Raw genomic sequence first — 72,089 nt, 5'->3', positions numbered from 1 at the left:
TGTACGTCACATCAAAATAGGAATCAAGTACCCAATAGCAAACTTTTGAGTCACAAGTAAACTTTATTTGTCTCATTCAATCCATCTGAACACATCCCGCATTCACAACATACTTATCATATAGTCATTCAACCGCTCATCGAACCACAAATTCCACTCATAGAATACTATCGAACACATAAGTCCAATTGTACTAGTTCTCACAATCAAAACTACCGAGCATAAGCTGCGGTCTAACTCTAGCCTCAAGTCCTCCAGACTGGCCCATCAACAAAACAAGAATACTCATCTCGAACCTCATTCATGGAATCACAAGCCAGCGATACACAGCTGATACTGAGCGCTCACATGCGCACACGAATGCATGGAAGGAATTCAAAGAATTATGTTTCAAGCTGAATCAATTCCGCACGATAGAATACTAGAAAGTGAAATTTTCCTAAGGGTTCGGCAGCCTCTCGAAGATAAGTACAGACGTCTCCGTACCGATCCACAAGACTCTACTAAACTTGCTCATGACTCGTGAGACCTATGTAACCTAAGCTCTGATACTAACTTATCACGACCCAAAAATCACACATGTTGTCGGCTTTGCCTAGTATCGGGATAGGCGCCATCACGACATGTGTGATTTTTGGGTCGTGACAATACTACTAGCTACTGAAATTATTTGAGGTGGCTCCAACTATTCAATTATTAGCAACCAAATTCCAACAATAATCACGATTTTAGCTTTGTACAATAGCACCCAGATGATTCAATAAATGATAGTAGTATATTGTTGTAATATATTGCAAATTATTATAGTATATCACTACAGTATATTATATACTATTATAGTATACTTGTTTACCCTAAAAAATAGATAACAATTAAATTTGTGAGTGGTTTTAAGGATATGTGGATTAATTCGATACATACGATAAATTGCGTTAGATTAAACATATAAAGGATGTAATAAATTTTCAAACCAATCAAGAGTAGTGATCTCGGACTTAGTAACAGCTTAACAAAATGACTGCCTTCGATCCCGAGCTCACGTTACTGGTGATTTGATGAACAAAAATAATAACTTTGAATAACGGAGAAAATAAGAGTATATTACCTTGATGTGCATGTTACAGTGTCCCTAATGAATAATTAGACCCTCCTTTATATACTAGGGGAGTTTTACCTTAAGTACAATTCCATAAAAGGTAAAAATCTTCTATTTAACTAATCACCGGTTCTCTGTCGATACGTGCCGAGATTCACGCCATGACATCCGGCTGGTGACGGATATCACGGGCATTTATTGACCGTGCTCGATTATCTTGTAATGCTCTCCGAGGCCTTTGGGATTCGAAATTAGGGGTCATGGTCCCGAAACTACTGTCAGTCACGTCATAATGACTTCAAACGTGTGTCAGCCATCGGCGGGCCATCCCTGGACATGAAACGGCGCGAAGCCCTTATAAATACTCCCCTCCTTCGTTTAGTTTTTACCTTTTGACCAAGCTTCTACCTTCGAATCTTCAGGATATTACTGCCTTTCTTCACACTCCAACTTTTTTTACCTCCGTTATTCAAGATTTCTCAGTAAATTGCAAGCTTTAATCATTTTCTACCCAAACCAACATACCTGATTTTCTCAGTAAAGCTTTTACTCTTCATTTCCAACCTTTCATCATATTTTTCAGACTTTATCCAGATAATAATGGAGAAAACTTCCAAAACCGTTCCCCAAAAAGTTATTTTTTCTTCTTCGTAACTAACCACCGAAGTCGAGGAGACCACACCCGATGTGGTCGTCCTCGAGAGAACCACTCTGCGTGTGGCTACCGATGAACTGACTCCCGAGCCTTCCTTGAAAATATTCATCCCCAGGGGGTGCTCGATCGCGGATAATTTTAAGGTTGAAAATCCCTCGTCGATGCAAGGCCGATGCGAGGCGGTATCTAGGTACATTTGCTCCATCACCGAAGAAGTCCTCCCTGCGGTTCGAAAGGATTTCAGTTGGGCGGATAAGGACATAGTAATCCCCGGGCCCAAGGAAGCCATTACTATCCATGTTGAGGGATATCTGAGTGTTTACACTTACCCCTTCACACTGGGCCCGGTGGATCCGGTCATTCTGGATTTCTATAGGAGGTATGAAGTATGCCTCGGTCAGATCCACCCGTTGTTGTGGAGGATCATAATCCTCTTTCGACAAAATCGACTCATGTCGATTTACCATCAATCATCTACTCCGCCTGTATAGTCCGCGGATATTCTGAGAGGGACTGATAAAGCTCGTACGGCGGGCTAGCAAAGCCCCATTCTCAATCATCGATGAGGACTGGGACCGCGGCTGGCAGGGACGCTTCATTCGAGTGAGGACCTCAGACTTGATTCCTGCCGAATATAGGCCTTTCTCCGAGAAGTGGAATGTAACACATAAGCACAACATTCCTTTAAATGTCGATTTTGCGTTCATCTCCTTTTTCCTTACCAGTATTTGCGGTGGCGCACCTATTGCTCGAGTCCCAAACGCCATTCCTCGGCTCAAGGAGTGGATGGAGGGTATTTGTTTGCAAATGCCTTACTCGGAGCACTCATGGCGCGAGCTCTCGAAGGGCGTTGGGAGGCTTGTTATCACAGTAAGATCTCTTTCTTGGATAAGTAACATTAGGCTCCTCTTTTAGCATCACATTCTCGTTTCCTTTCTATTCTTTTTGCAGGCCTGCCTAAGACCATTGAGCTTAGGCCTCCAGTAGGGGATGAGGACTTGTCCGTTGATCCCTTCGTCTTGGGGTTGCTGCGGGAAAGAAGGAGAAAAGAAAGGCTCCAACTTCCCTGAGCTCAGATATGAAGAAGCCAAGGAGAAGGTTGACCCTCAAGCCAAAGGAGAGTTATGGATCTCGAGCACCCGACTCGGACTCGCTTTATCGGCTTGGGGATGACCCCGGAGAGGATGATATATTTGTGGCCCGTAAACCGATCTCCCTCGAAGAGTGAGTGGCTGTTGAACGGGAGATTCAGGAGGCCGATCTCCTTCAGATTAGAGAGGTCAATGAGGATATCGGAGCCGAGACTTCCCGGGATATCAGCCATGCCCCGAAGGAGGCACCCAGTGTAATAGATATTTTAGGGTCTCCATCTTATACCGAATACATGCTCGAAGGGGCGCGAACAGCGAATGAGCGATCCAACGAAGGGGCTCATGGTGCGAACAATCCCTTTCGTTCTTTTTTCGAGGGTGTAGACTCGGCCGTTTTGGAAGAATTCATTGGGTTGGATCACCGGGAGGTGCCGAGGAAGCAGCCATCTGTAGAAACTGATGGACTAAATTTGAGCCCAAAGTTGATCAACCAGTTCCCCGCCCCAAGCATGGATCCTGGCCGTAAGAGGTAAATAATCATCACCGTCTCAGAGGATGCCTGGGTTCTTTCTGACCCCGTTGGAGTGGTGAGCTACCTCCGGTGCCTGGTAACCGAACACGACCAGGCGAAAATGAGTGAGGTGGATATGCCGTGTTTGTTTAACGAAGTGTAGTAGGCACTGAATTGGGTAAGGCATCGTTACATTCTTCCATCTTCTGACTTAGTTATTGATATTTCTCACGTCTTCTCTTTTTTATATTTTTGCAGGCTTCGGTCCTCCATCATGAAAGTTTACTCTGGTACCGGGCCAAGGTTAACCAACTCGAGGTTGAGGCCAAGGAGCTTGCCGAGAAGAGCGACACGTATAAGCTTCTCAGTGAGCAACACGAGGGTGTCGTCAAGAGTCTTCAGGCCGAGTTGGAGGCGGTTCAGAAGGAGCATGCCGACTTGGTGGAATAGGTAAAGATTTTTGAAGTTAGCAATGACGATTTAGCCATGGTGACTAACGACCAAAACTCGCAGGTCCATCAGAAGATTGATCGGATCGACCAGCTACCGTCTAAAATGAACGATGTTCAGGCCTTGGTCGATGTCTGGAAAGGAAAAATGGACCGACTGGCTTTGGAGAAGGAGACTGCCCGGGAGCAGCTAGCATTAGTAGAGGTCCACCTCCGAGTGGCGAAAGAGAAAGCCGATACACGGTCTCAGCGAATCGAGGACCTCCAAGCTCAACTGGGCTCGACCATTGCTGAACGTGATACCCTTGGCAAGGAGCTCGAAATAACGAGGTCTGAGTCAGAAAAATCCAGGGATGATGCTGAAGAGATGGTGGTCCAGTACAGGGCTGATATTGAGGTGGCCGAGACTCGCCTGAAAGTTACCGTTGAGTACGTGAAGCGGATGTCTCGAAGGGAGACCCTCAAGGAGATTTATGCCTGAGGTTTCGACCTGTCGGTCGAGATTGAAGAGGACGGAGGCTCAAGGTAGAGGCCAAGAAGCTGGCCGAGCTTGAGGGTGAAAAAGGCTTTGAGGACTTCGGTGAACCCGAAGATGGAGAAGACTCTGATGGCTCTAATGATGAGACGGGTTTCGGCGGAGATCAGGCATAGGTGCCTTAGGAAGTTTTCTTTGTTTTGCATTTTATATTTTTATTTTTTTGAGGCTGTTTTCATTGGCCTTTGTAAAGATATTTTGGGATGTGTATATACAAGGTTCTTTTTCCTCTTGGGAATTTCCAAGTGTATTACCTTTAGCATTCTTTTTATAATTGTAGAGATTTCAAATGCCTTAGCACGGGATAAAATGCAGTAATAGGTTGTTTGTTCGGAGGCCCGAACAAGACTTGTTTTTATGTAAGTTTCATTTAAAACTCATTGGAGCTCGATATTACTGGAAGATTTCCTCGAAAGTGTTTGTTCAGAATATTTAGACTTTAATTTTGCCGAGGGTATCCTTTGAGTCAGTTTGGAATTTTGAAGGCCTTATGTTTTGATTACGGGCTTCGGACGTCTCTAGGCCATTTATAGAGTGATCATAGCCTTATAAGTTCAGGTACTGCCTAATAGGCTTTGTAACTCCGGGATTCGATAACCCGAGCCGTCCGAGCTTGCCTTGGACGACAGTCCCCGAGTGGGGGTAGCTGTAGCTTTTTAAGTTTAAGCACTACCTAATAGGCTTTTGTGCCTCCGCCTTCGATAGCCCGAGCCGTCCGAGCTCGCCTGGGACGGCAGTCCCCGAGTGGGGGTGGCTGTAGCTTTTTAAGTTTAGGCACTGCCTAATAGGCTTTTGTGCCTCCGGGCATTGATAGCCCGAGCCATTTGAGCTTGCCTTGGACTGCAGTCCCCAAGTGGGGGTGATCTATTGGAACTGGATAGAGGCGGCCCTTGGGCTCGATATCCTTAAGGAACAAAATGTAATAGTCTTAAGGGACAAAATATGTATCTACAAGGTATAAACTTTCTTTCATTCCTGTGTGCAATATACAAGATTGTAAGTGTGTATAAGCTTTGTGTTATGACTTAGGTGATCTATGCATGCATGGTTCATTTGATTGTTTGGCCCTTAAAATAAATCCTATTCACCGAGTCCAGATTGTTCAAGCATAAAGTTTCCTTCCTTGCTAAAAATCATTATCCGAGGGTGATGGCCCCCAGTATTCGAGGTCGATCGTTGAGAGGGCTCGGATACTGTTGATATGAACATCAACTCCGGCCGGAAAACCCATTTGGGACAAACTGGTTTAAGGAAAAAAGAGTGCAACGCCTGCTTTCAGGTCTAACAACTACACCTTCCTTTGGCTGTTGACTGCAAGTGTTAGTCCAATTTGCAATATATGTAATAATAATAATAATAATAAAAAGAATGAATGGGGTCGTACCTTAGCAGTAGTATCGTTTTAGGTGGGTTATGTTCTAGTTGTTCGGTAGCTGCTCACCGTTCCCCGCTTCGAGTTTGTATGAACCTTTATTGGTAATCTCGATAATTCAATATGGACCTTCCTAATTCGGTCCCAGCTTCCCCTTATTCAGGTTTTGGGTGTTCAGTGTCACCTTTCTTAACACTAAGTCCCCGATACTTAAGTGTCGGAGAGCGATTATTATACCTTTCAATCCGTTATTTCTGGGTGGCCAACCGAACGAGGGCGGCCTCGCACCTTTCATCCAATAATTCCAGGCTCGTGCTCTTGGCCTCACCGTTTGACTCTTCGGTTATATATTGGAACCTGTAACTCGGTTCTCCTACCTCGACCGGTATTAGTACTTCGTCACCGTAGACCAAAAAAATGGGTTGTCCCTGACACTAGACTTTGAAGTCGTACGGTATGCCAACAGGACTTCGAGCAAAATTTCCTTCTATTTTCCTTTGGCGTCGGTCAATCTCTTCTTAAGGTTTTGGATTATGGTCTTGTTTGTAGACTCCGCCTGCCCGTTCCCACTAGGGTAATAGGGTGTTGACAGGATCCTTTTGATCTTATGGTCTTCGAAAAATTTTCTTACCCTACTGCCGTTGAACTGCTTCCCGTTGTCACATACGATCTCGGGCGGTATTCTAAATCGACATATTATGTTGTCCCAAATAAAATCAATGACTTCATTTTCTCTGACTTTCTCGAATGCCTGAGCTTCAGCCTATTTAGAAAAATAGTCAGTCATAAATAATATAAATTGAGCCTTACCGAGTGCCCATGCCAGGGGACAGACGATGTCCATTCCCCATTTCATGAATGGCCAGGGTGACAAGACCGAATGCAATAGCTCCCCAAGCTGATGGATCATCGGTGCGTACCTCTGACAGCCGCCGCATTTCTGCATGAACTCCTTCGCATCTTTCTCCATGTTGGTCTAGTAATAGCTGGCTCTGATTATCTTACGAACCAACTATTCGGCCCCCGAGTGGTTCCCGCATGTGCCTTCGTGAACTTCCCTCAAAACGTATTCGGTGTCTCTCGGTCTCAGACATATGGCGAGTGGTCCATCGAACGTTCTTCTGAACAGGGTGTTATCTTTGGACAGGCTGAACCTGGCCGCCTTCGTGCACAGAGCTCTCGATTCTTTAGGATTCGAGGGAAAATTTCTAGTCTTCAGGTAATCTATATACTTGTTTTTTCAGTCCCAAGTTAAGCTTGTCGAGTGTATCTTGGCGTGGCCTTCTTCCATTACTAATTTCATGTGTTGTATGACCGTCCCCGAGCTGAATTCATCTTCATCAACCAATGACCCCAAGTTAGCTAGAGCATCAACTTCGTTGTTTTGATCTCGGGGTATATGTTGCAAGGTCCACTCCTTCAATCGATGTAGTGTTACCTGTAGCTTATCCAGGTATCTTCGCATTCGTTCCTCTTTCACTTCGAATGTACCATTGACTTGATTCACCACAAGGAGGGAATCACATTTGGCTTCGATCACCTCGGCCACAGGCTTTTAGCCAGTTAGAGACGTGCAATCATGGCCTTATACTCGAACTCATTATTAGTCAATTTCACAGTTCTAATATATTGCCTAATTACATTACCCGTGGGAGGCTTCAACAGATGCCAAGTCTAGACCCTTTTGCGTTCGAAGCATTATCTGTAAAGAGTGTCCAGATCCCCAAGGAGGTCCTCGAGGTTAACAACAATTAATTTTTGACTTCGGGTATTAAGGCCAGCGTGAAATCATTCACGAAGTCTGCCAAAATTTGAGATTTGATTACGGTTCGGGATCAGTATTCAATATCGTACCCACTAATTTCCACGGTCCATTTGGCCAGTCGCCCCGAGAGCTCGAGTTTGTGCATTATGTTCCTTAATAGGTAAGTGGTCACGACACGTACAGGATAGTATTGAAAATATGACTTTAACTTCCTGGAGGCGCTTAGCTAAGCGAGCACCAATTTCTTTAGGTGAGGATACCTCGTTTCGGCCTCGCCTAGAGTCTTGCTAACATAATATATAGGGAATTGCATACCTTCTTTTTCCCGGACTAAGACTCCACTCACCGCTATCCCAGATACCGCTAAGTATAGGTATAACTGCTCGACTGCCTTCAGTGTATGAAGTAAAGGTGGACTCAAAAGGTACCGTTTGAGATATTCCAAGGCTTGCTGGCATTCTGAAATCCACGAAAAGTTGTTGTTCTTCTTCAATAACGAGAAGAACCGATGGCTCTTATCGAAGGACCGTGCAATGAATCGACCCAAGGTAGCTATGCACCCGGTTAGACTTTGAACGACCTTGACATTGTCCACCACGATGATGTCTTCTATGGCCTTGATTTTGTCGGTATTGATCTCGATTCCCCAGTTGGACACCATGAATCCGATGAACTTCCCGGACCCGACTCCAAATGGGCATTTCTCCGAGTTCAGCTTCATATTTTATTTCTTCAGTATGTTGAAGGTTTCCTCGCCTTTTGATGAATGCATGCTTGACTTCAGACTGAGGCCTCCTCTTATGTTTAACTGGGTGAAACCTCGGATCTAAGCTCAACTTGTGAGTAGTTATTTCCAGCGGGATCCCTGTCATGTCAAGATGGGACCAAACGAAGCAATCCATGTTAGCTATAAGAAATTCAATGAGTTTTTTTCTGAGCTCGGGAATAAGCCCCGTGCCCTGCCCCCTGCTTTTCTGGTTAGGTCGAGGGCCGGTATCGTGAATAAGCCTCATGGCATCAGAATCGTTAGGGGCTATGAAAGACTTTGGGACTCCGTAATCGTCCTCCTCGCTCGTCCCCTGCTTTTCTGGTTCGGTCGGGGGCCGATATCGGTGATTGCTATTTGGTTTCTTCCTTGGTAACCGAACTCGGGTTCTTCGATGTTGAGAGTGTAGATATTGGGACCACCTCATCTACCGCGAATATATCTTTTGTAGCCGGTTGCTCTCCGTAAATCATGTTGATCCCTCTCGGTGTGGGGAATTTTAACGCTTGATGTAGCGTCGAGGGTACTGCCCTCATATTATGAATTCAAGGCCTCCCGAATAGAGCGTTGTATCTCATATCTCTTTTGATCACATAGAACTTTGTTTCCTGAAATGTTCCGGCAGGGTTATCTCCCTTTTAGTGGTCTTACATACCATGTTAAACCCGTTTAGAACTCGAACTGCAGGCACAATTTGGTCTTGTAGACCCAGCTATTCCACGACCCTCGATCTGATGATATTGGCCGAGCTACCTGGACCAATTAACACATGCTTAACTCAAGATTTATATATGAGTAGAGATATTACCAGTGCATCATTGTGTGGTTGCACGATACCTTCAACATCCTCATCGTTGAAAGATACGGTTCCCTCCGGTACATAATCTTGAGTCCGTTTTCTCTTGTAATGGACACTTTAGTGCGCTTTAACATCGGCCCCTGGGGGACGTCAACCCCACCAATGATCATGTTAATGACATGCTGAGGTTCCTCTTGTTCGATCTACTTGTTAGACTCCCTATTCATAAAGTGATTTTTGGCTCAATCACTCATAAACTCTCGGAGGTGTCCTTAGTTGAATAACCGGGCTACTTCCTCTCTAAGTTCTCGGCAGTCTTCGGTTATATGGCCTGAGTGCCATGATAGTTACACATTAGGTTGGGGTCCCTTTGGGCAAGATCAGATTGCAATGGTCGAGGCCACTTAGTATCTTTGATGCGTCCGATGGCTGATACGATGGCGGCAATGTAGGCATTGAAGTTGTACTCCGATAACCCTGGTGCTTCCTTAGAACCTCTTTTGCTCATGAGTCCCCAGTTATTCTGACCTTGGTTGCTCCTTCTTACACTTATCACAATGTTGCGTCCGGACCCATTACCCTTCGATATCCATTGTATGGTTGATACCGGTTTCTATTCGATTTTGGTTCACGATCAATGTCTCTTTTGGATCTGTCACCAGCTCTAATAGGATAAATGGACCCGAAAGGGGCCCCGAGTTGGTCATCTTCGACCCTGATTTTTGATTGGTACCAGTTATGGACGTCAACCCAAGTTATTGCCGGATATTCTAACAAATTTTTCTTCAAATTCTGTGAAACCAATGAGCTTCGGGGATTGATTCCTTGGGTGAACACCTGAACGGCCCAATCATCTACGACCGAAGGCAGGTCCATCCATTCTATTTGAAAACTCGATACGAATTCCCTGAGCATCTCGTTATCTCGTTGCTTTACCTTGAAAAGGTTTGATTTCCTGGTCTCGACCTTGATGTCCCTGGCGTGCGCTTTTACAAAAGCATCTGCAAGCATAGCAAATGAGTCAATAGAATTAGGGGGTAAGTTGTGATACCATATCATAGCTCCTTTTGACAAGGTCTCTCCGAACTTTTTCAGCAGAACGGATTCGATTTCATCATCGTCCAAGTCATTTCCTTTGATGGTGCACGTATAAGAGGTCACATGTTCGTTGGGATCGGTTGTCCTATAATATTTCAAACTTTCAGCATATGAAACTTCTTTGGGATCGGCTTCGGAGCTGCGCTCGGAGGGAAAGGATTTTGGACAATATTTTTGGAATCCAAGCCCTTCAGTATCGGTGGTGCTCCAGGGATTTGGTCGACCTTGGAGTTATATGTCTCCACTTTTTTGTCATTCGCTTCGATTTTCTTTTCTCCTGATTTGACCCATTTTGTCAGTTCCTCAAGCATCTTTATGATCTCGGGGTTGGTCCCGAGTTCTGATTCACCTGGCCTTTCCATGGCCGGTTCATTTCTTAGGGCGTTTTCCCAGGACAGTCCGGGCTCAACGCTGCTGGGGGCTCGACTTTGGTTCTCCAACTGGGCTATCGCTGTCTGTTGAGCCTGTAACATTTCGAAGATCACGCGCAAGTTGATCCCGTCACCTTCACCGCCGTGTGTACTTTGGGCTATCGACCGGGATCCCCCACGAAGGCTGTTTTCGGGGTCAGTAGGCAAGTGTGCTTCAATAGCCACGTGTGAGTTAGCATCGATCAGATCGGCAACTGGAACTCCATTAGGGTCAACATGGGGTACCTCGTTGCTGGGTACCACGGTGTTTTTGCCATGGTGGTCGGACTCAGCATCCACGTTCAAAGGGGCAGATTGGGAGTTCGACATTTTTAATCTGACCTGAAATTAAAAACTCAAAGAACAAGTGTAAAATAGGGTGTGTTATGAAAATTTGTACAAAATTGCCACTATTATCCTTAGCCCTATGGTGGGCGCCAAAGTGTTTATGTCACGACCCGAAATTTTCACCGTCGGGACCGTGATGACGCTTAACATTTCACTTGCTAGGCAAGCCAACGTTAGAACAATTTATCCTTTTTAACAATTTAAATTTAATTAATGAAAAAGAACTGATTTAACTGCAATGATCCAAATATAAATGCGGAAGCTAAAACCGTAGAAACATCTGGTACAAATCCCTGGACCCGATATCACAAGTGCACGAGCTTCTAGAGTAATACATACAAGGGTCTAAAATAAATACAAAGTTGTCTTAATGAAAATACACAACTAAATAAAATTAAAGTAGCCGCCACTGGGATCATTTCAGACCCTCCCTGCTATTATGAGAAAACCAACATAGCTCATGAAATGAAAACATTATTGCGGCGCGCAACCCGATCCCACCGTACATCTCATACTCCTCCCTTATTTCCTCATAATAGCATAAACAACAGTGAATATAAATAAAAGCATTGTGGCGTGCAACCAGATCCCACCATATCACAATAACACAATCATAGTTTACTCTTATGCCACCCAAACAATCCACCCTTATTACACCTGTTGCGGCGTGCAACCCGATCCCACCGTATCACAATAACACAATCATAGTTCACCCTTATGCCCCCAAAAAATCCACCTTTATTACACCTGTTGCGGTATACAACCTGATCCCACTGTATCATAATAACACAATCATAGTTCACCCTTATGCCACCAAAAAATCCACCCTTATTACACCTGTTGCGACGTGCAACCCGATCCCACCGTATCAACATCAAGTGCTCAGTACACACAATAAATTCACAATTCAAATCATGGAAGCCCTCCACAATACTTAAACACCAAACCGAAACAAATAGGAAACGTGTACGTCATGAAAGTTCACATAAGTATTACTACACAGCGAGACCAATTCAGAGTATACAACAAAAGGTACCGATAAACCAGCGTAAGCAAATAATAGGAGAAAATAAAACTATGGAAAGAACAATATCATGAACAAGAGGAAACAATGTCTAACAAGTAGAAATTAGGCATGGGAACACAATTAGATCATGTAACAATTAAGATAGGGAAAGAGATAATATGAGAAAATGGGAAAATAGGGGATACAGATAAATTGGCGTCGCATAAGCACTCGTCACCTCACATATACGCTGCTCATATGAATTTCACATAGCAAATAGTCCGAGGGTCCCTAATTATCTCAAGTCAAAGTTACACACAACACTTACCTCGCTCCAAAGACTACTCACTGCTCAATCACAGCTTTGCCTTTCAAACCAGCCTCTGAACCAACAATATCTAGCAAAGTACCAACCAAATGATTCAAAATTACCCTTAGGGATCACCCACGATTGCAAAAGATTCAATTTAGGTCATTATTGAAAAAGTCAACTCCCGAGCTTGCTTGGTCCAACCCGAAATTCGGACCAAAACCCGATTATCCATTCACCCCCGAGCCCGATTACTATTACCGTCGATTTATGGAGGAATTTTCATCTATAGCAGCCCCGTTGACCATGTTGACCCAGAAGGGTGCCCCGTTTAAATGGCCAAACGAGTGTGAGACGAGCTTTCAGAAGCTCAAGACCGCTTTGACTACAGTGTCGGTGTTGGTGTTGCCCACAGGTTCAGGATCTTATACAGTATATTGTGATGCGTACCGTGTTTGTGTAATGGAAGGATGTTTGTCTATGCGTCGAAGAAGTGAATGACTTGGAATGAGGTTTACTCAATGCATGATTCAGAGATCCAGTATTTAATGTGATGACCCGATATGTCATCTTATGTTTTTAAACCTAATTCTGTGATCCGAAACCTTAAAAATCTCATTTTTACCCTCCTCAATTTGCGTGCGCAGTCCAGACGTGCTTCCGGAAAGCTTTTATGTTAAAAACTGCGAAAAATATGAAAATTTGTAAAAATTTGGGATTTTGAAAAAAAAAACTAAAAATTGATATTCTTGGATTTTGATCACGAATTTGGGCCTGAAATTGAGAATAAATTATATATTTTAGTTCGTGAGGCTATGGATAATGGTTTCTAGCTTGGTACGCTAGTTAAATATTGTGTCCATGCTCCGAAAGTATCACGGCGATCCGTCCCACGTATTAGATTTTAACTCTGTCCAGTTGGACAAAGATTTGACTTACGAGGAGGAGCCGGTGGCTATTCTAGCCCGGCAGGTTCGTCAGTTGAGATCAAAGAGTTATCCTTCAGTCCGAGTGTAGTGGAGAGGTCAGCCCGTCGAGACAGCTACTTGGGAGTCCGAGTCGGACATGCGGAGTAGATATCCCCACTTTTTTACCAATCCAGGTACTTTTCTATGTCCGTTCGAGAACGAACAGTTATTTTAGAGGTGGAGAATGTGATGACCTGATAGGTCATCTTATGTTTTTAAACCTAATTCTGTGATATGAAGCCTTAAAATCTCATTTTTACCCTCCTCAATTTGCGTAAGTAGTACTAGCGTGCTTCCGTAAAGCTTTTATGTTAAAAACTGTAAAAAAAATATGAAATTTTGCTTTGAAAACTATTTGAGTTGACCTCGGTCAAATTTTTAGCAAACGGACCCGGATTCATATTTTGACGGTCCCAATGGGTCCGTATCGTGATTTGGGACTTGGGCGTATGCCCAGAATCGAATTCAAAACTCCCTATCCCGAGACATCGGACTTTGTTGAAGTTTGAAAGCTAAAGGCTTAATGAATTTGAAATGTTTGACCCATAGTTTACTTTTTGGATATCGGATCCGTATTTTAGTTCCGGAACCCGGTATATATCTAATACCATATTTAGTTTCGGAGTTGGTTATGACTTGTATGTGAAATTACCAACCATTTGAGTTTTCTTGAAAATTTTATTTGATTTGGTATTTAATTCGTAGTTCTATGTGTTATTTTGGCATTTTGATCGCGCGAGCAAGTTCGTATAATGTTTTTAGACTTGTGTGCATGTCTGGTTTGGAGCCCCGAGGGCTCGAGTGAGTTTCGGATAGGCTATGGAGTGAAAATTGGACTTAGAGCATTGCTGGTATTTCAGTTTCTGGTGTAGGCCTCTGATCTCGCAAATGCGAGCTATTTCTCGCATTTGCGAAGAATAGCTCGGCCTCATGATTTTCGCATTTGCGAACAATCCTTCGCAATTGCGAAGTGGGACTGGGGAAGGTAGGGATCGCAAATGTGATCGTTTGGACGCAATTGCGGAAGTGGCCAGGCTCGCATTTGCGCTATTTTCTTCGCATTTGCGATGATAGCAGGAATGTGGAAACCTTCGCATTTGCGAACCCCAGGTCGCAAATGTGACACCTGCAACTAATCAAAATGACTTTGAACGGAATTTTTGGTTCATTTCTCAAATTTTCAAAACCTAAAACATTTGAGGCGATGTTTCCAAGACTTCTTCTTCCCCAAATTATTGGTAAGTGATTCTAACCCATTTTCTTTCAATCTTTCATTGCATTTCACAAGTTTTTAACCTAAAATCTAGTGCTTTTATGGTAAAAATTTGGGGGTTTGGGTAGAGTTAGAGATTTTTGAGAAATTGGGATTTAAACCTTAAATTAGGTTCGGATTCCAAAATACGGACCCGATATCCAAAAAGTCAACTATGGGTTAAACATTTCAAATTCATTAAGCCTTTAGCTTTCATACTTCAACAAAGTCTGATATCTCGGGCTAGGGACTTTCGAATTCGATTCCGGGCATATGCCCAAGTCCAAAATTACGATACGGGCCCACCAGGACCGTCAAAATACGAATTCAGGTCTGTTTGCTAAAACTGTTGATCGAAGTCAACTCAAATAGTTTTTAAAGCAAAATTTTATATTTTTCATAGTTTTTAACATAAAAGCTTTCCGGAAGCACGCCCGGACTTCGCACGCAAATTGAGGAGGGTAAAAATGAGATTTTTTAAGGCTTCGGATCATAGAATTAAGTTTTAAAACATAAGATGACCTATCGGGTCATCACAGTTTACCCTAAAAAAACGGATAACAATTAAATTTGTGAGTGATTTTAAGGATACGTGGATTAATTCGATACAAACGATAAATTATGTTAGATTAAATAGATAAAGGATATAATAAATTGTCAAACCAATCAAGAGTAGTGATCCCGAACTTAGTAACAGCTTAATGAAATGCCTGCCTTCGATCCCGGAATCACATTACTGGTGATTTGATGAACAAAAATAAGAACTTTGAATAACGAAGAAAATAAAAGTATATTTTCTTGTTGTGCGTGTTATAGTGTCCCTAATGAATAATCAGACCCCCCCTTCTTTATATAGTAGGGGAATTTTACACTAAGTACAATTCCATAAAAGGTAAAAACCTTCTATTTAGCTAATCACCGGTTCTCTGCCGATACGCGCCGAGATTCACACCGTGACATCCGGATGGTCAAGGATATCATGGTCTTTTGTTGGTCGTGCTCGATTATCTGGTAATGCTCTCCGAGGCCTTTGTGATTCGAACCTGGGGGTCATGGTCCCGATACTCCCGAGGTCAAGCGTTTTGCCCAGATCCCGGCTCGAGGATCTCTTTGCTTCGACTCTGGTTCCTTACCATCACGTCTCTCGCTCTGTTTACTTCATCGGAAACTGAGGCGTCTCATGGGTTCAGTTTCACCCGTATACAATACTATCATTGTATACTTGTATATTCTTATTGTATATTATATACCACATATGTATATTGTTGAATAAATGTGTTCTTATTCGATTTTTAGCTGAATAATTTAATCTCAATCACCTCAAATTAGCTTTATATACGATGAAATTTCAGTATGAACTTCCTGAAGGTGCTACAAACTCTATTTATATCACCCACTTCGAATCAAATAACAAATTATCAAAATAAAATTTTAAATTCAACAACTTCAAGCTCAACAAAAGTGGATTTTCAAAAACAGATAGAAATTCAGATTTGTGGAGCTTAATATATAACTACAGCAACACATGTGTTCAGAAACACAAGCAAATACACAAAAAAAGGAATTTGAAAAAAATAACACTATTATAAAGAGAGAATTTTGAAATGTACTATTATAGAAAGAGAACTTTAGAGTGATACTGATGTAAAATAATATAAAAATTTGTTCTTCAAATTTATGTAGAAAATTCTATGAAAAAAAAGTTTCGGGGAAATGTATGGGTGTGTATTAGGTTTTCATCCATTTAAAAGATAAGTTGTGGGGTTTATGAAATGGGAAGGGAATGTTTGGGTGTGAGACTATGCCTGTTCAGAAAAATTATAGAGGGAAAGGAAATTGGGTGGGTCGGGTTATATGTTTAGGACGAATAACGGGTAATAATTTTGGGCTTAATAGGCAAATTTATGTAGTTTCCTCCTTAATCAACGAAGGGTTAACTTCTTCAGCAAAATAAATATAAAAATGGATGACTTCATAGACATCCATCCAGGTTTTATTTTATAACATTGACTTTCTTTGTGATTTATGATATTACGCTTACCTTCTTTATTTTAATATTTTAATAAGAAAAAAAAGCGTAATATCGTAAAGCACAAAAAAGTTAGTGTTATAAAGCAAAACTTGGAGTTCTCAATCAAGAATTAATTTCAACAGCCGCGCACTCAATTATTTAAACTAATATAACCAACATATATATATATATATATATATATATATATATTAACTAGAAAAAATAAACAACAAATTTCTCGGAATATTTATGTAAAGATCCCTATATCAGTTTGTAGGGGGTGTACAAAGTAAACCAACAAACCATACCAAATCGATAATTCGAGTTAAACCGAAAAAAAGAACCCAACCATGGTTTGATTTGGTGTTGAAAAAAAAAAAAACCCGATCATAATTAGCTTGGTTTGGTTTGAACCAAAAAAAGTCAAACTGAAACCAAACCAACCCAACATTACATGTATAAAAGTTTTTAAAATATTTTATACATAAAAAGATTTATTGTAATGTAATTTTTAAATATTTCTTAAACTTTTTCATAGTTCTCTCTTTATTTCGAGCTTGGACTTAAAGTTTTTGAATGGTCCAATATATTTTATAGCCCATATATGTTAAGAACTCAAATAACGTCCAAATCAAAATTAAATTAATATTAATGCTTACAAAAGAAATTCAATTCATTACTAAGAATGACAATAGTGTTGGATATTTAATTTTTTTGTTTTGCATTGATTTAAATAATAAAAATTTAGTCATGTAATTAATACTTAGTACTTATTATTTGTAATTTTTTTAGCATGATTTAGTACTTTTATGTTATGTTCATTTTCATTGTGGCTTTATGTGATTCCATTATATTTATTGTTGAACATTTTAGTAAGATGTCATGACTCATCTCATATTATTTTGTATTATTTTCTTGGTTAACACTTTATATAGTTATATCATACATATTACTTTTAGATTATGTTCATTTTCATTATAACTTATTAATTGGCAATATTTGTTTCAATGCAATTTTATTTTCTTTATTGTTGAATATTTTAGTACAATGTCATGACTTATCTCACATTATGTATTATTTTTTAGGGTAATACCTTATATAGTTGTATCCTACTAAGACCAAAGAGATATTTGGAGCACAAGTTATATGTTTTGTGCTATGAAAATTTTATCGGAGAAAAAAATCCAAAAAATCGAGAAAACCTGAAACCCGAGAAAATTCGAGATATAAAAACCCGACATAATTAATTTGGCTCGATATTTTAAAAGGGATTTTTTTCGTTCCTGAAACTTTATTACGAAAAATGTCCAAGTTTTTATATTTACCCGACCTAAACAAGTTTTAGCTACAAAATATATACAATCCACCTTAAAAGACTCTCAATCAATTATTAGTGTCTTCAATCAAGGGATTTAGTTATACCCTTTTCCTTTTTTCTCTCTTTAGAGATTTCTATTTGCTAATTGTTTCGGTCTTAAATACAATATTTATTTCCTAGCCAACTGACTTGCTAAACAGTTGTTAGATATACACAACCTGAAGCCCAATTGCCAATATAAGCAGCAGATACTCTCCAATTGTGTAAAATATAACACACTTCCTTGTGCTCTCATTAGCTGTACCAGATGAACATACATCAGATAAGCAGTAGATGGAAGAAATTAAGAAGCAAATGGAGATTTTACATCCATCATCATAATTCATAAAGAAGTGAATATAGGTCCAGAAACATTGGTAAGGTTCAGAAGAAAGCATACTAATAATACCCACCAAACGAAATATTTGAATTTTTTGTTTTCTTTTATTGGCCATTTTGTTTATATAAGGGAACTTCACTTAACTATTTCCAGACAAGGTGCTTAATAAATTTTAAACCTCAACCTTACTCATCTTTAATTTTTACCATATCATAAGAAGGGAAGATACATAAGAAAGAGCACAACATACTTTGGAATTAGAAGAGTGCAGCAGAAGACTTACCTTAAACGCAAAAGCATTCAAAAGCTATTAACCTGTCTAAATAACACCATTTTATCTAAAAGTCTGCATGAATTAACACCTTGCATTTTTTAATGAAGCCTAGAGTAAGCTACAATTGGAGTGACATCAGTCATCTGATATTGCTTTGTCTTCAGAAAATGCTATGCCATCGCTAGGAAATACAAATTTTATATAATATGTCTTTTGTATATTTTGTATCTGATTTATATATAGTAAAAATAAATTTCATACAACTAATTATATATTATACAACTTATCTACAATTTTCATATATTATTTCTACCCAGTTATATACAACTATAATATCATACAACTTAAATACAATTTTTATACAATATGTCTTTGTATATATTTTGTATCTGATTTTATATATTTTGTCTGTGGTGTGTGCTTCTTCCTCTCTAAAATTCCAATCAAAACTTACTCTCTTAATACAATTTTGATACATATCAATAACTTTATGTAAAAAGATTATATTGATAACTTAAATATAAATCTTATACAACGATTCATACATTATACAACTATTGTTCAACTTTCATACAACATTCAAATAAAAAAAATATATAACTATAACAGAATACAATTTATATACAATTATACTACAATTTCGTAAGTATATTGTATGTCATGTCGTCGTCTTCTTCTTCTTCTTCTTCAAGTTTCAATCTGAAATTCAGCCAAAATCAAGTCTAATCTTCACCAAACACCCTCAAAATTGAGATATAAACTCCAAACAATATTTTCAATTATTTGCAACAATACTCAATCCAAACAAATAATGATTTTTGAAAACCCAAATTCGAATTCAAAGTTTCAAAACTTTTTAATAGTTGTCAATGGTGGAGAGTCAAACACCTTTAAAATTTATTGATTGACAATTTCAATTTGAACACCAATTGTGCAACATGAAAGAAAATTGCTAAGTTAAAACGATTGAAATCCATTGATGAATTCCAATTAAACTCTATACAACAAGAAAGCATTAAAAAACAGAGAACATCGAATGAAGAAAAATTGAAAAAAAAAACAGAGAAGGAGAGTAGAGAGACGAAGACAGAGACAGAGACAGAGACGGAGAGAGACGAAGAGAGAGAGAGTGGATAAGTATAAAGGGATAAGAAAATAATTGATATTCCTTATTCAATTCCTAATATAAAGGGATACTCATTTAAAACTTATTTGTATATAATTGATAAATTGTATATGACCATGTAATTAAATTGAAACTTGAGTAGGAAGAGTAATAAGGTTTCAAATAGTGTATAGGATGGTAAAAATCCTTTTAAAAAACTTGAACCCGACCTATGTAACGCATTATTAATTGACCACACAAAATTGCTGTGAAGTGTGAACTAATCAAGGAGAGCTCGTTCCGTCTCGAGGCCTGGGCCAGTTCAATTTTGCATTGGTAGCTAGGGGTGGGCATAAAATTCGAAAAATCAAATTTCGTTCCGAACCGAATTAATTTGGTATTTCGGTTTTGATTTTTTCGGTATTTCGGTACAAAACTTTTGATATTTCGGTAATTCGGTACGGTATACAGTATTGAATTTTTGATATTATGGTATTTCGGTATATCGAAATACCGAAATAGTTTAGTCCAAGCCCAACTTTATTTTTATTTTTTTAGCCCAATAACCTAAGCCCACACCCAAAAGTCCAAAACCCCTAATTCCTTAATCCCTTACCCTTAGGCTTAGTCATGAGTGACAACCATTCTCTATATAGTATTGGTCGAGATGAGCGCCTAAAAAGACATAATAGGAAATATTTAATTGTATGATCAAACATGATTTTGTTCATGAGTGACAATCGATTCCAACATGTTACTGTTGTAAGTCTTGTGGTACAATCATTCTTTGCTCCTGACTTGTATTAGTTCTTAAACCAAAAAATATGCCTGCCTTGAACAAACTAAAAATTCTCCGATAAAGAAAAACATACAGATTATAGTATTTACTATAAAGCCTCAAAATAAATAACAAAAATTACACAAAGAGCGGGAATCATTCACAGAATAAGATACATAAGATAAACAACCTAGTTTAACAATTTGAAGCAAGAATGAAACTCATCGACTAAAGAACATATTAGTTGGATCATTTTCACACACTAATGACTATAAATCTCACAACAATTCGTGGAGGCAAATTGCATTCCTACAGTCATTGACTCATCTTCTTCTACTCAAACTCAAAGTGTATTGCCTTTCGTCTCTTCTCTGTACACAACCTGAGAACTTAAGATTGATCTTTGGTGGAATCTCAAACAACATGGATTACATTAGTTAATGGAGTGGGGGAGACAGTAAAGATTTGGTTTAAACCGTACCGAACCAAAATAAGAAATATCGAACCGTACCGAAATACTTTGGTACGATATTTGGTATACACAATTGATAAATCGAATACCGAAATACCGAACCGAAATTTTTAAATAATGAACCGAAGTACCGAATGCCCACCCCTATTGGCAGCTAACAAAACCATTTTAAATTGTAAAAATTGCATGGGGCGCCTTATTTGGTCGCCCCTTTTTAATCTGTACCCGCTTTATTTTTCTATTTGCATCCGTACTCATTTTTTTATTAAAAATCTTTTAAAAAGATAATTTTGCCCTTTTTTTATTAAAAGACTACTCTCTCTCCAAATATACGTCATTCTACTGTCTCTGTGTCTCTTCTCCCGTTCTTCGCATTTTTTGATTTGTTTCTCTCTGAAATCAAACGGGTTTTGATTCTTCTTGATTTTTTAACTGTTTGTTCCCCAATAACATTACGTTTAATCACAGGTACATTATTGTATTTAGTTTGATATCAAACCATATCTTTAGTGAATATTTGGTTGAATCAATATCTGTAACTTCATTAATTTTCTTTTGGAAAGTATTGAATGATATTTGTTTATTAAGTAGAACAAGTTTTGTATCATGATTCAAGTATTTGAAATCAAAAGTCCACCTCCCATTGAAAGTAATAACGAGGCAAATCGAGCTCATCCTGCAGAAGCATGTTTAGTGTCAAGTATTAGGAAACTGAACAAAAGAATTTAAGTGTGAAGCTCATAAAATATTCATTAGAAAATTACATACTGCAGGAGAAAAACTTAAGCACGTTTAAGATGAAGTTTTAGCAAATGTACTAGAATACTTCAGCTTGTTTATTCTGAAGTTTTCGAAAAAAACTCATGAAAAAGCTATTTAATGCTAGACAAAACTTAAGCATGAACGAAATGTAACTTCGGCATGCAGGAGAAAATTACATAGTGCAGGAGGAAAACTTTAGCAGTTTCGTCCTGAAATTTTTACAAATGAACTAAACAATTTCAGCATCTTCTGCTGAAATTTCTGAAAAAGCTCATGACAAAACTATTGAATCCAGGACAAAACTTCAGCTTGTTTATACTGCAAGACAAAGACTTCAGCGTTTTGGTGTGAAGGTTTAGTAAATTATATAAAAACTCAGCTAGTTAAATTCACTAAAAAATTACATAGTGCAGGAGGAAAACTTCAGCAGGTTTGTTCTGAAGTTTTTACAAATGAACTAAACAACTTCAGCATCGTCTGCTGAAGTTTCGGAAAAAACTCATGACAAAACTATTGAATCCAGGACATAACTTCAGCATATTGAATGCTGAAGTATTAGCAAATGAACTAAAAAATTTCAGCTTGTTTATACTGCAAGACAAAGATTTCAGCATTTTGGTATGAAGGTTTAGCAAATTATATAAAAACTCAGCTAGTTAAATTCACTAAAAAATTACATAGTGCATGAGAAAAACTTCAGCAGGTTTGTCCTGAAATTTTTACAAATGAACTAAACAACTTCAACATCTTCTGCTGAAGTTTCGGAAAAAGCTCATGACAAAACTATTGAATCCAGGACAAAATTTCAGCATATTTTAGTGCTGAAGTATTAGCAAATGAACTAAAAAACTTCAGCTTTTTTATACTGCAAGACAAAAACTTCAGTGTTTTGGTGTGAAAGTTTAGCAAATTATGTAAAAACTCAGCTTGTTTAATATCATGTTCTAGCAAACAAACAAAAAACTTCAGCATGTTTGTCCTCATGACAAAACTGTTGAATGCCTATGTGTCCTGCATTTAACAGAATCCAGAAACAAATTTATTCTATAACTCCAAGCAAGTGTGATTAAAATATATGGGTTGATTGAATTAAAACTTAAAAAGCATGATGAATTCATGAAGATCAATCAGCTTCAAAAACTAATTTGAATTCTGAAGATGATTTGCAATACTTACAATGTATTTTGTAATTTTGAATTTGAATCTGGTTCAACTTTCTGGTTTCGTGATTATGGCAGATGCGAGAGAAGATCTGAGGAGGGACGGAGTGATGGAGGAGAACCGTAAAGTGATTTATCCGTGATGCATCTTTTATATGTTTTGTCAGGGGTATAATGGTCATATTATTATAGATATTTTGTCAACCGGGTACCAAATTAATAATTTTTAAAAATAGGATACATGTTAAAAGGTGGCACAAATATAGGGTATGACGGCAAATCCCTTTAAATTTGAGTAAGGATTCACAATCCATGATGCCAACATATTTATTTTGTTTCCATAAAATAAAAAAACGTGCTAAATTGTTTAATTTTTTTTTATCGTCCACTCATAAATTGTCATTTGGTTGGTGGTATGGGATAACAATTATGTGCAAGATTATTTTATTCCAAAAATTATTTTTATACTAAAGTGGTGAAATCACGACCCATAATAATAATACCGTGTTGGTAGGAAGAAAAGAGTTGCTCATAAATTTAAAAGAACATGGATAATATATATCAAATTATCTATCCTTAATTAGAACTCTCAAATTCATCTTGATAATAATAAAAACTTTGATAAAAGAACTTTCCTCTTTAATATATTTTAACTAGTGCGAATTCAGATAAATAAATAAAAATAAAAATAAAGTTAAAGGGACAGTGGTAGGTAATGGTGTTACCAAACACTGCGAAGGAACTCACCCACCAACCACCTAAATTAGTAAGCTTACCAGTCCCTTCTTCTCCAGCTTTAACAACTCTCTTTGTATTTGCTGCTCTTCTTTCTTGTATTTTTAAGTCACTTTCAAAAACATCCTAATTTGATCCTTGTAAGTAGAATCTCACCCTTTTCTTCCCATTAACTTTTTTGACTCATTTCAACTTCTTTTTGTAACTGTAATTTAGTTGTATAATATACTACCTCTTAATTTCTAAGGTCTTCAATTTAATCTTCTTAAATCAGCTATCACATTTCTTTAGCTTGCATAAATTGTTTTGATTAAATTTCTGCTTTTTTGTAAAGGTTTTTCTTGTGCTGTAACTTTTTGATTAATCATGGCTCAAGAAACAGTAACCCCAGATGGAGAGGTAATTAGAAATTTCAATTTAAAGATTTAAATTAAGTTTCTTTACATTTTACAGTTAATAATCTGGTGGCGGATCTTGTTAATCTTGATTGTTTCTTCAGGTTGTTGTGTCTGAAGAAGTTGGAAATGTCAGAGTGGTGACCTTAAATCGCCCCAAGCAATTGAATGTCATTTCATCCAAAGTGGTATGTTGCAGAATCAGAGATGAGTTATAATTTACCCTAGGCAATAATTCTTGAAAAGATCTATTTCCAGTTACACACCTTTTTTAATTGGATTTAACTTATACGCACGGACGGTGTAAGGATTTTTTATACTCTCATGAGTGTAGTTTAACTTGGATAACAAGTTACATCAGATTGGTGGGGTCATGTCGCTACCTTTTTTTTTTTCTTCTCTCGTATCGCCTTTTCTTATTTTTAAATAATCTTATTTTATCCTTTATCCTATATTTACCTTACTTTTTCTTTGTAATATTGCAAGTTTATTCTTCATATTATTGGTACAAGACATCATGAAACGACAGCCGCTAATACAATCTATCCAAATATTGTATACATCAAAACGACACATTACAATACTATACAATACCATAAGATACATTATGAAACAATACATAACAACCATCCAAATAAGCTGTTAGGTACCATTTTTATTAGGTTACCAATTAGTAGTACTTATCATAGAGGTTTACTTAATTATCTTTATAATCTGACTGTTTTTATTTCCTTTAAGTAGGTAAAACTACTGGCAGAGAATCTGGAGAAGTGGGAGAAAGATGAGAATGCAAAACTTGTTATCATCAAGGTTTAAATCTCTTTCTACTCTCCAGAATTTTGAATTTTATTGTTTCTTGAATTCTAGTGATTTCTAGCACCAGATTAGCATAATAGCTACTGCTAACAAATGATTGAGCTGGGGATTATGAAAATGTTTCTTAACCTTGTTTTCTCTTTTCTTTAAAAATAAATAGGGAGCTGGTCGGGCTTTTTCTGCTGGTGGGGATTTGAAAATGTTCTATGATGGCAGGAATTCAAGTAATACTTTGTAACACAAAAAAGTTTCAGCTGTTTACTTTAAATTATTGAATTACTATTTGTTGACTTGCATTTGGAACTTGTACTTCACAGAGGATTCCTGCCTCGAAGTTGTTTATCGAATGTATTGGCTCTGCAATCGCATTCATACATATAAAAAACCCACGGTGGGCATTCCAATACTCTTCTAAAATCCTTATATTGAATAGAAGAGAGCAGTTTGATTCTAAAATATTGTTTGCAACTTTTTGTTTATGTCCTGTACAGGTTTCTCTTGTTCATGGAATATCAATGGGTGGAGGTGCATCCTTAATGGTTCCGATGAAGTTCTCCGTCGTGACAGAAAAGACAGTTCGTATATATTCGCATATATTCGCATATTGTAATTTAAAATTTTCAGGTAAAGCATGAGCTATTTTCATCTCTCTCATTTTATAGGTTTTTTCAACTCCTGAAGCAAGTATAGGCTTCCATACGGACTGTAGTTTCTCATACATTCTTTCTCGGCTTCCTGGTAGATTGGGTAAGCATTCAAATAGCATTGGAACAAGAAAGGATCTTATTTATGTCATTTGAAAACCAAAAGGAGAATTGAGTAATACATTTACTGTTTTATGTAGGGGAATACTTGGGGTTAACAGGAGCGAGGCTGAATGGTAAAGAGTTGGTTGCTGCTGGACTTGCAACACATTTTGTCCCTTTGGAGGTGAGTCCAATCGACAAATTTCTTTTTCGAACAAATTGCAAAAAGCAAGCTTTTATTTCATGAATGATAAAATGCTTTATTTTTCAAAAAATCATAATAGACCATGCGTGCATTTTAACTGGAATATCCTGTCATGTAATAGACCATCCATAAGCTTTAACTGGAATATCCAGACAGTCATCAGAATACAGTGTTTCACAAAAATAGCAACATGGAAAAAGAAACCACCTCAACTTAGGTTGCTTCCATCGCCATCACTACGAGAATCGCTTTTGTTTCCTTTTCCTCTGCTACTAAGATACATCGGATAGACGAAATACCAATAACTCTGTTTCGTTGTATAGATCCTCTTTATGCATAAACTAACACTGCTTTTCAACCTGGAAGTTCCAGCAGATTATGCCATGGATCTCCAGGTTTCAGCATTGTCTTTACATCCTTATAGTATTTTCTTTTTGACTTTTACTTCTCATTGCAATTTAAGTTTATAATTCTTTGGCATTCTAGCTCAGTCAAGAACTTTTGGCTAATAGCTCAGAGATATATTACATGGTCAATTTGATATCCTGCAAATTTAGAACGACCTAAAATACTTTCTGTATTTTGTGTGTATCTCACTGGTGGATCTGAAAAACCTTGCAAATTGGCTCGATCAGGGGCACCTTACTTTCTTGAACCGATAATCCTTTTCCTTCTTCTTGTTGCTGAATATCTCGTTCATACACATCTTCTCTTTGTTTCCCGGGCCTCTAGTGAGTTACAGAGTCATAGATACACCCTAGTAAATGTTCCTCGATGCTGAGGGCATCCCCGAAGAGCAAGGCATTTCGTGACATCTCCTATTCCAACTTTCCCAGAGCCTCCAGTAGCACAGCCGAGACAGCGACCGGTTCTCTGTCCCTGCGGGGGTGGAGTGACAGAAGCTTTTTAGAGTCCACTATATGCTGATGAATTTATTGAGCGATAGAAGTTTTTTACAACAACAACCCAGTATAATCCCACTAGTGGTTGGCCTGGTGGCAATTGACTTGAGCCTTGGGATTTGCTCCCTTTCAAGGTCTCAAGTTCGAAACCCACTGGGTGCAAACAATTTCTGAGGGCCATCGGACTGGGTAAAACCTGAATTAACCGTGGTGCACTTGCGGGAAACTCCTTGCCGAGGACCTGTGCACCCCCGGGATTAGTCGGGGCTCAAAGAGACTCGGACACCCGGTGCAAAATAAAAAAATAATCCCACTAGTGGGGTCTGGGGAGGGTAGTGTGTACGCAGACCTTACCCCTACCCTGGGGTAGAGAGGCTGTTTCCAACTGACCCTCGGCATCCTTCCTTCCAAGAACTCCCCACCTTGCTCTTGGGGTGACTCGAACTCACAACCTCTTGGTTGGAAGTGGAGGGTGCTTACCATTAGTGTCTACTATATGCTGATGAACTTATTGAGCGACAGAAGTTTTTTAGAGTCTACTATATGCTGATGAATTTGTGTATATTATTAATATGATGTTCTTCAAATCCAGAATCACATAAAAACTACTACATAATAGCTCAGAAAAGGACTTATGATTTGCAGCAACTTGGGCACATCCAACTATACGGAGAAAATTAACATTGCCCTTGCCAGATGGATGAAATGCACGACAGTTAATTGAATAATAGTGAGAAACATAAAAAACTAAACGATGTTAAATTTTGCAAATGTCTTGAGATTATATTTTTTGTTGTGTGCGTGGAGATATATTAACTCTATTCTCTTTTTTTAATATGTCAGAAACTGCCGGAGCTAGAAAAGCACTTATTAAGCTTAAACACTGGCGACGAGGCTGTTGTCAGTTCTGCAATCAAGGAGTTCTCAACCGATGTTCAGATCGATGAAGAAAGTGTCTTAAAAAAGTAAAATATCTTAATTACTGCACTCTGTACTCTTTGCTTTAGGAAATCAAGAGTGATTTATATTAGCTAACGATGCAGGCAGGCAATAATTGATGAGTGCTTCTCCAAGGATTCTGTTGCAGAGATTATTAGTTCATTCGTAAGACAATTTTTCATGGCATTGTTCACTTGATGATCTGTGCTGTATACAAACAATGTGACGGTTCCTTTCTTTTTCAGGAAGCTGAGGCAGGCAAAGAAGGAAACAGCTGGATCGTGCCGGTGCTTAAAGGCCTAAAAAGATCATCCCCGGCAGGACTAAAAATTACTCTAAGATCGGTTAGTTCCTCCGATATATTTACTACAAAAGCAGCCAACACTGTGCACAATTCCTTATAGCCAGTAATAGTGTAAAACCTCGAAATGGTCCGATACCCTTTGTATATTATGATGCAGCACTTCGCAATTTCTCTAATTTTGAAATACTCTATCTACTTTAAGCTAGTACTCCCCGTATAAGGATCCAAGACATTCAAACTCATGCAAATAGCGCCCAACTTTGAATTAGGACAAAAATATTGATGTTTCATTTGAATACTTATGGTGCAGAGTATGGTCATTTCACTTCCTGCTATTACTAGGTTTATTGTGAGACAGGCTTTTGTGCTAACATCTGTTCTCCTAATAGGTTGTAGACAGTAATTGTTTTTGAAAGATTTGGTAAAACTTTACATCAGTTATACAGTATTTTTTAGTTTTTTCCACTCATGTGCACTGCCGTGCTTGACTTTATGAATCAGTGTGGAAAAAAGGTAGATATGTTTAACTTGTTGGTATCGTTAACCAAAATTCTGTGATCCATTTTTAGTTTCAGTTGATGAGCTTTTCAAATTCCTTATGATTCTTGTTAATCCTTTTCATCAAAACGAGTAACATGAAAATTGCATCATTGGTCTTTTTGGCTTATAAAATGAAATAGGGGAAAACACGTTCACTTGCATTTTTCTTGTTTAAGTTTGTAACATAGTTTTCTAGTATTTCTATCATACTGTGTAGTCTGGCAACTTTTTATATATGCTCGAATATTTTCAGATTCGGGAAGGGAGGAAGCAAACTTTGTCTGAATGTCTGAAGAAAGAATTCAGACTTACAATCAATATACTAAGAGCAAGAATATCTGGTGATGTCTATGAGGTAACCACTGAATTGCTTTTCAGTTTTGGACATACATTGATCCTCTTGAATCTAATATGCACTTCGTTTCATATTATGAAGGGTATCAGGGCTCTTACCATTGACAAGGATAACTCTCCAAAAGTATGACTCTCTCTCTCTCTCTCTCTCTCTCTCTCTCTCTCTCTCTCTCTCTCACACACACACACACACACACACAGAGTTACACTTATTTTAGGGGACATTTTTGTGTTTGTGAGTATGTTGCATTATTAATTTTTGTGAAACCAAAACATTTTTAAAGATGATTTATATATTGCAACACTTATTAAAGAGTTGAGGTTTGGCACCTAGAAGTATCGTTGAGAGCCTTACACTAACTCTGCTCTCTCTTTGCTCCATTTCCCCTGGGACATTACTATCTACCTGCAATCATCGTCAGTGGGACCCCCCGACTCTTGAAAAGTTGGACGATGAACGAGTCAACCTCGTCTTTGAGCCATTTGAAGAAGATTTGGAGCTCAATATTCCAGAAAATGAACAGTGCAGGTATGGCTGGTTCAATTCTAATTTCCACGCTATATACAATTGTGCTTTCTTAAAGAGTATATGAAATATAAAGACTGGTTGGTAACTTCATTGTTGCGCGTGATATGATCTATAGGTGGGATGGAAAATATGAGGATTCAGCATATTGCCATCAGTGAAAAATCAGAGTACATATCAGTTAACATCATCATGCATTGGTTTTAGCAGTCCTTTATTGTTTTCTCATATATCCTTTGCCGGTGCGCCATGCTTCTTCTACCAAGATCGTCTTCTGAACATTACATCGATAATCAATAAACCGATCCTTAAGATCTTATTCTGTTCTGTCTTCTTGCATTTTAATAATGTTTTAGGCTTAATTATGCTCTGTTGTTATCATTTTTAAGTATTATAAAGTTCTTCATATTCAGATTGTGGAACTGCGGTTGGAGGGATTTTAAGCCTGCTCTTGCCTATGGCAAAGGCAATTATAACAAGATCTTGGTCCTGCTATAGTAATATGGGAAGAGCGGAATAATTATAGTTCTAACGGGAGTTTAAGTTTTGTGCACTAAAGGGCAGTCTGGTGGCCGGTGCACAAAGTATCCTGCCTTCACGAGGGCAGTGACAGTATAAAAAATATTTATACAATTAGGTCATTAAAGCATTAATTGATAATCTTTAATAAATGATAAGTAACATGCTATTTTAATGTGTACTTTGGCATTTACTTGACACCTAATGAAGTGTTCAAGACGCAAGATATTTTTTTTTGAACTTCACAATATATTTACTTGTTGAAGTAAGAGGTTAATTCGTAAGTACATCTTTCCTACTAATACCAGTAAGTACTACATCATTTTCTTTACTATCTAAAGATGGCAATGGATAGCATACGCATATACTTGCACCCATCCTTAGCTATTACTTTGACAAGGAAACAAAATTAGGTCTTTTAACATAATTTCTTCTACACTTTTCTTTGCTGAATAAAATATTCATACAGTATTAGATAATATCAGAGATTACATCAGTGGTATTACACAAAGGGGATTCTTCCTCCGAAGGAGAAACCAAGGAACTCGCAGACAAAAAGATGTCACTGAGGGGTCGTTTGGTAGGATGCATTAGATAAAATAATGCATGAAGTAGCTTTGTATATTAATAATACCTTGTTTGGTATACTTTTTGAACCCATGCATTAGTTATGCACCTTATTTGGTATTATCCTATGCATAATTAATGCATCAGAAACTATGGTATTAACAATGGAATGAGTTTTAATGCATGCATTAGCTTAGTAAAGACAAAATTACCCTTCAAAATTTATGCTTAATTAAAACATGTTATTATATTAATGCAAGCTTGATGTATAGTTTGATACTGAAATTGCTCCCGCATATAAATTTATAAATCTGTACTCTATTACTACGTACTGGAATGCACTTGTAATCAACTCATTTTCCTTTTATTTTTTAATTCAACCTTTCTTTGCCTAATAATCTAAGAAAGGGAAAAAAAAATATATCCCTAGTAAATAAATAAATACTTAGCATATTTCTTTTTTTATTATATAATGAATATTTAGTTCTATACTACAATATAGGTAGACAAATAAAATAATTTTTTAAAACCTTTTTCATATAAAAACATTCCTCAACATATGTCTCTTTAAAAAAGATAAAGTGATGGACTCGTTATGAGGGTATTTCCGTAAACAAACAATTTTTTTTTAGAAATAATGCAATAATTTAATGTATCAAACCAAACAATAAATAAGAAATATGTCAGCATAATTAATGTAAGGATTACTAATACATCATATTCATCATTATTCTTATTATTGTTATGCACCCTACCAAACGACTCCTAAGTCCTCGTCCAACTTTTGCGAAAGCATCCATCATCACTTGGTTAGCTTTCTGTATAATCATGGACACATGGCAAATCTTTGAATTCCCAAGTTATTCATAATTAGCGTGTGTGTATATATATATATATATATAATTTGAGCTTTATATTTTTTATCAGATTCAAACAAAGGACAAATTTATTCTATTTCCTAGAATTGAGGAGCAATCTGAGCTAATCCATCAACAATAAGAGTATATATGAAACTAAAACCAAACATGGAGCAAAATTGTCAAGTAATTCATAGTTGAGAGTATTTTGGGCCATTTTCCTTGGGCTGTCTAGGGGAGGGTACTGGGTTCTTAAGGGTTAAAGGTTAAGGGGAAGGTTCTTTAAAGGTACTTTTCTTAAAGGAAATTTAAGGGTACGGGGTATCGGTACTTAAGGGTAATTTTAAATTAAAAATAAAATAAAATAATATTTAGATACAAATAAACTTTAATGGATGAAAAAAATTCAATACTTTTATTTCAATACTTATTAAAATAAAATTACAATTTACAATTTTTTTAAATAACTTCTATTGGTTTTTCGCTTGAAATTGATAGCACTTGTTCTTTTGCGTCCCCGCTGTCTCCGGTAGATAGTATTTAATTTATTATAGGCATCGTCGTCTTCTTGAATTATTTCTGGAAGGCCAAAGTTTCTTCTCTTCCAATATTTCACCAAGTCTTTATTTCCTTCATCATTGCAAATATTATTTCTAACAGTTGTTCTAGAAAAACCTTGAAAATCAGATTATACGTTTCTTGTATGTAACGCCTAAACTCGGACTGGTTAGGATTTACTTCAAAATAAGGACCCACTCCTTAACATTACCCGTAGTCAATCTATTACACACTTTTTCTAACACTTTAGGAGCTATTTTAAGTAATAAATAATTAAAATTACAATAAATAGCAACACAAGTTTACAGGAAAATTAATATGAGGTTAAAAACTTGAGGTTAAAAAATATAAATTAGGGGTAGGAGACTGTTAGGGGGCTAGGGAGGCAAAAATATCCACTTTTGGCCGTTGCCAACGGCTATTTTCTTTTTAAAAAATAACCGTTGGCTAAGGTGCAAAAACGATCACATTTTAAAAAAAACAAAAAAACTTAAGGGTACCAGTATGGGTACATGTACGTGTATCGGTATGGACTAGTCTGGTACCTTAGGGGTACCAATCGGACCGGTACTAAGGATATATTTTTCGGTACCCTACCATTACTCTTACCATTTACCCAAATACCTCACCCCTATCCTAATCCGGAGCGGTATGGTCCGGTATGGGAACGCATAATACCCTCCCCTAGACATCCTTACATTTTTCCTAGATAGATACATAATATGCAAGATAGTGATATATTATATAATATGTACTCCCTCCATTCTACTTATGTAGCAATTTTTTTAGTCCATTACTGGGAGTGATACTTACTATATCCCAATTTGTTTGATGCAATTCGAGTTTCGATAGTCAAACTTTTAAATTTTAACTGCAACTAAGGCATAAATTCTTTAGTCTTTTAAAATAAAATTTATATACTCGAAAACTACATTAAAAGTATTATAAGTCATAATAATTAATAATTTAAAATATTTAAATGGCATAAAAATATTGTGGCCAAAGAAAAATCAATTGGGAAGGAGGGAGTAACTTTCTAATTTTGATAACCGTTCAACTTTAACCTTTTAATTTTTAACTTAATGATGATGTATATCCATATAAATATCTTTCACTTGTACTCCTGCCGTCTCAAATTATCTTTCTAAAAATAGTTATCTCAAATTATTTTTTATTTTAGAAGTTCAAGACAAAATAATTCCTATTTTACACTTAATAAAAACTATTCTTGATGATGGAGATAATACATAAAAAGAATAAATATTCAATGAAGAGAGATTATATTTTAAGATATAAATAAGGATAAAATAGTCCAACCTTCCTCTTAAATAATGATTCTTGTAAAAAAGAAATACGACATAATAATTTGAGACAGAACACAATTTTCAAAACTCCAAACTTTGCCACATGGACTCGGGGGAGTATTATAAAGCATAAGCCAATAGAACATTTATGGTAGGCTTTAATCTCGTATTTTAGTCACTTATTGTACTCTAATTCACTGTACTTTATTTGTGTTTGAGCTTTAATTGGTAGTGTTTTGCACTTATTGTATGTTTTATGCCTTGTAAGAGTGATTTCGAGTTATGTAGATGTTGCGGAGCTAATTCGAGCTATTTGGAGCTTTGTAGTCTGAGTAAAAGCCCAAGAAATTAAGCCGAGATCATGTTCGGGGCACGAGGACCAAGTCTGGACATAAAAAATCAAGTTTGGAGCCTTACTCTGAGAATTTTGCACTACTGCGGCGCGTGGGGCGCCACAACAGTGTATTTTTGGCTACTTGACAGAAGTTGAGCTCTCTGGATTTCCTCACTAATGCCCCATGCGGCGCACCTGTGTAATATTTACAGATTGAAAATCTTATTTCGGCTAGGAAAGGGTGATTTCGTATGGGCCCGATCCTACTTGGTATAAATACATGAAAAAATATTATTTTCTCTACTTTGGACATACTTTGGACCTAAGGAGGCTAAGGAGGAGTTGGAAGAACACAAACACAAGGATTTCATCATTCCTTCCTCACTCAAGACCCGAGTTTGGATTGAATTTATATTTTTCTATAATTTAATTTTATTTGTGATGAATTGCTCCATATATATGGAGTAGTTCCATTTAGGGTTTTGATGGATTTGGTGTATTGATGATTGTTTGTGGGTTATAACTCTAGTTTTATGTGTTGAAGCATTTTTGGATGATTTAATTATTGCATCTATATTCACCTGTTCATCTAATTGAGAGAGGTATAACTTGTGATATCTTTGCATTATATTGTTGGTTGAGTTCATTAATTCTTCTTAGTAATCAAAAGAGGCTAATTGAATCATTGATTAAACCTAGTTAGGAGAATAATCGAAAGAGGTTTTTCTAAAGACCAATCCACTACGCATTCTTGCATATCTTCACGTGCTTAAATTGGTTCATCTCGTGAGGTTAAGACTTAATCGAGAGAGGAGTTTTTACTGAACGTTAGAACTAATAATTGAGTGAATTCGAGAGACTCACTTGAACATTGGAAGCGAACTATCTAGAATTAGATCCTGAACAATTATCTTGCACCTATCCTATCAAAACCATATCTTCTCCCATTGATAACCTTCTTTGCTTATTCCTTGTTTCGATTGTCATTAGTCAATAGCTTTAGATTTTTTGTCAATTTTAGTTAAACATTTTATAAATCTCAACTGTTGATCATATTGTATAGCAATCAAGCTAGAAACTACGAGAATACTGTTTAAATCTAATCCATGTGGATACGATATTATACTATACTATATTTGATTAGCGAGCACAATTTAAGTATGTGTTTTGCGCTCGTCAAATTTTGGCGTCGTTGCCGGGTATTGAAAATCAATAGTGTTTGAAATAGTTTGTAGTGCTAATTCAGGAATTTGTTTTCATTTTATTTCTATTTTCTCTTTATATGTTTGATGTTCGTTGACTGTGCGTAGGTTACAGGTTTAGATTAGTGCATGACTCGAGGTTCTGCGAAAGAAGTGCTACCATACGAGCCTGAGATAGAAAAACAACTGCGACAGCTGAGGAAGGAAAGAGATCTCACCTTAGAAAAGGTTGGGCAGTCTTCAACCAAAGAAATTATGACTGGAAACGGTGATGATAATGTGAATTTGGCTGCAAGGGAGGCAGCCCAACAACGAGAAAAAGCTACAAGGGATGCTGAAGAAGCAACTGTTAGAGATGCACAGATTATCTATGTAGAAGAGAGGGGTCGGAGAATTGCTCAAAATCAACCCTTGACTGCAGACCAGTTCAGAAATATAGCTCCCATACCTGGGAGATCACTGGGCGATTATGCTAGACCGGTCTACAATCAAGGCTTATCAAGTGTTAGACGATCCAGTTATAGCTAACAATTTCTAGTTGAAGCAAAGGTTGCATCAAACCATTCAGAACTGTTGTGTCTTCAGTGGAAAGATGAACAAATATCCAAACACACATCTAATGGATCTCAAGGAGATCATGAACACTTTTCAATACAATGGGGTGTCGCAATATGCAGTGTACTTAAGGGCATTCCCCTTTTCACTTAAAGATGATACAAAGCAGTGGCTTCGAAGTTTGCCCACGGGATCAATTAGAACATGGGAAGAGATGACCAAAAAATTCCTTGATAAATATTTCTCCTCAGCTAATACGGGCAAGTTTAGTAGAGAAATCCATAACTTTTGCCAGGAAGAGACTGAAACTGTTTTTGAAGCATGGGAGAGGTTTAAGGAGATTGTTAGAAAGTGTCAACATAGTGGAATTGAACTCTGGATGCAACTCCAGGACTTTTGGGAAGGATTGACACCGGCCTCGCGTAGAACATTGAGCAATGCAGTTGGAGGCCCTTTGATGAATAAGACTCCAGAAGAGAGAATTACAATTCTTGATGAGTTATCTGAAGATGCTAATCAGTGGCCCTCTAAGATTGCTGAAAGAATAAGATCAACTGGTGTTCGCCAAGTTGATGCTAACACATCTGTATATGTATAACTCGATGCTATGTCTAAAGAAATACGAAAGCTGACCTTAGCCTCAATACAAAATGAGCCCCGCGCAGCTTGTGATATATGCAGAAGAGAACACCCTACTCATGAGTGTCAAGTCTCAACTGAGAAACTGAATACTGTGGGAAATTATAATTTTAATGCAATGGGTCAGAAGCACCCCAAATTTTCATGGAGTTCACCTGGGGGTACCGCTAATGCATGGAAACAAAACAACCCCAAATTTTAGGGATAAAGAGATCCTGGTTTTATGAATTAGCCGAGGTAGCGATTTCAGCCTCAACAACCCAATCAGTCTAGTCTAGAAGATCTCATGAAGGCCTTCATTGTGAAAACTGATGAAATATTGAAGTGCAAGGGGCAGAAATTCTAAATTTAGAGAAGTAAGTGGGACAGATTGCAACAATATTCTTTGAGAGGGTTCTAGGCACTCTCCCTACTGATATTGAAAGAAATCCCAAAGAAACAGTGAATGTTGTAACCTTGAGAAGTGGGCAAGTGTTGAAAGATCCTACCCCGATCTAAAAAGATGTGAGACTTGAAAAAGAAAGTGGGGAGCATCTGAAAAGTGGGGAGGACAAGAAGAAAGGCCCGATGAAAGCTGAGAAAAAGAAGAAGGAAAAAAAATCGAGAAGGAAGGAACATGAGGAGAGCAAGCATCTGCTTGTGCTACCTTTCCCTCAAAAGTTATGTAGAGAAAAGCTGGACAACAGTTTGAGAGATTTCTGGATGTGCTGAAACAGGTTCATGTAAATTTACCATTCACATAAGTGCTCTCACAAATGCCTTCTTATGCTAAATTCTTGAAAGAGATCCTTACGAAGAAGAGGAAAGTAGAGGAGACTTCAGTGGTCAAGCTCACAGAGCATTGTGGTGCGATATTGCAAAATAAACTCCCATAAAAGTTTGGAGATCTAGGGAGTTTTACTATACCTTGCTCTTTAGGAACTATTAATTTTGATAAGTCTTTATGTCATTCTGGTGCCTCAATTAATTTAATGCCTCTATCTATTTATAGAAAACTGAAGAAGGAGATTGGAGAGATAAGGTCGGCACCAATATCTTTGCAGCTGGCAGACCAAACGACTTTAATACCCGAGGAGATAGTGGAAGATGTATTAGTTCGGGTGGATAAGTTCGTGTTTCCTGTGGATTTTATAGTGGTGAATATGGAGGAAAATAAGGAGCCCCCCTCATCCTAGGAAGACCATTCTTAGCGACGGGGAGAGAAATATTAGATATACAAGAGAGAAAACTCATGCTTAGAGTGAGTGAGAAAACTGTGACTTTTATGATGGATGTAGAAAATGGGGCACAAAAGGAAAAACCAGTTGCGAGTGTTGAGTGGAAAGTGAAAGGCTCGAAAGAGAAGGCTGCAGTGAGTGAGAAAGATAAGTGTGGAGTGTACCCCAAGAAGGCTGAGAAGAAGCTGTCTGCATGGATGTATGCATTAGTTCGGGCGCGAGGAATGGAGCCCGACTTCGACTCAGACCCCGACTAGATATTCAGGGAAGTTTCCTTTACCTTGTGCTTTTTAATTGTGTGTCATGGAGACATGCCATAACTTAAAGTGTGGGGTGGGGGATATTTGTATGTATGTATATTAGTTTTCTTTTTGTTAGTTGTAGTAGTTGGAGATAGAAAAAAAAATCAAAAATCATAAAAATTTTAAAATTTTCTATTTTTTCCGATGATGGATATTATCGACAGGTTTCTTGAGGGATTAAAGTCGAAAGGAAAAAGACAAAAAAAATTTCTTTTGTTAGGTAGTGTAACAAGTCTCCCTTGGTTTTTTTTGTGTCGCGATTCTTTTCTAAGGATTTTGTTTGAACCGGGTGTAGTTAGTTTTTATTATTTTAGGAGTAGAAAACCTTGTGCTATGATTTGAATTTCATGCAATATCTCATGACTTTATTATACATTGAGAATAGTGAATGCTTTAGTTGTGATGCTTAGGCTCAGTTTTTGACTCTTGTATAAGTACCTTAAATTGTATGATCTTAACTTTGCTTAACTGCTTTGACTAGAGTATCTTAATAGTCCAATCCTGAGTGAGTTATGTGCTATGTGTGTTCGAGGTTTTGTGTATTTTGTACATTGCATTTGATGGCTAGAACTTGTCCCGTGTGTTTGCAAAGCGAAATAGTAGTTTTATTCAGTCTTGGAAGTGATATAGACATTTCTTTGTTGAGCCAGATATATTCTTTTACCCATCTAATTGTTATGTATCGTAGTTAACCCCTTTTGAGCATGTAATCCTGTTTCTTTGGCAACAATATTACAAACCTTACCCATTTATTTGAATTGACCATTTATTTGAATTGACCATTTACCTCTCGTGAGCACTTGAATTTGTCATGAACTTTGTAAAAGTTGAAGTGCGGGGTGTTGGTTTGGCTTTTGAGTGAAATTATTGAAATAAAGAAAAATGTGCATTGTTTTGAAAAAGTAAAAGCCACTTGAATTGAAAAAGGAAAGAAAAAATAGTTGTATTGTTGTGTAAAATATTTCTTGATTGTGGTGACTCTTGATGTATTTGTGCTTAATCAAGTAGGGAGTTAATGTATATTGATGTGAATGTGGAGTTATGGTTTGACATAAGTGTGGGATTTTGAAAGGTTAATTGTATGTATTAAAGTGCTTTGGGTGGTATAGTCACTCTTATATCCAAATGTATCCTACCCATCCCGCAGCTTACATTACAACCAATTAAAGTCTTACTTGATCCTTGACTGAGTGAGCTCAATTAATAGAGTAGTACACTACGGGCAATCCTATGGTACGTCTTTTGTGGCATATAAATGTTACTTCTGAGAGTGAGTGAATTCTTTCTATCTTGAGTTCCTGATTGTTCTTAAATTTTATTGTGTGTGGAACTACTCTCTATTGTTGTGTGAGGGCACTTGATTCATAAAGGAAAGGTAATGTCGTTGATCTCTGTGTTAGAGTAAGTGAGCGGGTTGTAAAAAAAGTGTGGTGCTTTTGAGTCAAATCTTAAGGCGAAGATGTTACGGTATTGTGCTTAATCTGTTTTAAATATTCTTGGTATGATGAGTTATGAGAGTTGTTGAAAAAGTACGTGTCTATATGAAGTGTAATTTGATTGCTCGAAGACGAGCAATGATTTAAGTGTGTTGGTGTTGACGGTAGGCTATAATCTCGTGTTTTAGTCACTTGTTGCGCTCTAATTCACTGCACTTTATTTGTTTTTGAGCTTTAATTGGTAGTATTTTGCACTTATTATGTGTTTTATGCCTTATAGGAGTAATTCTGAGTTATGTAGATGTTGTGGAGCTAATTCGAGCTATTTGGAGCTTAGAAGTTTGAGTAAACGACCAAGGGATTAAGCCGGGATCGTGTTGGGGGGTCGAAGATCAAGTCTGGACATCAAAATTCAAATTTGGAGCCATACTCTGAGAATGATATAGAATGGTGATATCATAGTCCTTAAACAACTCTCCGCCTTGCGACTCAAGGTATCGGCCACCACATTGGCCTTCCCGAGTTGATATAGAATGGTGATATCATAGTCCTTAACCAAATCCAACCACCTCCGGTGCCGCAAGTTAAGATCCTTCTGTTTGAATAGATGTTGTAGACTCCGGTGATTGGTGTAGACCTCACAAGGGGCATCATACAAATAGTGCCGCCAGATCTTCAAGGCATGAACAATAGCTGCTAACTCGAGGTCGTGGACAAGATAGTTCTTCTCATGCACCTTCAACTTTATAGACGCATAGGCAATTACCCTACCGTCCTGCATCAACACCGCACCGAGACCAATGCGCGACGCATCACGATACACCATATAGGACCACGAACCAATAGGCAATACCAACACTGGGGATGTAGTCAAAGCAGTATTGAGCTTTTGAAATCTCTCCCCACACTCCTCTGTCCACTTGAATAGAGCACCCTTCTAGGTCAGCCTGGTCATAGGTGCTGCAATAGATGAGAAGCCCTCTACAAATCGGCGGTAATACCCTGCCAAGCCAAGAAAACTCCGAATATCTGTAGCTGAGGATGGTCTGGGCCAATTCTGCACTGCTTCAATCTTCTTTGGATCTACCTTGATCCCCTCACTCGATACTACATGACCCAAGAATGCCACTGAATCTAGCTAAAATTCACACTTCGAAAATTTTGCATATAACTTCTTTTCTCTTAAGGTCCGAAGCACAGTCCTCAGGTGATGCTCATGATCCTCCCGGGTTCGGGAGTATACCAGAATGTCATCAATAAACACAATGGTGAACGAGTCAAGATATGGCTGAAATACAATGTTCATCAAGTGCATGAATGTTGCTAGGGCGTTGGTCAGCCCAAAAGACATCACAAGGAACTCATAATTACCATACCGAGTCTTGAAGGCAGTCTTCGGGATATATGGCTCCCGAATCTTCAACTGATGATAGCCTAAATGCAAGTCGATCTTAGAGAAGACTCTGGCACCCTGAGGCTGATCAAATAGGTCATCAATACGTGATAATGGATACCTGTTCTTCACTGTAACCTTGTTCAACTGGAGATAATCAATATACATTCGCATAGAACAATCCTTCTTGTTTACAAATAAGACTGGAGCACCCCAAGGCGACATACTGGGCCGAATGAATCCCTTATCAAACTACTCTTGCAACTGTTCTTTTAACTCTTTCAACTCTGCTGGAGCCATATGATAGGGTGGAATAGAAATGGGTGGAGTGCTTGGTAACAAATCAATACATGTCTGAATGCAAAGGCGTTCTCACACCCATGACATCTATATGTACCTTTGAAACTTCTCATGAGGATTCCTGTGATGACTCGATAGGTCATCTTTAAATTTAATAAATTATTTCTGTATTCCGAGACCTCAAATAGCACTATTTATTATTCCTTGACTTGCGTGCACAGTCCGTATAATTTTTCGGAAAGCTTTTATGTGAAAAATTGATTATAATGTGAAATAGAGTTTTGAAACTCAACTAAGTTGACTTCGGTCAATATTTTGAGCAAACTGACCCGGATCAGAGTTTTGACAGTTTCAATAGGTCTGTATCATGATTTGGGAATTGGGCGTATGCCCGAAATTGAATTCCGAGGTCCCTAGCTCAAGTTATGACCATTTAACAGAAACTAGAAATTTAGAGGCTAAAGACTTCCAAAGTTTGGCCGCGGAGTTAACTTTATTGATATTTGACTCGGATTGAGATTCCGAAAATTAGAATAGCTCCGTTATGTCATTTATGACTTTTGTGCCAAATTTGATGTCATTCCGGATTCATTTAGCATATTTCGGCACAAGTTTTGTAAATTGAAGAGTTAGAAACTCATAAGTCCGAATCAAGGCGTGAATTGTAATTTCGATGTTGTTCGACGTGATTTGAAACCTTGAGTAAGTCCGTATTATGTTTCGGGACTTGTTGGAATATTCGGACGTGGTTTCGGACCATATCTAGGCCATTTTTAGCTGCTGGTTTTTGGCTACAGCAGTGTGCTATGTGATAGCGGGTAATTGTCCGCGATCGCGATGGGTAAAATTGGAGAAATTGACCACTGCTTCGCGATCGCGGATGACCTTTCGCGATCGCGTAGAGGAAACTTCTGCTGCACTGACCCAACTTTGGAAGCTTATATCTCGCAATTTATAAGGAATTTGGAGATGAACCAAAAATAAAAGTTGTAGCTCTTTGTGTCTAGTTTTAATAAAAGCAAACCATTTGGTATTTGGAGTTGTGTACAAAAAGTTATGGTTGGTATACTACAGGCTGTCCGGGAAAATGTTTGGAAATCGCGAAGAAGAAATTTATGTTGCACAGGGCTGACTTTGACTGCTTATATCTCGAAATATATAAAGAATTAGGAGATGACAAAAACATGAAAGTTGTAGATCTTGGTATCTAGTTTTCAGAAAGATAAACTATTTGTTATTTAGAGTTATGTACAAAAAGTTACAACCATTATACTAGAGGCTGCCCGAAAGAGTTGGAGAAGGCCGTTGGAAATATTTGTTCTTCGCGATTTCGGGAGAATGGCCGCGATCGCATAGAGTAAAAAAGTGCTGGAAAATTTTTGTGCTTTGCGATCGCGGGAGTTTGGCCGTGATCGCATAGGGTAAATGACTGGGCAACAGAACTTAAGTTCTAGAAATGGGATTTCGCCCCATTTTTTCATTATTCATGATTTTGAGCTCGGGTAAGGTGATATTTGGGCGATTTTCACGAGAAAACATTGGGGTAAGTGTTCTGTATCCTATATTGATTATATTTCATGATTTCATACTCATTTAAATCATGAATCCGTGAATTTATGGAAGAAAAATCAGATTTTTATAAAATCTTCCAAAAATATAAAATGAAGATTTGAAGGTCATTCCGATGTCGGAATTCAATAATTTTTGTATGGTTGAACTCGTATCAGAACGAGTATTCAGATTTTGTGAGTTTTTTTTCGAGATTCGAGATGTGGGTCCCACTGTCGATTTTAAAAATGAATTTTGAATTTTAATCCAAAAAATTAGTAAATTCATATGGAATTAATTCCTACGATTTGTATTGAGTATATTGAATTGTTTATGACTAGATTTGAGGCTTTCAGACACTAATGCGCGAGGCAAGGGCTTATTAGAATCTTGAATTTGGTTGCGAAGCGAGAGAAATTTGTCGTAGTTAACCTTGACTTGAGGGAATAGAACCCTTGAATGATATGAAATTCATGTGAACAATGTATAGGCGATGTGACGAGTGTTTATACGCCGTCAAATTAATTGTTTGCATAATTATTTGAAATCATAAATTATTTTAAGACATGAATTAATTATTATATTAATTATTTCTCTCATATTCCTTGCTCAATATTATGCCTTGAATCCATGCTATAATTGTTACATGTTTATTTGACTTATGTGACTTAATTGCTACTTGACATTTATATATTAGAAATTAAATTGCCTATTTTCTCCCTGATTTCCACAATTAATTGCTACTTGTCATTACTTGTTCCTAAATAATTTATAAATATTGTGTGCCTTGTTTCCTAATAATTTCTTACTAAATGTGGTATTTATTGGACTATTTTTATTATATAAGAATTATTAAATTATATTATTGGAGCGGGTTGCACGCCGCAACGAAAATGAAAAGCAATATATTGGAGGATCGGGTTGCATGCCGCAACGGATTATATTTTAAGTTTATATTATTGGAGCGGGTTGCACGCAACAATAAAAATTTATTGAAGAATTATATTGTTGGAGCGGGTTTCACGCCGCAACGGAAATTTATTGAAGAATTATATTGTTGGAGCGGGTTGCACGCCATAACGAAAATTGATTGAAATAATAGTTGGTTATGACTGCCGAGTTGGCTTCAACTGTTGAAATGAGTTACTTCTTTTATTTCTATTATTGTTGTTATTACTATTATTGAGTACAGGTTAATGTAAGTGATATGCCTTAGCCTCGTCATAACTTCGTCGAGGTTAGGCTCAGTACTTACAGAGTACATGGGGTCGGTTGTACTCATACTACACTCTGCACTTCTTGTGCAGATTTCGGAGTTGGTCCGAGCGGCGTACTGTAGATTGTGCTTGGATTCGACTACCAGTGGAGACTTGAGGTATAGCTACACTGCACTCGCATTTCTGAAGTCCCCTTTTACTTTATTTTGGCTGTGTGCTTTCATTCAGACAACTTTATTTTATTCAGACTCTTGTTTGTATTATTCTAGAAGCTCATGCACTTGTGACACCAATTCTGAGATGGTATTCAGATATCGCTACTATTATGGATTATTCACTTTATTTCATACTTTATTTCCGCATATGTTCCTTTGTTATTAATTAATTAAAAAATAATTGTTCTAGAATGGCTAATATTATTCTAACATTGGCTTGCCTAGTAAGTGAAATATTAGGCGCCATCACGGTCCCGAAGATGGAAATTTCGGGTCGTGACAAGTTGGTATCAGAGCACTAGGTTACTTAGGTCTCACGAGTCACAAGCAAGCTTAGTAGAATCTGAAGGATCGGTACAGAGACGTTTGTACTTATCTTCAAGGGGCTACAGAGTTTAGGAATAATTCCACTTCTTTCATTCCTTATCGTGCGATATTGATTTAGCTTGAAGCATATATCTCATATTCCTTTATATCCACTCATGTATGACATTGCGCACTCGGTATCAGTTGTGCATCGGCGGTTCGTGATGCCGCAGACGGACTACGATGGAGCTAGAGATGATCAAACATTGCCTTAACGTGTGGTTTCGATTGAAGATGCGGACGTATTGAGAGATAACCTAGTAAATAATTTGGGGGGTGCAACGGACCTTGGCATCTGGTTGATTTATATGAGCTGTGAAGGTTAATGTTGTGGATCATCTAACATTGTGACCTATGACTTTGCGCCGAGTGGGGGAGTCCACTATCAATGGATGAATTGCAGGGTCATGTGTTATATTAGTTTTGGCCTAAAATGTATATATGTGGTACTGAAAGGTTCCCCAAAATTTACACATGTTTAAGGCCTGAGATTTTGTAGAGGATAAGGTTGGGACTTGCAGTATGTCCGCCTCCTTAATAATCCTATACTTCAGTACCAAAGGCGTTAGAGAAACAACTTTAAATTTACAGAAGATCTACTCAGCGTGGACGTCACGGTTGCGGTTTTTGGGGTGCTTCGGAGGAAGTACAGTGGTTGACGAGATTTTGGACTATGTGATTCGTGCCAAGATTTGTCTATATGGAGCTCTACTTTTGTGATCGTTGTGTATAAATAGGGGTAAGGGTTACTCCAAAGAAGACTCAAAGAGTATTTTAAGAAATGGGTCAGCTCAGAAGTGTTGAGTCAGCATAACAAAAAAAGAAATTGGCCTTGAGAGAGATAATTCTCCACCGGTGTTCGTGGCAAGCCTATGAAGGGGGCATACCAGCCAATGCAACACCGCCCACTTGGCTCAGTTATCAGAAACACTTTTGAAAGAGTTTGTTTCCCGGACTCTCCGTAATGCATGGCGCATAGGATTTGAATGGTTGCGTCAGGTCATCATGACGGTGTCAGAATATGCCATCAGGTTCAATAAGTTAGCCCGTCATACTCCTACTTTGGTTCCTACAGCCAGAGAGTGAGTCACAGACTCATTAAAGGACTTAATTATGATCGTCAAATTTTGTACGACTTGGGAGCTACAGACTGATACTTCATTTCCACTAGTGGTAGAAATTGCCAAGATATTAAAACGTGTTCGGGGTGAGGAAAATGGGAACTAAGGAGACCAAGAGGTCTCGAGGTTCTGGAGGATTCAGTGGATTCTACTATGCAAGTATGAATCATTATGGTGGGGGTTCGGGCAGTCGCCCAGCCCAGTCCGCACATCAGATTACTCGGGGTACTCCAGTAAGTTCTTTTAATTCACCACCGACATGAGTTTCCTACAATGCTTATTTCAGTTATCTAGCACAGACTCAGTATGAGCAGCCAAACCCGCAAAGGGGTTGTTATGAATGCGGTGATACTAGGCACATCATGAGAAAATTGTCCCAAACTTGGGAGAGACATATTTCATCAAAGCACTCAGGCTACATGCCCTATTGCAGTTACTACACCACCTACACGACCAGTTAGGGGTGGAGGACTGGCAAGTAGAGGGCGTCCTAGAGGTAGGGGCCCAACTATTGATATATATATATATATATATATATATATATATATATATATATATATATATATATATATATATATTATGGTATGGCTGAGGTCTCTACATCAGATAGTGTTGTTACAGGTACGACCTCGATTTAATATAAAGAATAATTTCCTTAACTTGATTCGGTTCTGAGTATCGAGACGAGTCCTCCTATTGTGCTCCACTTATGAGTGAGCTTGGTAATTCTATAATCTATTTATGTGTTTACTCATGTTGGCAGATTCTATGGAGATAACTGCGCATATCATTCCGTGTTGGTCACTAATAAGAGCTGCGAGGCTAAAGGTGGCTTTCTGTTACTCATTTCAGTAAGTTTTGATGTAATTTTCGGATAATTAATTACAAATTATGAATTATATGCCCTACCGGTATGGGGTTCATTATGTGTTGCGATTTTATTTAATAGAAATTATTTAAAAGGAGAAAATAAAAAGTTCTGATTGGCACGATGTGCATATGACTTGTGATTCAGAACTGAGGATGAGATCCTCGCATTTTAATATAAATTGATATGTTTAAACCGGGCTACGAGCTGCGATGGAAGTTATATAAGGACGAGATCCTTGTGATGAAAATTCTTGTGTTTAAGTTCTCCATTGTGAAATTAAATTTGTACTATAGTACTAATAGGGAATCATGCATGTTAGGCTTATTTAAAAATTATTGTATGAAATTCTCTATGCATACTTGCCAAATTTGTGTTGTAATTATTGAGTTTTAACCTACGAGGTAGGTGCCCGCCCAGGTGGCGTTAAATATGACTCGTTAATTCGGGTAAATAATTATGAGGTGTTCATGCCTCACATCTCGTTATCAGTATTGTGAAGGTTTGAAATAATATTTTTGTTAACATGAAGCTAATTGACGATTCTGTAATTGATTATGAACAACTATTAAGACCAGATTGACCCAGAAGGGTGCTCCATTCAGGTGGACCGAAGAGTGTGAGGAGAGCTTTCAAAAGCTCAAGATAACTTTGACTACAACCCAAGTATTGGTATTACTTACATGTTCGGGGTCTTACACGGTGTATTGTGATACATCTCGTATTGGACTTGGTGTAGTATTAATGCAAGATGGCAGAGTGATTGCTTATGCGTCGCGGCAGTTGAAAGTCCATGAGAAGAATTATCTTGTTCATGACTTAGAATTGGCAGCCATTGTTCATGCGCTGAAGATTTGGAGACATTATCTCTACGGCTTGTCATGTGAAGTATTCATAGATAATCGTAGTCTACAGTATCTATTCAGACAAAAAGATCTTAATTTGAGGCACAGAAGATGGTTGGAGCTGTTGAAAGACTAAGATATCACCATTTCGTATCACCCTGGAAAGGCCAATATGGTGGTCGATGCTTTGAGTAGAAAGGCTGTGAGTATGGGCAGCCTTGCGTATATTCCAGTTGGTGAGAGGCCGCTAGCTGCAGATGTTCAGACTTTGGCCAATCAATTTGTGAGGTTGGATGTTTCAGAGCCTAGTTGGGTTCTAGCTTGTACAGTCGCTCGGTCTTCTTTATATGAGCATATCAGAGAGCGACAGTATGATGATCCTCATTTGCTTGTCCTTAAGGACACGATGCAGCACGGTGATGCCAAATAGGTTACTGTGGGGGAAGATGAAGGTTTGCGGATGTAGGGTCGTATTTGTGTGCCTAATGTGGATGGGCATCGTGAATTAATTCTTAAAGAGGCACACAGTTCCAGGTATTCTATTCATCCAGGTGCCGCCAAAATGTATCAAGATTTGCGGCAACATTATTGGTGGAGGAGAATGAAAAAAGATAAGTGGAATATGTAGCTCGGTGTCTAAATTGTCAACAAGTCAAGTGCAAGCATCATAGACCTAGTGGTTTGGTTCAGAAGTTAGAGATTCCTGAGTGGAAGTGGGAGTGTATCACTATGGATTTTGTTGTTGGGCTCCCACGGACTCAGAGAAAATTCGACGCAGTTTGGGTCATTGTGGACAAGTTGACCATGTCAGCACATTTCATTCCAGTGGCAATTACCTATTCTTCAGAGCGGTTAGCTTAAATTTACATTCGTGAGATTGTCCGCCTTCACGGTGTGCTCGTGTATATTATTTTTGATCGAGGTACACAGTTCACCTCTCACTTCTGGAGGGCTGTACAACATGAGTTAGGCATGCAGGTTGAGTTGAGTACAACATTTCATCCACAGATGGACGGACAGTCAGAGCGCACTATTTAGATATTGGAAGATATGCTTCGCGCTTGTGTTATAGACTTTGGAGGTTCTTGGGATCAATTCTTGCCACTTGCGGGGTTTGTCTATAATAACAACTACTAGTCGAGTATTTAGATGGCTCCATATGAAGCATTATACGGGAGACGGTGTCGTTCGCCAGTTGGCTAGTTTGAACCGGGGGAGGATCGGTTGTTGGATACCAAATTGGTACAGGATGCCTTGGATAAGGTCAAGATTATTCAGGATCGACTTCGCACAGCTCAGTCTAGGCAAAACCGTTATGCGACCGTAAAGCTCATGATATTGCATTCATGGTTGGAGAAAGAGTATTGTTCTGGGTTTCACCTATGAAAGGCGTAATGAGATTCGGAAAGAAGGGCAAATTGAGCCCTAGATATATTGGACCCATTGAAATTCTTGAAAGGGTGTGTGAAGTAGCCTACAAGCTTGCATTACCACCTAGTTTATCAGCAATTCATCTGGTGTTCCATGTGTCTATGCTCCGAAAATATTAGGGTGATCCGTCCCATGTGTTAGATTTCAGCTCAGTCCAATTAGACAAGGATTTGACTTATGAGGAGGAACCGGTTGCTATTCAAGCCTGGCAGGTCCGGTAGTTGAGGTCTAAGAGTTATCCTTCCGTTCGGGTGTAATGGAGAGGTTAGCCGATTGAGGCAGCTACCTGAGAGTCCGAGTCGGACATGCGGAGTAAATATCCACACCTTTTCACCAACTCAGGTACTTTTCTAATTCCGTTCGAGGACGAACGTTTGTTTTAGAAGTGGAGAATGTGATGATTCGATAGATCATCTTTAAATTTAATAAATTATTTCTGTGTTCTGAGACCTCAAATAGCACTATTCATTATTCCTCGACTTGCGTGCGCAGTCCGTATAATTTTTTGGAAAGTTTTTATGTGAAAAATTGATTAAAATGTGAAATAGAGCTTTAAAACTCAACTAAGTTGACTTCGGTCAATATTTTGAGCAAACTGAGCCGGATTAGAGTTTTGACAGTTCCAATAGGTCCGTATCATGATTTAGGACTTGGGCGTATGCCCAGAATCAAATTCTGAGGTCCCTAACTCAAGTTATGGCCATTTAATGGAAACTAGAAATTTAGAGTCTAAAGATTTCCAAAGTTTGACCGCGGAGTTGAATTTATTGATATTTGACTCGGATTGAGATTCCGAAAATTGGAATAGCTCCGTTATGTCATTTATGACTTGTGTGCCAAATTTGAAGTCATTCCGGATTCATTTAACATGTTTCGGCACAAGTTTTGTAAATTGAAGAGTTTGAAGCTCATAAGTCCGAATCGAGGCATGAATTGTGATTTCAATGTTGTTTGACGTGATTTGAAACCCCGAGTAAGTCCGTATTATGTTTCGGACGGGGTCCCGAGGGGCTAGGTGAGTTTTGGGGTGGTTTAGGACCATTTCTAGGCCATTTTTAGTTCCTGGTTTTTGGCTACAACAATGTGCTATGCGATAGCGGGTAATTTTCCGCAATCGCGATGAGTAAAATGGGAGAAATTGACAAGTTCTTCGCGATCGCAGATGACCTTTTGCAATCGCATAGAGGAAACTTCTGCTGCACTGACCCGACTTTGAAAGCTTATATCTCGCAATCTATAAGGAATTTGGAGATGATCCAAAAATAAAAGTTGTAGCTCTTTGTGTTTAGTTTTTATTAAAATAAACCATTTGGTATTTGGAGTTGTGTACAAAAGGTTATGGTTGGTATACTACAGGCTATCCTGGAAGATGTTTGGAATTCGCGAAGAAGAAATTTGTGTTGCATAGTGTTGACTTTGACATCTTATATCTTGAAATGTTTAAGGAATTAGGAGATAACCGAAATATGAAAGTTGTAGATCTTGGTGTCTAGCTTTCAGAAAAATAAACCATTTGTTTTTTTGTATTATGTACAAAAAGTTATGACCATTATACTAGAGGCTGTCAGGAAGAGTTAGAGAAGGCTGTTGGAAAAATTTGTTCTTCGTGATCGCGGGAGAATAGCCGCGATCGCATAGAGTAAAAAAGTGCTGGAAATTTTTTTGTTTTGTGATCGCGGGAGTTTGGCAGCGATAGCATAGAGTAAATGACTGGGCAATAGAACTTAAGTACTGGAAATGGGATTTCGCCCTATTTTTTCATTATTCACGATTTTGAGCTCAGGTAAGATGATTTTTGGGCGATTTTCACGGGAAAACATTGGGGGTAAGTGTTCCTTATCCTATATTGATTATATTTCATGATTCCATACTCATTTACATCATGAATCTGTGAATTTATGAAAGAAAAATCATATTTTTATAAAATCTTCCAAAAATGTAAAATGAAGATTTGAAGGTCAATTCGATGTATTCGATAATTTTTGTATGGTTGAACTCGTATCGGAACGGGTATTTAGATTTTGTTAGTTTTTCCGGGATTTGAAATGTGGGTCCAATTGTCAATTTTTAAAATGAATTTCGGATTTTAATCCAGAAAATTAGTAAATTCATATGGAATTAATTCCTACGATTTGTATTGAGTATATTGAATTGTTTATGACTAGATTTGAGGCTTTCAGATACTAATTCGCGAATCATGGTTTTATTGGAATCTTCAATTTGGTTGCTGTCACGACCCAAAATCCTACCATAGGCGTCGTGATGGCACTTAGTCTCTAAGACTAGGTAAGTCGATTACAATTACATTTCGAGCCTTTTTTAAAACATATAATTTAATACAAGTGTCAAAACCAAAAGCTGAAACAAATATAACAACCTCCCAAGACTGGTAATACTGAGTCACGAACTCTAACTGAATACGTGCAATGATCTCAAGGATCGAATATACAATATTATTCGAATAAGAGTTGACTGTACAATAAATTAGAAAGCCTCCAAGGGACTGCGATGACCAAACAGCTCTACCTTGAATCCTTGCGATCAACACACTAACTCTGCCCGAGTCCGATATCTCCAATACCTGGCTCTGCATAAAAATATGCAGAAGTATAGTATGAGTACACCATAGTTGGTACCCAGTAAGTATCAAAACTAACCTCGGTGGAGTAGTGATGAGGTACAGTCAAGACACTCACTAGTCAAATAACCTTGGCAATATAGCAGTATACAATAGTACTGAAAAATAACTAGCAGTGATAGCAAACAAAAATCAACCAGTGATATAAACAACAATGCAGCAAGAACACCATAATTATTTCTCAAACGAATAAGGAACACAAGTATAACCAATTAATCAAGTCCTTCAAATATAAATCTTTCACATATAATTCTTTCGAAATAATACCTTCCGAATATGCTTATTTTAAATAAATATCTTTCGAATATACTTCTTTTAAATAAATATCACTATGTGGCACCTCATTCCATAATCATAAAACACGAGTCTCAGCCCACTTTTATATTTTCATAACACGGGACTCTACCCACTTTCATGTTTCCACGGCACCTCGTGCCCATATTTCTATCAAAAGCGTACGGACAACTCACGTGCCAATAATGAAAATCATCATATTTTCGCAGGCACCTCGTGCCCACATTTCATATCTGTTGACTCACCTGCCAATAATAAAAATGATCATATTTTTCCCGGTACCTGGTGCCCACATTTCATATCTGTTGACTCACGTCCCAATAATAAAAATTATCATATTTTTTCCGGCACCTCATGCCCACATTTCATATCTGTTGCGGCGTATAACCCGATCCCATATAACACTAATCATACCTGTTGTAGCATGCAACCCGATCCCATATAACATAATCCGCCTCGGCTCTAGCCATAGGCTCACAATTATAACATAGATCAGACTATTATCAAGCTTACCGAAACAACAAGACATGTTGCACAAGATATAAAAATAAACACAAGAAAAATCATAACATCACATGAAAATTACCAACGCAATAACCCCACATTATCACATAAAAATTACCAACACAATAACCTTACATCATCACCTATCATCTCTGGCAATAGCCATCTTATCTCTCCTATAGACACTAGCCACCTTTATCGCTCCTATAGCCACCCTTATTGCTCCTTTAGCCACTCTTATCGCTCCTATAATAGCCTCCCTTATCGCTCCGTTTAACAGCCTTCCTTATCGCTCCATCCAGACAATATCCCAATACACATAACAACAGTGAAATTCCACCCTTATGCCCGCATTTTGTCAACAATGGAATGCCACCCTTATACGCCGCATAACAGTAACCCAAATCACACAACAATTCACACATGATATTATCACATCATCATCAACTCGTATTTACAAATTGCCCGTAGGCCACAACTCTTCCAAAGGTACAATAAAGTCAATTAATTTCACAACAGATAGTTCATGGCTCAACACAATGTATATAAAATATCAAAAATAACTACAAGGATGGGAAAATAACTCATCGCCTTATTTAATCCAAATTTTAGATAAATATATAAATGCCTCAATTTAAACTTATTTAATTAATTCATTGCAGATGAAAAAATCCATAATGTGATTATTTTCAAGAAATATCAAATCAACAAACACACGAAATTCACATAAAAATCCAAGTGGCAATCACACCAAATTATCATATAAAATTCAAACTCGACAAACAAGGAATGAGGCATGACAAATCAAGGATTTACTAAGTTCCAACAATTTTCTAATTTAATACATAAGGGCGTCTACGAATTTCAACCGATATAATTTGCACATCTAAACCAAGTACGTACTCGTCACCTCGCGTACATGGTTTTCAATTATACAATTTCCACATAAAATTCAATGCCTAAGGGGTAATTCCCCCACTCAAGGTTAGGCAAGATACTTACCTCGACGAAATTAAGTCAATGCTTTAAATGATCTTCGCGAGTGAAGCCACCTACGGATGGCTCAAGTCTGAAATTCGCCCCTTAATAATACTACGATGGTCCACCACACTAAACAAATTTCAATCTACAACAATGCAACATAATTTTACCAATATTAGTAATTAAATTTCCTGATTTTTTCTCATTTAGACATTTTATCTAACACCTAGAGTACATAGCATTTTACTACCTCTAGTAATGGTGTTTCTTCATCCAACAATCCCCCCTTCCCACCAACAAGAGATACTAAACTGTCCTTTGTCTACAAACAACCTTCTTTAGCACCATTAAAATTATCAATGAACTCACATCCACCCAATGTTTGCTAATTAATTCATTACAAAATCTCTACATCACCCAATAATCTAGTTTAAGTATTTATGGCTTCCAAGCACCATCCAATAAGTGTTAATACTTATTTCTTGATCACATACTCATAATAAATCCATACATGTAAGTCTAAGGGTGAAGGATTACCTTTTGGAATGATGGAATTTCACAACAAGATAATGGGGATTGCTTACCTTGAAGAAAAGAGGAGTTGGTGGTCTTGATAGAGTGGAGAAGACCTCCAAAATTCATCCAAATGAAATGGGGGAAATGAGCCCCGAATTGGCTTAAAAAGAGCTGGAGATAATCCGCGCCTGATCTGGCGAAGTGACCCTCACTTCGCTGTCCACTGCATACAAGAGAAGACAGGATCCGCGCCCAGTCTGGCAAAATGACCCTCACTTCGTTGTCCGCCAAAATAACTGGGTAATCTAACTTTGGTAATTTGATCATAACCTTTAGTAGGAATGTCCAAATGACGAACGACTTGATGCGTTAGAAACTAGACTCAAAGAGCTACACTGTAGGGGAAATATTCATGGAAAATATCTTAACATAATGAGAGTTATACCCATTCAAAGGTAGGTATTGTGCAGATTAAGACACCTTTTCCACTTAATATTTCTAACTTTCGCCAATTAGTGATGAAACCTTCTAGACCTATACAAATGCAAATTCGGGCATACGCTCAAGTCCAAAATTACCATCCGGTCCTAACGGAACCATCAAAATTTCTGATCCGAGGTCGAATACTAAAAAGTCAAATTTGGTCAACTATTTCAACTTAAGGCTTCCAACATGGAATTTATTCTACCGAACTAATCCCGAAACACATAAAAATAAAAACCGACAATTCACACACGTCATAATATATCATATGAAGCTATTGAAGACTTCAAATAGTTGAAAGGATCGTAAATGTTCAAAATGACAAGTCGGGTCATTACAGTTGCGAAGCGAGGTAAGTGTCGTGGTTAACCTTGACTTGAGGGAATAAAATCCTTAAATGATTTGTTATATGAAATTCATATGAACGACGTATAGACGAGGTGACGAGTGTTTATACGTCATCAAATTAATTGTTTTCATAATTATTTGAAATCTTAAATTGTTTTAAGACATGAATTAATTATTATATTAATTGAGGTGACGAGTGTCTATACGTCGTCAAATTAATTGTTTGCATAATTATTTAAAATCATAAATTATTTTAAGACATGAATTAATTATTATATTAATTTTTTCTCTCATATTCCTTGCTCAATATTATTCCTTGAATCAATGCTATAATTGTTACATGTTTATTTGACTTATGTGACTTAATTGCTACTTGACATTTGGTATACTAGAAATTAAATTACCTATTTTCTCCCTGATTTTCATAATTAATTACTACTTGTCATTACTTGTTCCTAAATAATTTATAAATATTGTGTGCCGTGTTGCCCAATAATTTCTTACTAAATGTGGTATTTATTGTAGTATATTTATTATATTTAAGAATTGTTAAATTATATGGTTGGAGCAGGTTGCACGCCACAACGAAAATGAAAAGTAATATATTGGAGGATCGGGTTGCACGCTATAACGGATTATATTTTAAGTTTATATTGTTGGAGAGGGTTGCACGCCGCAACGAATATTTATTAAAGAATTATATTGTTGGAGCGGGTTGCACGCCGCAACGGAAATTGATTGAAATAATAGTTGGTTATGACTGCCGAGTTGGCTTCAACTGTTGAAATGAGTTACTTATTTTATTTCTATTATTGTTGTTATTACTATTATTGCGTACATGTTAGTGTAAGTGACCTGCCTTAACCTCATCATAACTTCGTCGAGGTTAGGCTTAGCACTTACAGAGTACATGGGATCGGTTGTACTCATACTACATTCTGCACTTCTTGTGCAGATTCCGGAGTTGGTCCCAGCGGCATACTATAGATTGTGCTCGGATTCAGCTACCAGTGGAGACTTGAGGTATTTTGTACGCAGTTCTGAAGTCCCCTTCTACTTTATTTTAGCTGTGTGCTTTCATTCAGACAGCTTTATTTTATTCAGACCCTTGTTTGTATTATTCTAGAAGCTCGTACACTTGTGGCACTAATTCTGGGATGGTATTCAGACATCGCTAGTATTATGGATTATTCACTTTATTTCAGACTTTATTTTCGCATTTGTTCCTTTGTTATTAATTAATTAAAAAAATTATTCTAGAATGGCTAATATTATTCTAACGTTGGCTTGCCTAGCAAGTGAAATGTTAGGCGCCATCACGGTCCCGAAGGTGAAAATTTCGGATCGTGACAATTCCAAAGTGGATGGAACTCTTTATCATCGAGTCATTGGAAAGCTTCATTACCTGTCCTTTACTCGGTCTGACATTGCCTTTGAAGTAAGTAAATTATCTCAATTTATGCTTCAACCAGGTGTTTTTCATTGGAAAGATGTCAAGCATCTTTTGAGATATCTTTGTCATACTGCTCATATTGGTATTAATCTTGCTAAAAAATCCGTTGCTCAATTGGTTGCCTATTTTGATTCGGATTGGGCTGGTGACCCACTTGGTACTTCTATCACGGGGTATATTGTATATCTTGGTGATTCTCCCATTTCATGGTCTTCTAAAAAGCAACGTTTTGTTTCTCGATCATCTACTGAGGCAGAATATAGAGCTATTGTTGCTAACCTATGAAGTTATTTGGCTCACCAACTTGCTTCGTGAACTTCGCTTCCCGTTGTCAAGTCCTCCTCGATTTCTACATAAGCACTACTTACATTTGTTCCAATCCAACATTTCATAGCCGTATGAAACATGTTGAGATCGACTTTTACTTTGTTCGTTAGCTTGTCCAGTCCAAGGTTCTCGAGCTCTATCATCTTCATTTTGCGGATCAAGTTGCAGGTGTTTTTACGAAGCCGCTGCCCTGTTCTGCATTTCTATGTGTTTATCCCAAGTTGGGTCTTGTTGACATAAACTCCACCTTGTGAGGGCGTGTAAAGGACTCTTGACTAGCGTCCCTTTAACATAGGAGATTTTGAACTAGTTTATCTATATTTGTATATTTTTGTATCCTTCAGTTAACTTATATTTTAGGAGTTTGTTAGGTTTATATCTCATCTTATCTTTATGTATCTTTACGCATATTCTTTTGTATCTTTCTGGCTATAACTCTGCTCTATATAAAGAGCTCTTTGCTCATTAATATAGATAGCTTCTTTAACTCATTCTGCAGCTTAACGCTTTAGTAAGACCCTGGTTCTTAGTACATGTTATGTACATTTGTTAATTATCAAAACTTGTATGCTCAACAGAATTTTTCTATGAAAGAGGTTCAATTGAACCCCACATTCCTCTGCCTCCGCCCATGACTACTGGGTAGGATAGGCATGATATTTCGCTCACGATCAGGATATTTCGGTCACGATCTAACTCTAAGATGATACTATTAATTATTTTTACTCTTCTGCTTGCTTTCGAGCTTAAACAATAGAAAAGATACATAATAGTCAGTCAAATAACAATAATAAAAACGATTAGGTTATAGTTGTTTAAATCCTCTATCAAAATCATTCAGCATAAGAGTGTACAGGACCTTAGTGATTAATGCAGAGTGTGGAATCGAAACTTTCATAAATAGAATAATTAATTTCATTTTGGTCATAAACTGGTAAAATCCTTAGACATAATATGACAAAAGAAATGTTATGACACTGCCGAACAAAGTTTGGGATGTATCAGATTGAGATCTTAACAAGATATTTACAATATATACAACTACAGGATTGTATAATATGTAAACTTCTTGAACATATATAAATATACAACAATTATCTATCTTTATACAAAATATGCACCTTGGATCACTTTACACTTAACTATAGCTGGATATGAATTTCACTTAATTAATATGCACAGCATGAGGGAGCCAGTATCACAAAAGACTGGATAAATCATAATCACAATCATATAGAGAGACTTGTTCTTGGACTAAAGGCAAATCGTACCCCACATAGTGATAATCAGAACATGACTCCATCTCCAATAGCCATGACTCAATTCTCCTGTATTCTTCAGACAAATCCATTTCTTGGCTTCCTTCTGATGATGAATCTATGGTTACTTGTTGGCTATTTTCTTGAGGTGGGGATGATATTATTGGACTATTTCCATTTCCAGTAAGTTGTTGAACAAGATTCTTGAAGTTAGAAGAATCAGTGATATATACTTTGGGTTTCAAGAATTTTATCAAGTTGTTGAGGTCTTTCTTGTTCTCGTGATTATGATGAGAATTATTCTTGGATATCTTATGTAATTGGAAATTAGCAGCTTGACTTCTCATCATGACTTTCTTCCCCATGTTATCTCTTTGCTGCCTAGAACAAGGAGAACTAGGAAAGTATTTTTGGGTCCTTAGAAATGAACGAAGTGTTCACTTTCTTTCTTTGATCCTAACGAAGGGATCATAAGAGGAGGTATTAATATGAAAGGTTTTGAAGGAGTTGGTATAAGATAGATTAGTTGAAAGAAACTAAGGAGAATAATGGTTATTTACAAAATATGCTGAAAATGATCGATGGTCATTCTACACTAAAGGTGTGAAAATTGGAGTCCATTCTACTCACCGTATTGATATTGTCAGTTTTGAGTTATAGTTTCTATTTTTTCAAAAACGTCTTTTATCATCATACATCTTACTTATATGTAGATTTTTAATATTTTTAGCTACTAATATGAGAATTTATTTACATCTCTTAGCATTTTTAAAGTCTTTGTCACTGCCTGCCACCTCATGACTTCCAACATGACATACGTATCTCTCTCCATCTTTATCTCTATCCATGTGTGACCTCATCAATTTGTAAATTCATTACAAATATGCTAAGAATTGTAATTATATGAATTGTTGGTCTGTTGTTTTGTATTATTAGACAGTAAAATGCAAACGTTAGTCAATTTGATTGGTTTTGACAGGGTAAAAGATTGTGAAATCGAAAAATAAACAAATACTATAAAGTAGAACCATGTAGAAGAATTACAATGAAGTCACGCAACAAACTGTTCAAATAGTTGTCTTAATGTTGGGACTTGCATCCAAAGTTTAGAGAAGATAAAATATAGGAGTAATAAAGAACAGGAAAGGATTCGCAATCAAATACTTTGTATATATGATGTCCGCTACTAATATACAGTCAGACATCTCTATAGCAACCATTCTCTATAACAGTATTTCACTATAATGGCCAAGTTTTCGTTGGAACCAAATTTTCATATTATGTTATATTATATATTTTTTATAATAGCACTTCACTATAACAGCTAAAAAATATTGAAATAAACGAGACTGTTATATATGAAGATGTTTGACTGTATTACTATTTTCTAAAGAGACTATATATATATATATATATATATATATATATATATATATATATATATAAAATTTTTATTGAATATTATGGATGCCGATGACCCCTCTTTGTGCAGCATAAGCGACTTTTAGTAGACTTTGATCTTGTTAATCATATCATACTATATTATAAGTGGGAAGCCTCCAAAATTAAAGTTAGATTACGAAAATGTCCATAAAAAACTGAGTGACAGTTTTGTCCTTCAATCAAACACAACTCTATATAAAACTTTATATAAAAATGTAAACTTACTTTCTAATAAAATAACAAAAAGGAAAAGATATTCAATAGTAAATAGTAATAATTAATGACTATGGTCTATGATAATGGTGTTGAGTCTCTTCAATTAGCTGCAATACATGTATATGTTAGAGCTAATTTTAACCGTCCCCATATTCTATCTTATTTATTTTCTCTTATCTGACCTTTCAGTTTTGTATGCATTCTAAATGAATTCTTAATATACATATTCTATAAAGATAACAATTTTTTAAAAATAAATAGCTAAAAAGTAAAAGTAAAATCTGAAAATTAGAACGTGGGAAGCCGTTGATGGCCACAAATGAGAAATATATTTACATGACCAGCTCTTATAGTCATTTTGAATTTTAGTTTTCTTGTCAAAATACAAACATGAAACATTTCATTAGTAAATGTAAAAGAGTCACACGTGTAAGTTCGATTGCGTTATCAAATAAAAGCAATGGTTTGATTGCAATCTTTATTATTACATCATAATGTCTGTATGTCTTTTTGTATCCCAAAGAATGAAAACGTATTCGTAATAAATAGCTCAGAATTATTTCATCTGTTGCAGAAAATCATTAGAGAGTAATTAACTTGTGATCAATGATCAGCTAACATCTATAAGTATTTTGTAATGCTCTTACCATTAAAACACTTGTTTTCTTCTTTTTGAAAATTTAAAAAGAAATAGTAACTTTATTTTCTTTTCATTTGTTGTAAGCGTCAAAGTTAGCATCCTTTTATCTTTAGCCAATTCTATGTAATATGGAGTAGGAATGTGAAATTATTCTTCATATTGTCTTATGCAGTGATCTTATTTGAGAGGACAAATCGTGGCACATTAATATTAATTTGAAGTATTATACAGTCATTCCCCTTTACTTTTTTCTTTTCTTTTAATTATAAGAAGCCATTTCATGGATCATTCGCACTCATTACTTAGTGTTGTTAGAAGATTTCGTCATATTTAATTAATTCTTTTGTTTTCTTATCCAAAACTAAATTGCTAAACTATTCTAATATTACTTTTACTACCATTATAAAATATTTATATTGATTAGTTTGGAACTGTTCAGAAACTAGTAATAGAAAAAACATTCGCTCCACGTAAGGACTTTTAAGGTGGTCTTTCTATTGTGAGACTTTTGTATATGTGTCTATTTAAAAGCTTTTTTTTAAGTTTCTTGCATGTCTGGACAAAAGGACATAACTTTTGCCCCAAAGGTTTACTAACCAAATTATTAATCTTTTTCAGTCAAAACTCAAAAGAGAGATAATAATATATATTAACAACTAGTAACAGCCATTACAAACAAAACTAGTGCTATATTAAGAACAGTTAAATATTCGTCCAACAAATGAGGAATGATGTCTGTATACGGTCAAAACCGAGTTTGTCCTTCGTATGACTAATCGAGATTGGAATATGATAGATCAAGGTTCGACTTTGTGTAATATCGAGCCATGATGCGAAGGTAGGTTACCAAACTCGAGACTCAGAGACCGACTAAGATCGAGATCGGCCAAGACCGAGATCGAGCAAAAAATAGAAACTAATCGAGGTCGAGATCGGCCAAAATCAAGGAAAGCTTATCGAGCCAAAAAAATAAAAAGCCGGAATATCCGTAATTGTGCGAAAATCTCGGCGAAAATCACGGCGCATATCAAGGAGAGGCCAATTAATTAATCTATCATGGGATTCCTTGCTGTATTGAGAAATTGTATTAAGAATATAACTTCCCTGCTATATAAATGAGGTCTGATCATTTGTAGAGGGCATAAGACATTCATACATTCATTTTTCATAGAATACAAAGCAATATACAACATTTCTTCTAGTTTTCAGTATTCAATCATTTTGTTCTTGTATCAGTTTACTCTCCATTCAGTTTGAGGATGATCAAACTTGGTGGCCTAGGCTAACTAATTCATTCGGTTTGCATTCATTTCTTTTACAGTTAATTTCGATATTCGCTTATATATTTTCTCAACTTGTATCAAATTATACTACGTATCCTTAGAACCGCATATAAATTCAATTGTTATCTATTTTTTGGGTAAACAATGTTTAGCATAACTTGAATTTGGTGATGAATAATTTTTGAGTATGTTCTTGGTGGCAATATTGGGGAAACATTTCAAAATGCTAAAAATAATTTTGTTTGCAATGTCTAGAAAGACTCAAGTCATTGTTGTAATTGTTAACTGTTAATATTTATTAATTTTTTCTTATATTTTCCAACATATTCGATCGGCATAAAATATGATTCTGGAAAACATTGATGAAATCAATATTAAATTGAACTTGAATGCCGTGTCTTTTAATTAAGACACGACTTAGAAGAAAGAGAATAAAATTATTAAGGTATATGATCGATGCAACCTTTTCATATTTAGGTTTCCAACCTTCTTTTGTTTTTTGTATCACGATGGTTGTATGTAGAGTCACGATTAATCTTAAATTATTCTCACGTTATATGCTTATGTAAATGTCTTACCTCACTCTTTCTTACTTTCTTATTTTTCTTGTTCGATAAATACTGCCACTTTGGCTAAATGAAAATGGTGCAAGGAGAGAAAGAGACAATTGTTGAGAGGATACCCTTTCTTGACAATCCTTATGTTTAGTTTATACGAGAAAATACACTAGACAATGTCAAATTTGCGACCGAAATTTTTCGATTGAAAATTATAGTCGGAAAATAAAAAAAAATAATGTTAAATATTTTTTTATAATATTTCGACCATATTCCGACAAAGTTAGTCGCAAGATTTTGGCGCAAAAATGCGGAAAATATTTTTGCGACTGATTCGGTCGGTGCTCGAAAGTCAAAGGTATTGACTTTGACTACTTTTCGCTTTTCGACGAAAACGGTTGGAAAGAATAAACTATATTATTCTTTTTTTTAAAATTAACGACCGATTTGGTCCGAAATCTTTTTAATTTAAAATAATAATTGTCAATAACTTACCGACCAAATAGGTTGAAAAAATACGATATTTGAAATTTAATTTTGTTTCTGACCGATTCGGTCGGAAATGTTATTTATATCCTAGCCCCCGACTTCTTTCTTCTTCTTTCTTTCTCTTTCTCTTTTATTTATCCTCTCTTACCCCCTTCACTCCCTTCATCCACCTGTTCATCGCCCGTCGTCGCCGTCAGCGAATCGTCCGGTGATATACCTCTTTTTATCACTTTCTGTCACGACCCAAAATCCACCTAGTCTTGATGACACCTAACCCGACCCGCTAGGTAAGCCAAATACATCAACACAATTCTACTGGAATTAATATGAAGCCAATAAATGAAATAACTGAAATTTATATATGTTTACCCGTAAAACGGTACGATTGAATTTATACGTGGTTTCTAGACAAGTGAACTAATTTTATCCTGAAATAATAATATAATAATCGAAGAAATACACAATACTTAGCCTTAGAATGTAAATGAAATAGCAAAGATGATGATTCTGTGAACACGGTTTTCGAACACAACAATGATGAGATCAAAAAGCCAGAAAGTGATATTGTATACAGTTTTGTACATAATGTAGTATATGTTCTTTACCAGAAAATTCGTCAACTTACAATGATAGCAGAGCTCACTATTTATAGCTACGTCTAGGGGAAACGGTCCTAGGATCATACTCTCCTTTAATGCCAATTATGAGGGTCATTGATGAAGATGTAACGGTAAACATACATGCCAAATTCTTTGTAACGGACCGTCGCTCTTAATGCTGCAGAATATTCCTTAGTAAATGCTACCGGGCGCAGAACATTTAATACACCTTTACGAACGTTATCCTTTCCGGTAACAAATGGAGTGGCTGTGTTCGGTCCTCAGCCATGCCAACTTGGATTCCACGTGTCCTTCTTTTAGCTAGCCACGTGTCATATCATATTTTACCCTATACAATACAACTTCCCAAGGACTGGTATTACAAGTCACGAGCGACTACGATTTAGATTTACAAAACCGATAAGATGAATAAATACAATATTTGTTTGAATTATATATAAACAGAACTCAAATCTAAAACTACCAAGGACGAATGGTAGTCATGCCAGGACAACAGTTACATCTTCTGTAAAACCTTAAAGTTTTAATTAATATTTACATTCTCGATTGAGAATCATTATAATGAAGATAGATTTTACGTCATACTTCCTAAACGTGAATTTGACAATATATAAAAAAAATTCTTACTTTAGGTTGTGTTAATATTGACAAAGAAGTTCCATGGTGGTGCTATGTGTAACACTTAATATTATTTTGATGAATTTCTATTAAATAAATTAGATATTTAAGGTTTTGGGCTGCCACCCTTATTGTATTTATCCAAAGACAAAAAGTTGGGCAGCCACCTTTTGTTCATCCTTATCTATCCTTAAGGACCTCCTCTCATAGTTTATTCTTTCATGGTAAAGAAAACCCCTACCCTCTCCCCTTCTTATCACCTGAAATACTTCATGATAACCATCAGAATTTTTTACTAAACCAACCAGCAAAACTCGTTCTGGGTGAAGCTCAAGTTGCTCCTCTCTTTTGTGGTAAATTATTAAACTTGTTTTTACACTAAACAAATATTAGTGTTTTCTTCGTATCTTCTTGTATAGGGATCTGCTTTAAGTGATCCAAGCTTTTCTAGAAAGATATTTCATAGTTATATAACTCTTATTCAGGCACCAAAACTGGGTTGTCTTTTATTTACCCGAAAATTGGTGATGATGTACAGGGCAGGTGCTGCCCAGATTTTCTATTTTACAAACCCTCCCTGTACTACTATTAGTAATTTTTAGCATAACCTTTTGTACAAAACTGATATGGGGGAGATTCAAGATTTTCTAAAATGGTAAGACATATATCTACAACTGTAATAGAGACCACACAGTCTAGTTTGTCAATTTTCATCTTCAAAACTGAGTCACAACACAAGACAGTGATACTGTCCAGAATTTTTGTTTAAAAATTTTTGGGTAATTTTTACCAATATTATGTTTAACTTGACATGTTAAATCACTGAACTTATATAGATATTTAATTATATATTTAAGTTATATATACCCTTGTAAAATCTAAGGGGAAGTGTTTAAGGAAGTGGACGGATTTGGTTTGTCTATGGCGTAGATGATTCGAACGTCCTCAAGTTGTGGTTGAACTATTTTGTGGTAAAACACCAAGGTTTGTGTATAAACTTTGTACTCTTTTTACTTGCTGGAATATTTTGAAATAACCTGATATTTTATTTTTCTTGTCTTCAATTTATATTATTGTATTCGTGTTATATCAAGTATTGTAAGATATTCGCTAAATCGCCCACTCGTACGGATTTGCTTGACTATTTTGCATTCTTGTTGGAAATTTATCCTTCTTGTGGAAGTGACTTTGTCACTCATCTTGGCATGCCTCTTGATTCAGATCTTTTGCCATCTTGACTTTGGATTTGTAGTTTGTCTTAAATTATGGAACTTGTACGTGTTAAGTACGAACTAGGAAGCCATTTTTAATATGGTTCTTGATTCTCTTGACTATTGGGTTTTGACTCTACTTGATTTGGGGCTTTGGTCCACCTTGATAACTGATTATGCTTAGTGTGATGGAATAACGTACATATTGGGCAAAAAATTGATATTTGGCAAACTCTCTTGGATTGATAGTATGCGCTTTCTCGACTCTTGAATCTTGAACATTGTTATTAATATTTGGAAACACTTCAAGGTTCTATATTCGATAATTTTGATATATTTGTTCACTTATTTTAAATTATATTTAATTTGGGGTACCTATGACTGAAAAGGGGAATTGGAGAATTTAATGGTTCCAAGCCCAAAGTTTATACGCCACTAAGCTTTATGCTTAGCGATAGTTGTTTTCTATCATAGGTAATGTACGGGGTGAGATTTGAAGACGGTCTTATGAAGTAGTCTTTTTTTGGAGCACTTATGGAGATCACATTTGCATGTACACCTAGATTTTGTATAGTTTTGGGACTTGTACATGATCTATATGTCACACTCATGTATGTTATTTTGGAAGCTTGTTGGATCTTAAGACCAAAATCTCGTAACTTGAATTTGGTAACTTATTTTGCTGTTTTAGGGTGTGTTAATAACTCAAGTCTTGTAATATGCTGAATTTACACTTTGTCTTGTCAAAATGTACAAAGGAGAAGACTAGTTTATTTTATTTTTTACTCGCTAGTTTGAAATTTATGTACAATATGAACAGGCACTGATATTGAACGAAAAGTATAATTTTGTTAGGAAGTTGCTTAACGTTTTGATTATTCAAGATGGGTTATATCACCTTATGTTGATATTTTGACATGGTATACAAAGATATTGCACTTTGAACCTTTATCGGATGGGCCTATTTGCGCTACTAAATTATTCTGAATGTCTTTTTGGATTAATATCTTCTTAATATTGTAAGTAGTAAATTAGATTTATTTCGTAAGTAACACCCCCCCAAAGGGGGTTGTTACATCTTCAATGCCAGTTCCCGCCATGCACAGCAGTAACAACTCCAAGATCTGCACGCAAAGTGCAGAAGTGTAGTATGAGTACAACTGACCCCATGTAACCAGTAAGTATCTTGGCTAACCTTGGTGATGTAGTGACGAGGCTTTTTAGTTAAAAGATACTCATTGATATAACATGTATAGTAGAATAGCAATAGAAACAATACTACAACATAACAGAGAAGAGTACGAGAACAAATATGCGAAGCAGTAGATGATTACTAGAAGAAATTACTGTCAATTTCTCAATATCACAACCAATTCTTCCCTTAAAACGATGACCATCAAACCACGGTAGTAAATCCAGAGCTTTCATATAGTGATAAATAAACTCAAGATATCAAATCAAATGGCACGACAACACCCTTCTGCATTTATCTCATCCTTACCGAGCATACGTATAACAATACTAATGTAATGGCCCGACCAATCGTTTTGAGCATTTGCACTTCGCTCAGTAGTTTGAGGGCATAGGTGTCTCCTCATGATGCATTATGACTTGTGTGAATTATCGTTTTTGGTTTTCAGATTATTCGGAATCGATTTGGAAGAATGAACTTCATGATTGAAACTTTAAGTTGGAAGAGTTTACCAAATTTGACTTTTTAGCATTTGACCTTGGATTAGAGTTTTGATGATTCCGTTAGGTTCGGATGATAATTTTGAACTCGGGCGTATGCCCGGATTTCCATTTGGATATTTCTAGAAGGATTCGACACTAATTGGCAAAAGATGAAAATTTGAAGGTTAGAAAAGTTCATAAGTTTGACCGGAAGTTGACTTTGAGGATATTGGATTCGGATTGTGATTCCGGGGATTGAAATAGCTTCGATATGTCATTTGGGATATGTGTGCAAAATTTGAGTTCATTCCGGGTTGATTTGATATGTTTCGGCGCGTATTTTGGAAGTTGAAAGTTCAGAGTTTATTGATTTTGATTTAAGGTGCAATTCGTCATTTCGATGTTGTTATGTGTGATTTGAAGCCTCGAGTAGGTCCATGTTATAATACGCGACTTTTTGGAATGTTCGGACGTGGTCTCGAGGGGCTCAGGCGTGTTTCGGATTGATTTCGGACCATTTCTCCTTCATATCGCATTGCTGGTTTCTGCTGAAGCCTGGTGCACTAAAGGTTCTTCGCGATCGCGGACTTAGAGGTGCAACCGCGTAAGGGAAAATTTGAGCAGAGTATTTCTTCTTCTCCGCGTTCGCGAGTTCTCAGACGCGTTCGCGTAGGCTACTGTTGTTTGTGCATCGTGTTCGCGCAAGAAATCCCGCGTTCACATAGTGGTTTGGACTGTGCTGGGCAGTGGCTGCTTCTTCTTTGCGTTCACATTGTATTTGTTGTGATCGCATAACTCAGATGAAGGTAACCATCGCGTTCGCATGGGCTATTGCACGATCGCGTAAGGTATTTTGTGATGTTGTTGAGTTTGTTCTTCGCGATCACGAAGAATGTCCCGCGATCGCGTAAGGTATTCTTGTCAGGTGAATATAAAGTACTCTATTTCGGAGGTTTCTGCCATTTTTGCATATTTGGAGCTATGGAGCTCGGATTGAGGTGATTCTTGAAGTAATTTTTACCATGTGGGTTGGGGTAAGTGTTCTCTACTCATTTTTAATTTTACATCATGAAACTATCTTCGTTTTTAACATTTGATCGAGGGTTTCAAAAGAGAAATTGGGATTTTTTGTCTAAACTTTCCTAAAGTGAATTTTTGAGTTTTGAATATCGATTCAGAGTCGGATTTGTGCAAATAGAGTATCAGATGAGCTTAGTTTAGAAATTTATGAGATGTAGTAAAATTATCGTATTTAAATAAAGTAAAACATTAGTTAAATTTAACGAGTTAAATATAGAATTTGTTAAAAATAAAACGTGATAATAATTTTTAAGTAAAGTACACAACAATAAGGTGATGAGTAAAATTTTGGAATCCAATTAAAGTAGAAATGTGATAACTATTTAAATTAGTAAAACGCCGAGTGAAATACGAATTTTATTTTGAAAGACACACAAGGGAAACACCTTAAGAATTCTTCGTTTAAAATTGCTAAATTACCAACAACTCAATCGGATATAAGATAATGACCCCATACACATAAATTCACCTTGACAATCAATTTATCAAGAAATAACGGAGGCACAAATTGGCATGTTAAAGTAACACAATAATATTTGTTGCGGCGTGCAACCTGATCCCATACAATAATAATAATATCCGTTGCGGCGTGCAACCCGATTCTATACAATAATAACAATATCCGCTGCAGAGTGCAAATATTTCAAACCATAACATTGTGATATGTACTTTTTAGTAGTTTCCTAATATATATGCGTATTTGGAAAAATTTAAAAATTAATATATTCGATTTCTCGTAAGAAACTAAGAGCAACAGTCACATATACTTCAGTTTAGGAGTAAGAAAAAATTAAAGAGAATCTCCAAGTATATACATTATATATATAGTAATGCCGGGAGAGTCACATCAAAGGAATAAAAGGGAAAGAATGTTATACGAAGAAAAAGTGGGTATCACAATCATAAGAGACCCGATCCCACACAATAATAATAATTTTTGTTGCAGCATGCAAGCCGATCCCACACAATAATAACAATATTCATTACGGCGTGTTACCGGATCCCACCTATATCATATTGTTCGTCCTTATCGCTCCATATCACATCTTTTCATATCAATTCAATATTGTTGCGACGTGCAATTCGATCCCCAAACAATAGGCATTACACAAACAACTATAACCAACTACGGCGTATCACAAAACCAAACACAATAATGAAGCTACACAAAATGTGACAAACGGGTGATAAAATTACACGATAACTCCCAAAATCAAATAGCAAGTAATGATAATTTATAAATAAAGACACGGTTACCAAAAATCAATTATCAATTAACGCATGTAACAGATAAGACGTGAATTCAACAAGTAATTATAATTAACAAATAAGACATATAAGAGTGAACTTGATAATAAAAGATAGAACATGTACTAACAACTTCAAGTAAGGCACATACGAGCAAATTCAACAATGAAAGATATAACATGTTGTGACAAATAAAATTAAATGCATGGAAGAAGTCTAGAAGTCTACACCGGTCAAATACCACATATAAACTCGTGTACACACTCGTCACCTCGAGTACACGTCTTCCACATAATTCACTGCCTTGGATTCCGAATCCAAACTTACCCGAGCGAAGCCCGAACCAATACAAGCTCATACGAACGAAAACTGATTCAATCGGAGTCCGATAGCTCAACCAATTCGTCAAAATATCGCTCTTAGGTGTTCATAACCCAAAAGTTTCACCCACACTAGTTGGGTCACATATCTCCTGAAATACTCCTCCAAAACTCGCCAAATTCGAGTATTCGTTCTTCTAATATTGTAATAACCTGTAATATTTTTTTATATACTTATTAATTATGGGATTGAAATTAACTTTATTTATAGTTATTGGGTCAAATACTAAGGTAGTGAAATAGTGTATCAAATAAGTGATTAGTAGGCTAATTACATATTAGTATAAATTAAGAATTAGAAGCAAGTAACTTTAATTTAATATTTAAAAGGTATACATGTGGGGCAAGCCTACCCTTTTAACGCCCTCACGAGGGATCTTCTTAGCAGACATAGGTATACTAGGGCTTATAGCTGTTAACGAGGAAATTTCAACAGAAAGAGAGGATTTTCTTTCCGGAATTCACTGGCTGCGTTGGAAGCTAGCAGCGTGAGTTTTAGAGCTTCAGGTAATGAGATTACTTTGGTTCAGTAACCTATACTTTGAATATGTATTGTTGTAATATTTTTTTGTTAAGATTAATTATGGCATTAATGACCTAATGATTGATAATGCTTAGTAGCCATAATAAAAAGACAATTACTATTTGAATTATAAATTGTTCAATGGATGTAATCTTTCGTAAAAGGGATTTGGATAATCTGGTAGTATATCTACTCTTATCCGATACAGTGGTGTATTTGCATATGGAGAATTATATGTTGGGATTTTAAGCGTGTGTAGCTTAAAGAGGGTAAATGAGAAATTGAGGAAAAATAAAATATTTGAGTTTTCCTTGGGAAAAGGACATTGTCCCATATCGGAGGAAGAAAAGGCTTTTGATGAGTATATATATAATTGCTCTTCTTCTAGCTCTTAAAGAGTTAAAACAAAGGTAAGTCTCGCGTTGTCGTCGTCGCTCGCTCGCTCGGCTACGGATTCGGTCAAAGATTGATTGATTAATCTTTTTGGACAAAATTTCTTTCAATTATTTAATTAATTAATTAAATAATTAACGAAAAATTCAATCCGGAATAACCCATGACCCGCGACCCGGTTCGGTCAGGCCCGTTTTCTTTCCCGGATTATTTTTAATACATTTTTCCCGCAATATTTCAAATACCCCTTTTTCCAACAGCCATGGCTGTTTCTGAAAGGTTACAAACCTTTTCAAAAACAATGTCAGCAACTCTATAAATAGGGTTTGAATCCCAGAATCTTTCCTTACGAAATTTTCTGAGCTTCTTCTTCTTCTTCACAATATTTTTCAGTGTGTTTTACGACCATTGAGTGGTTCGCAGTTCATCAGAGTTTTTGGTACCAATACACTGGTGAGTTAAATCGTTCTATCCTGGGAGAATATATTCCAGCACCTCGGGTACTTGAGGGGAATAATTTCCTTAAGGACACACTGTATATTCAGTATGCTCGATTTATTCCTATACTGTTTTTTCCAAAATTTATTTCGTTAAACAAGTATTACTAACTTTTTATTTTATTTTTTTAAAAAGTTTAATTATTTATTATAGCAATACAGAATTATAACATTATAGTCATCATGATCCCATATTAAAGATTAAGCAATTACAGGATAGGTTTGATTGTGCAATTCTTTTAGAAGAATTAAGACTGCTACTACACAATTTCGACACTTTTCCTAGGAGTCATAATGATTAGCTTTAGTTATTTGGTAATGATATTGAAATATAATATTAGATTATGTATATAGTAGTTGCTGATTTTAACGTGAGCCAACAGTTATGTTTTCAAGGTTTTGGACACTGTTGGATTTATAAGCCACTGTGTTGTTTCCGATTTATACTCTATGATTATTATTTCGGGACATGAATATTAGTATACTGGATATGTACATGAAATATTGAGTTTATATTGAGCTATTGAAATATATTTTTACTTTTAAAAATATATATGGTATTTGATAGGTAGAATATTAAAATTCAACTCTAAACTTGAAAGTTAAGGATATTGAGATTTGACCCCATTAGCACAATTAACCTTGTTAATTAATATTTTACATATATTGAGGCCATTGAAGCTGTTTGATTGGCGTTCTAGACTTTGCAAGGTTGGTAAACTTATTGTTAGCGAGGTAAGTGGGACTTTAAGTTTTGATACTTGTTTTTCTAAAACCTGTTTTGAAAATGTGTTTTCTCTGCCTTGTCCATGTGTTGAGACAAGCGTGCGCTTGGTAGAATCGGTGGTCTTAGACTAGTCGCAAATATATTATTTTATGAAAAATACCAAAAAATAAAAATTATAAGTTGTTTGATGACGTGATACGGCCGTGAGCCATGATGTTGAGTCTGATACTTTGATACGGCTGTGAGTCATGGTGTTGAGTTTGATACTTCTATACGACCGTGAGCCATGGTGTTGAGTTTGATACTTTGATACGGTTGTGAGCCATGATGTTGAGTCTGTGTCACGACCCGAAATTTCCACTTCGGAACCGTGATGGCGCCTAACATTTCATTGCTAGGCAAGCCAACATTAGAATATAATTAGCCATTTTAACAAAATTTTAAATTAATTAATACCAAGGAAACAAATGCGAAAATAATGTCTGAAATAATTCATAATAATCGCGATATCTAAATACCATCCCAGAACTAGAGTCACAAGTGCACAACCAAATATGAAGCAAAATAGGAGGACACATAGGAATAACTAGATCCTGGATCAAATAGAACTGAAGCATCTCTATGGCAAACTGGAATAATACCTATGATCATAGCTCGGCCTCAAGCCTAGCTGGAATAGCATAAAATCAGGGTTGGGCCCCACCACTCTTAACTGCGTCCCTGGGACGGCCTCTAACTGGCTGGCCTCCACCTCTAAGGGCCTGACCTCCACCTCTAGCTGTATGACCCCTACCTCTAGCTGGCTGAGCAGGCGGTGAAGCAACCAGTGTCGGTATAATGGCACGAGAATCCTGTTGAGATCTGTTACTCGACAACCTAGGGCAATACCTACTGATGTGACAAATGTTCCCACACTCATAACACCCATCCTGATACCATGGCTGCTGAAGCTGAAGCTGACCCGAACGAGCCGGATAACCGTCGTAGTGACTCTGGAGTGGTGGTGCACTGATAGGAGCTGAATGTGCACTAAATGTTGGCTGCCCAGAGTAAAGCATAATAGGACCGTGACTCCCTGAAGCATCGTGGGATACCTGAAGTGCTGAATGAAACGGTCTGGGAGGATGACCCCTACCAAAATTACCCCTGCCTCCAAACGAGGCACCACTTAAACCACCGAACTGACGAGGCCTCTTATTAGACCTCTGCCCTCTCTCCTGTGCAAGAACCATCTCGATCCTCCTCGCGACATTAGCAGCCGCCTGAAAGGAAATCTCAGTTCCGGTCTCCTTGGTTATCTGAAGCCTGATAGGAGAGTCCCTCAATAAACCTCCTCACTCTCTCTCCCTCAGTAGGTAGTAAAAGGAGTGCATGACGGACTAAATCCACAAAACGGGACTCATACTGAGTAATAGTCATACTGCCCTGTTATAGACGCTCAAATTGCCTGTGGTAATCCTCTCTCAATGTGATAGGGAGGAATTTATCTAGAAATAGCCGTGAAAACTACTCCCAAGTCAATGCAGGCGATCCAACTGGTCTGGTAAATGTATAATCTCTCCACCACCTCTTGGCGGAATCCGTCATCTAAAATACAGCAAAATCGACCCCATTGATCTCAACTATACCCATGTTCCGCATCACCTCATAGCAGCGGTCAAGATAATCCTATGGGTCCTCAGAAGGTGTGCCACTGAAGTGAACTTATCCAGTCTCAATAAGGCCTCAGAAGACATGGCGG

The 72,089-nt window shown here is 37.0% G+C and overlaps 1 protein-coding gene and 1 non-coding gene across 4 annotated transcripts; one reads left to right on the top strand and one right to left on the bottom strand.

The window, feature by feature from the left end:
- The first annotated feature begins 23,377 nt into the window (after positions 1-23,377).
- Positions 23,378-29,564, top strand: LOC104095630 (3-hydroxyisobutyryl-CoA hydrolase-like protein 5). Of its 3 annotated transcripts, none has more exons than XM_009601794.4 (16): positions 23,378-23,456; positions 23,760-23,824; positions 23,925-24,008; positions 24,562-24,630; positions 24,797-24,860; positions 24,954-25,027; positions 25,128-25,211; positions 25,299-25,383; positions 25,481-25,566; positions 27,333-27,454; positions 27,533-27,593; positions 27,674-27,772; positions 28,526-28,627; positions 28,709-28,750; positions 29,049-29,155; positions 29,271-29,564. In XM_009601794.4, exons 2-16 carry the CDS (start codon positions 23,792-23,794, stop codon positions 29,311-29,313), a joined length of 1,155 nt encoding a protein of 384 aa, XP_009600089.1. In that variant the 5' UTR covers positions 23,378-23,456; positions 23,760-23,791; the 3' UTR covers positions 29,314-29,564. The 3 variants fall into 3 exon arrangements, with proteins under 3 accessions (XP_009600089.1, XP_009600088.1, XP_018626096.1); XM_009601793.4 differs by having other exon boundaries at positions 23,429-23,565; XM_018770580.3 differs by lacking the exon at positions 23,378-23,456 and adding an exon at positions 23,602-23,672.
- Positions 29,565-35,310: 5,746 nt separating this feature from the next.
- On the bottom strand, positions 35,311-35,417 carry LOC117276627 (small nucleolar RNA R71). Its single transcript, XR_004506896.1, has one exon. It is a non-coding gene; the product is annotated as a small nucleolar RNA R71 (small nucleolar RNA).
- Positions 35,418-72,089: the final 36,672 nt, after the last annotated feature.

This window comes from Nicotiana tomentosiformis, chromosome 6 (genome assembly GCF_000390325.3).
Source record: "Nicotiana tomentosiformis chromosome 6, ASM39032v3, whole genome shotgun sequence".
NCBI classification, from domain to species: Eukaryota; Viridiplantae; Streptophyta; class Magnoliopsida; order Solanales; family Solanaceae; genus Nicotiana; species Nicotiana tomentosiformis.
Note: the sequence above shows the minus strand (reverse complement) of the source record. Positions and strands in the feature narration are given on the sequence as shown.

Excerpts from the sequence above, each read along its gene's own strand:
- LOC104095630 (XM_009601794.4), top strand. The coding sequence starts at position 23,792 with ATGGCTCAAGAAACAGTAACCCCAGATGGAGAG. Across the intron at positions 25,567-27,332 it reads CACATTTTGTCCCTTTGGAG|AAACTGCCGGAGCTAGAAAA; the intron begins GTGAGTCCAATC and ends TTAATATGTCAG. Across the intron at positions 28,628-28,708 it reads TATCTGGTGATGTCTATGAG|GGTATCAGGGCTCTTACCAT; the intron begins GTAACCACTGAA and ends CATATTATGAAG.